This window comes from Lissotriton vulgaris, unplaced genomic scaffold, assembly GCF_964263255.1.
Source record: "Lissotriton vulgaris unplaced genomic scaffold, aLisVul1.2 SCAFFOLD_2194, whole genome shotgun sequence".
Lineage (NCBI taxonomy): Eukaryota > Metazoa > Chordata > Amphibia > Caudata > Salamandridae > Lissotriton > Lissotriton vulgaris.
The window spans coordinates 138,399-210,487 of record NW_028254996.1 but is presented as its reverse complement, the minus strand read 5'-3'; the positions used below and the strand labels follow the sequence as shown (position 1 = coordinate 210,487).

Here is a 72,089-nt window from a genome sequence, read left to right as displayed (position 1 = left end):
ACATTGGGAGAACATATTTGAACCAGTTGTTGTTGAATGGCTGCACGGATTGATGCTGTGGTGTCGCTGAGCGATGTTGCGGTGTCGACGAGTGATGCTGTGGTAGCGCCTAGTGATGTTGTGGTGCCCTTGAGTGATGCTGTGGTAGTGCTGAGTGATGCTGTGGTGGTGCTGAGTGATGCTGTGGTGGTACTGAGTGATGCTGTGGTGGTGCTGAGTGATGCTGTGGTGGTGCGGAGCGATGATGTGGTGGTGCTTAGCGATGATGTGGTGGTGCGGAGCGATGATGTGGTGGTGCGGAGTGATGCTGTGGTGGTGCTGAGTGATGCTGTGGTGGTGCTGAGTGATGCTGTGGTGGTGCTGAGTGATGCTGTGGTGGTGCTGAGTGATGCTGTGGTGGTGCTGTGGTGGTGCTGAGTGATGCTGTGGTGGTGCTGAGTGATGCTGTGGTGGTGCTGAGGGATGCTGTGGTGATGTTGAGTGATGCTGTGGTGGTGTTGAGTGATGCTGTGGTGGTGCTGTGGTGGTGCTGAGTGATGCTGTGGTGGTGGTGCTGAGTGATGCTGTGGTGGTGCTGAGTGATGCTGTGGTGGTGCTGAGTGATGCTGTGGTGGTGCTGAGTGATGCTGTGGTGGTGTTGAGTGATGCGGTGGTGGAGCTGTGGTGGTGCTGAGTGATGCTGTGGTGGTGCTGAGTGATGCTTTGGTGGTGCTGAATGATGCTGTGGTGGTGCAGAGTGATGCTGTGGTGGTGCGGAGTGATGCTGTGGTGGTGCGGAGTGATGCTGGGGTGGTGCGGAGTGATGCTTTGGTGGTGCAGAGTGATGCTGTGGTGGTGCGGAGTGATGCTGTGGTGGTGCTGAGTGATGCTGTGGTGGTGCGGAGCGATGATGTGGTGGTGCTTAGCGATGATGTGGTGGTGCGGAGCGATGATGTGGTGGTGCAGAGTGATGCTGTGGTGGTGCGGAGTGATGCTGTGGTGGTGCTGAGTGATGCTGTGGTGGTGCTGAGTGATGCTGTGGTGGTGCTGAGTGATGCTGTGGTGGTGCTGAGTGATGCTGTGGTGGTGCTGTGGTGGTGCTGAGTGATGCTGTGGTGGTGCTGAGTGATGCTGTGGTGGTGCTGAGGGATGCTGTGGTGATGTTGAGTGATGCTGTGGTGATGTTGAGTGATGCTGTGGTGGTTCTGTGGTGGTGCTGAGTGATGCTGTGGTGGTGGTGCTGAGTGATGCTGTGGTGGTGCTGAGTGATGCTGTGGTGGTGCTGAGTGATGCTGTGGTGGTGCGGAGTGATGCTGGGGTGGTGCGGAGTGATGCTTTGGTGGTGCGGAGTGATGCTGTGGTGGTGCGGAGTGATGCTGTGGTGGTGCGGAGTGATGCTGTGGTGGTGTGGAGTGATGCTGTGGTGGTGTGGAGTGATGCTGTGGTGGTGTGGAGTGATGCTGTGGTGGTGTGGAGTGATGCTGTGGTGCTGCAAGCGATAGAGTGAGGGCGATAGATAGATAGATAGATAGATAGATAGATAGATAGATAGATAGATAGATAGATAGATAGATAGATAGATAGATAGATAGAGTGAGGGCGATAGATAGACTGAGGGCAATAGATAGATAGATACATAGATAAAGTGAGGGCGATAGATAGATTGAGGGCGATCGATGGAGTGAGGGCGATCTATAGATAGTGGGGACACGGCCAGTCAGAGAATGAAGTGTGAAGGGGTGTGAGGAAAAGGGGGAGACGTCAGGGGAGGGGAGGACGATTGGGATATGGGAGAGGCGGGGAGATGGAGGGATGAGGTGCGTAACTGAAATAGAGGCGAGAGGACAACATAGAAACCGTAAAACGCAGAAGAGAGAGGGGGCAGAAATATGAAAGAAAATAGCAAAGAGGGGAATGGAAAAATAGGAATGACCAGCAGGATAGAGGAGTGATATGGAAGATGCAAAAATGGATGAGACGGTCTGAAAGGAGAAGGGGAATGAAAATAAAGGAAACAAGCCTGACCTAAAAAGGGCCAGTTTGAAGATGATGTCCAACAGTGTTCCATATTCTACAGATCCCTTCAGCATTTTGAGCCCCAGTTTAGCATCATATGAAGACTGCAACACATTTCACAGATGTGCCCGTTTCCAGAAGTAACCTGCCCACTAGGGGTGAGTTCTCTGTACCATTCATGCTGCAGATCAGGGCTAAACACCCAGCCCATGTGTACACATTGACGGTTACATACTCATATCACCATATTTATTCATGTATTTTATTAATGACTATCAAAAAGCGCACTGTCACCTCGAGCGGTAGCTGGGGTTCTGTGCATCAAAACTTCAGCAGTTGTATGAAAAAGCATTATATTTGACCACAAATTAAAGTGCAATAAAACTATATTCAAAAGATTAGAAGCAAAATGCAATACAAAAGCCCTAAAAATATCACTTTGAAAATAACGCCTGACAAATAGTTGTTAGTGGTTAACAAAATCTGAGATGTTCTAGGCCGGAGATGAACAGAATAGGAGAAAAACACTGCTAGAAGCCTAGGTCTGGTCATTTCTAATTTAGGCAGCGTCTGACTGCGAGCCAACCTAGACGGATCCTCAGGACAGGAAGAGTTTTGGGGATAAACAAGCAAGTGGTTTTTGTGGGTAAGCACCCGTATGTTATCCATGTACATTTAAATTGGGAAGGGAAGTGCAAAGCCAATGACGAACAATAATAAAAAAAAGAGTGTCGAGATTAAATCTCTGGAGAGTAACAGGGTGAAAAACGGTTTCAGAGGCTAGAGGGGGGACACAAAAGGACCTACAAAAAGTGCATTAGCATTTTCCAGCCAAGAAATAATTGCAGCTGAGACAGCATAAAAAAGTTATTTGTGAAAAGAAAAGGCCCGATACTTGCAGTGTTCTGCAGTTCTCAAGTTCAGATCCCGACAAGGGGGACACAGGCCTCCATCCTTCCAGGGTCGGTAAATTGAATACCATTGTAGTGAGTAAAAGTAGCACCCGTCTTAAACAGCGCATCGAAACGACCGAAGTGTGATATGAAGCACTATCGAACAAAAAAAGTCAGTTGCTTGCGGGACAAATTCGAACAGCCACATAGTAAGGATGTTGGCTAGACACCCTTAACTCCACGTTACCCAAATGGTCTGTCTGGCGGACAACAGAGCTTCATGGATGATGGTGGCAGAGATAGGGCCGGGCGAGACATCCCTTTGTGAGCTCCCTGGGAAGTGGCTATCTGTCTGCCGTCCCTGGAACAGAAACACGGCTGGTATGTGTAGAAAAGACTATCAAGAAGAACAGGCATTAGCCGCAATATGTGGTGGGGGAGAAGCGCGAGTGGTGCGCATGCATGCGCGGCGGCAAAAGTGGAAGCTGCTGCGCGTGTAAGGGCTCCTGTAAGGCGCGGACTGTAGCTGGAAGAGGCTTGCGTCCATCACTTTATAAAACAAGCATTGGCCGCAATATGTGGTGGGGGAGAAGCACGAGTGGTACGCACGCATGCGCGGCGGCAAAAGTGAAAGCCGCTGCGCGTGTAAGGGTTGCTGTAAGGCGCAGACTGTAGCTGGAAGAGGCTTGCGTCCATCACTTTATAAAACAAGCTGTGGGAGGGGGGGAGCAGCGGGGCAATTGCCAAAGGTGTAGATGAACAATGGTGAAGTGCTAAGAAATTCGCATCGGCTACATAAAGGTAAAGTGCATCAGAACAATCCTTCTAAAATAACTTGCGAGCTTCCTTGACTCTCTTCCACCAATCGCTGCTCCACTTCACCACGGGTGCCTCTTACCGCACGGTGGAGTGCGTATTATTATCCAAAACACTTGGTCCCTATTCCTCGGACCGTTTTCCAATAAAGAGCAGCTATTTTGCTCAGTTCACATGCCATATTTATTCATAGCATTGCAGTTTTCAAAAGGGGTTTAACAAACGCGTTTCCGCCTTAGTCACTGACGAAGGCGGAAACGCCGAAACACATTTGTTAAACCCCTTTTGAAAACTGCAATGCTATGAATAAATAGGGCATGTGAACTGCGCAAAATAGCTTGAGTGCTCTTTATTGGAAAACGGTCCGAGGAATAGGGACAGAGTGTTTTGGATATATATATTCAGGTAAAGCATTTATTGACAGCCAGCAAAGGCATGACACGTTTCGACGTAAATATCTTCCTCAGATGCCTGCTAACACCGTGCATCCCTGTGGTTGTCTCGGAAAACCACAGTTCCCAGAATGCCCCTCTCACGGTAAAACTGGGTCGGGATCTCCTTCCTGGGTCCTGGCTGTCGGTAAGAACGTGGTGCAAGTGCTCTGGCAAAGCACAGTGGCTGAAACAAACACCTCACTTGGGTCCCCTAGACGCCTCAACCGTACAGTCCTCAGTCAGCCAGGCCTGAAATTGCAAACACAGTGTTCCGAAATTCCTCCATGCAGTCATGGACTGCTGTCTGCAGCGGCGCTGTCTCTGGATATATATATATTTGTGCTGGACCTGTAAATCTCGTAAATGTGTGTGTATAAACACACAGACTAACTTACAAGGCTATGTTTACATAGCCTTAGCATTCGCAGGACCTCCACCCTGCACCCCTCCTCCCCACTCGGTCTCTGCCTGGAGCATGCCTGGCAGAAGCTGATCAATTATTTCAGACTTCAGAAGCGGAGCATACCTATAAGTACTGCTGAGCAGAAAGACTTGATCTTTGTCCCGAAAACCGTGACATGTATTTAAAATTAACAAAGTGTCGGAACACTGGGACAGTCCTCTGAAAACCTAGGGTGACCAGACGTCCTGGATTTCTAGGGACGTCGGGTCACCTTATCAACACGGCTCGCCTCTCGCCAACACTTGTTTATAGAGCCTCATAGCCCTGACGAGGCGCCGAAGCTCTGTGGGTGGCGAGTCAGATGCCACTTGGGTCGTTGTGCTAGTTGCTAGTTAGAATGTCGCTTTACAACGTGGCCAAATAAATGCATATTTTCTTAAAGACAGATAGATAGCATCGAGAACCTCTCATGTCCGCCCTCCATCGGCACGTCACATGAAAAGACGATTCAGTGAAGTCTTGTTTAAGTGGGCTGCTATCAGAATGATTCTGACGTCGCTTCTAGCCTGATATAAAGAAACAACATTAGAACTCGATGGTTATCGTGATGTGTTCTGGATGAGTTATGGGGACGCCGTTCCCCCGAGCGCTGTTGCTGGCCGTGACAGTGTGTGAGAGGATGAGGGCAGGGGGGCGAGCGCGTGCGAGAGAAAGACATTACCCAGAAACCTCATCTGCCTGATGACTACTAGCCATGGTATCCCCCACAAGGCTAGCAGCAGCCACCATGGTGTATGGACATGCAGAGCACAGTGTCAAGCTCAGACCCAATAAGACAACACAAACCAGAGAGACAGGAGATTGGGAACGCGCGCGCGCGGCCGGCGCCGATCGCTTTCCTGACCGTGTGCGTGACATCTCCTGTCTCCTGGGAAGCAGACCCGGCAGCATTAGTATCGCGCCTGCGCGATGGCATATGGCTTCGCCATATGCATCGCAGGCGCGAGACCTAAAAAGGGATCCCCTCTGCTCCCAGCCAACTATCGTCCAATAAGCCTCATCGATGTATCACAGAAGCTTTTCGGTAGGCTAATTTTGGACCGGTTGCAGAACTGGCTGGAGGAGACAGATACCCTGACCACATACCAGGCAGGATTTAGGAGGGGGGTGTCCACAACTGACCAAAGTTTTAGGTTGAACCTCATATATTGGAGGACAACATTGATCGAGGGCGGCACTCTGTACACGGTTTTCGTGGACTTACGTGCCGCCTTCGATTTAGTGCCAAGATCAAAATTGTGGAAGGTAATGGAGGAGATGGGCGTCCCGAAAGACATCTTGGCAATCCTGATGAGATTACATCACAACAACTTTGCACGTGTCAGGTGCGGGAGAAGTGGTAATCTAACTAAAAGATTCCCCGTTCGCAGAGGGGTGAGACAGGGTTGTGTGCTGGCTCGACCCTGTTCTGCCTCTTTGTGAACGGGGGTCATTGCGCACCTGACTAGGATTGCCAACACTGACGCCCCAAAACTGACCGGCAGCAGGGTGCCCGCAATTATGTTTGCGGATGACACCCTGCTGCTTTCCAAATCCCCGATGGGCATACAGCGGGTGTTGGATGGTTTTCTGGAGTTCTGCACAGAAAGGGGACTTGAAATCAATCCGCAGAAAAACAAATTTATGATTCTCAACCCCATGCCCCTTAACCGCCCCAACCCCCTGCTTGGTACAGTACTTTTGGAAAGGGTCCACACAATAGAGTATCTGGGGATTACCCTAAATCAAAATCTAACGTGGTCGGCACATCAGTTAAAAGCAAATATGATACTGGCACAGATGCGGGTGGTATCTTGAGAATAGCGAGCAAGTCACCATATCGCCCACTCAGCCCTGCAATCCAAATTTATAAAGCCCAGGCGCGGGGAGGAGTTACTTATGGGGGAGAGTTGTGGGGCCATATTCCATCGCCAAAATTGCTGACCACAGAAAATAAATTTCTCAGGCAGCTCACAGCTCTTCCGTTGAGTACCCCACTCCTGCCCCTAAGGCTTGATATGGGACTGCGGCCCATTACTTAGGAACTAGGGCTTAAACCATAAACCTTTTGGTGCCGCCTCTGGAGCAGCCCGGACCTTGCTACCTACAGAACTGAGCTACAGGAATTTTTATCGCTGCCCAATGCCACTAAGACGCCCTGGCTAAATTACATCAAGAGAACCTGCGAGATACTTGGATTACCAGAACTATGGTCAGATCCGGAAAATACAAGTAACAGGATACCGAGGAAAGCGCTGTCCAGAGCGTATTATGACAAAACGCTCCTCCGAGCTCTGGACAGCACTCGTGAAGGATCTCTGACTCATCACTTTATAAAAGCCAAAGACTCATACAAACTTGAAAGTGTCCTAGATGGCATGACTCCGGCGCTAACTAGAAAACTATTCCTGCAATGGAGGTACGGGACCCTACCTCTAGGGTCTTTTACCGTAGCATGGTCCGGCCGGCCTCCTGCAGAGACGTGCCCTGCATATGCCCACACAAAGGAGAACGATGTCCACGTGGTTTTTTTCTGTCGAGCCTACCGGAAAAGCAGGAAATACTGGCTGGTCCCCCTCCTTAAAAATATGGGATTCAGAACATTTTTACCCGCATATAGAGTTTTAAAGACTGATTTATCCCCACCAACTGTGTTTGCCTTGGCAAAATTCTTAACCGCAATGTGGTATGCCCGAACCCGATTGATAAAGAGGATTGGAGACTCTTGACAGACTTATATCTTCTGATGTATTGGTACTCATTTGCGATTATTATTTGTTTTTAATCTTCAAATGTATTTTATATTAATGATACAATGACATTTCTTGATTTTTAATTGATGTGATAATTCTGTACATCTTTTATGATCACGTGATCGAAATAAAGATTTTGAAATGAAATGAAAATACTCTATATCAACACCAGCCTTTTACTTTGCAAAAACACACCCAAGGTAGTGATTCCCTATGGTGGAGACCCTCTAATACCCACAGGGTGAGGGACTGCTTAGTGGACCATGAGACAGGGGGTACCCATGCTAGTGCAGGTACTTCCTTATATGGCCACTCAGGCAATATAGGCTTACCTGGCCAAGGATAGCCTCATCTCCTTTCGTTTGGGGGGGGGGGGGGGGGTTGTGTAGGGAGGTGGCTACCTGACTATGGTTACCCCAGATTTTGTGCCTTGTGTTTAGCTGGTTTTCGACTTAGTTGGCCTGGTTCCCTGCTAATCAGGGCCCCAGGCTATCTGCTCTCTCTGTAAAATTGATTCCATGTACCCTAGGTGCAGAACTAAATTGGCTTGGGTCACCTTATCTGCCCCTGTACAGAGCACTATAGGTGCCTAGGGCATAGGTGCACCCAAGGCCTACCAGGGACTGCAGCATATCTTTTGCCACCCCTGGCTGGCTATCCAAAATTGACACAACTGGCTGATCACTCAGCTGGGGCAAGGTGGTGTAATCACCCCTTGCTTAGATATAGTATACCTATGTCTAAACCTATATCTGGACACATATAAACCTATAAGTCACTCCTATGGCAGGCCTTAACAATCCTGGGGGCAGAGTGCTTGGTTTTACGTGAGATGGTGCTCGAGCATGAGCTGAGCCTGTCTGCAGCTGTCGGGAACAACTCCCTTAGCTGTTCCGGGATAATGCCATACCATATACTCTTAGGTGCATTATAATCCATCACGGTTATGTGCTAACTTTGCTTTGGCTTTATCAAAATATGTCGTGTAAGTTGTCATACGATTTGGAATACTATCCCCTCGACAGTCCTGTGGACGGGGATAGCATTCCACCTCTCTAGAGGGAGAAGACATGTTGCTTTACTAAAACGCGGTTAATCCTAACCAGAGCCTCAGCATCACAAAGTGGATACTGCTGCCACCGACACAAGTCTGACCTCCTGCTTCTGACCGAAACTTGGCAGAGGAGGCCTGGACAAAGGGTTTCCTGTCACAGGGAGGTGCTACACCACCCCAGACAGGAGATAGTGGATTGGGGCAGGGAGGGCTGAAAGAAACTAGACAGTGCCTGGGGCGCACAAGGCTTCCCCTTGCATAATCCGGTCAAACCGGTTCTTGGGCACACCAGCCCCAGTCCCAGCATGATCCTGGACAAAGGGAAAGGGGTGTAACTACCCCCTTCCTGGGTCCCACCCATAGGAGGGACCTAGCAGGTAATCCAGCCCCCTAGATTGGTATAAGAATGAGAGTAGTGCCAACGCACTCAGATTATCCTGACTGAAACTTATGAAACAAAACTCTGGACCCTTCGACATCCTACTCGACGTAGAAGACTGAGGAATCTCCCTTGTGGTCAAGGAGTGACCACCCTGTGCCAACAGGCACCATCCAGCACCTCGACATTTGCTTTGTTGCAGTTCCCGCTGGAACTCAAGCAACAGAGATCGACAAGACCCAGCGTGCCTGCCTTCTAACAGCCCGATCCACAGTCCCTGCAGAGCTGAGAACCGTGAAGGCGACCTGAAGCATGGGGCCGGCCATCTTGGAATGACCACGGGGCGCTGACCGTGTAGCTCCCAATGCACCCTCGAAGCTGTGCATTGGGGTTTGAGAAGCCCCAACCCTGAGCCACTCTTGCACCGAAGCTCACCCCTCTACACTCACCGAGTGCTGCGTGGGGCCCTTCTGCATCTTTTGGCTCAACGCATTGGTCCGGTCGCTTGCCTGTTGGCTAGCGGCCCCAGTACCGATGAACCTTGAAAACTAACTTGTGACTCTGGTTGCTCCAGACTTGCCCTCGCTCCCCTGAAAAGGAGCACCCGCTCTGACCCTCCTGATCCGAGTATTAAGCGATCTTCGAATCCTGCATGGGTTGCGCTTGCCAAGGGTTGTTTGCTCCAATCGGGAAGCCGACACCGCCGACAGTGAGAACCTTTGTGGGACAGCTCGTGATCCACTCCTGGACATTCTCGGTGCCCCAGAGTCCACGTGGCAGCGGAGACAAGCTTCACAACATCAACCTGATTGCGCCCGACATTGCCTGGTTCCTTCCTGGTTCCACCCTGGTCCTGCTGAGTGACCCAGACTCTGTCCCCTCTGCTTTCAGATCATCTATATCTTCTATCCACCCTTGGATCACACAGGACACTTCTCTTTTCGACGCCTGCAGCATCTTAATCTTCAGGCACCTCAACCTGCGTGACGAAACCCGACACTACTTTGCACCCGTGCACCCGCTTCCTGTGGGTGAGGTAACTCAGCAACACCGGTGCTCCTGTACTGGTACACACCTCTAGTGTATATGTCTAAAGTTTTGTCCTTCTAGGTTAAGCGGAAGTATCTTTTTACAGTAACTTTGTAACTTTTACGCACCATTAACTTTGCATTGGTGCATGTGTGTGCTTTAAGCGCTGCACCCGAATCCCGCGGCTTTTCCCAACTTCAGCATTGCTGGTCCCGATAGCTCCCAGCGATTCACCAGGCCCTAGGCCTGACCACTGTTCGATTAGTGATACTTATACCACTTTTTTGATATATGGTTTGAGTGGCCACTCGGCCTCATCCATAATTGTGCAACTTTCATATGTTATACTGTGCTTTTGTTTAAACGCTTGTGCTTCTAGACTCATAAAGAGTATAGAGGATTATTCTAGTAATAAATACATATATTTTTATAATATATAACTTGTGTGGTGTCCTTTCATTTGATATTACAGGATTGTATGTGGTAAAACAGCTCGCTTAACATGACCTCTTGAGTTAACCCTTTAAGGCTGCTTAGTCCATGCTACCCCTAGGATAGCTTGTCTATAAGGTTGACTTACAACCAGACACCATAAGGGATTGTTTGGACTGATACACGGTGGTTCCAGAATTGGAGACATCATATATCAGGCCAACTTCTCACATTCTGCAACAATACAGACATTTGTGGGGGGCGGAGCTAGCTTGCGACCAAGATGGCCGCTTGAGCCAAAAGCTCTGACACTTCACATCAATATCTGACAACAATCCTGCAGCTGTGATACCCCTACAATGCTCAGCGGCGGCTCTGTGGGGTTCCTGAAGAGCGGCGGTACCGGTCACAATACAAACAAATCTCCTACCTGCTCTCTGGCCACTGTACTGGATGGCTGCTGGTTTCAGAGCAGCCGCGGGGAGAGGCATACTGCACTTCAGGGATCCCCTTTCCTCTCCTCGACCGAGGGGATGACGTCAGAGGGCCGCGGGGACCCAAACGGGGGCGGCTGCGGAGAGGGTGCCTGATGCCCTCCCTTCCGAGATGTTTACTTTAGTTGCCTATGTTGAACGATCAATTGGCGGCGGGGGGCGATTGACTTGGATTGCCGCAGGGGATTCTTGGCGAGAGCACATGGAGGGACGCCTGAAGTGGACTATTCCCGGGGATGCTTATCCCGACTAGCGGGAGGCCCGAGGTGGAACTTATGACCCGACGGCGGAGGAGTCCCCTCTGCACTGTGGAACCTCTTGCACGATCTGCACTGCAGTGGGTCCGGGCCGGCGCTGCTCGGCGCTCCCACGTGCGGGGTTTCCTCACTCTGCACCTGAAGGCTGGCGACGGCTGGGCCGAGCGGACTGTGCTGAGGAGCCGCTCTGCTGTGTGCGATCCTGGGGGCTCGATGTCCTTGAAAGTGAGGAGCGTGTACACGCGGTTGCGAAGCCTGCGGTGGAGGCTGTGTTGGGAAGCGCGCTCTGGAGACGGCAGCGAGGCGCATCGAGGGGCCGAGAAAACTACTGCCCAACAGGTGAGGCGGCCGACTAGCAGAGCTGCCTGGCGGTGTGCTCCTTTGGCTGAGACAACGCGCCTGTCCAGGGGGCTCCCGCAGGAAGTGGATCCCAGGATCCCCTCTAGCCTCACGTGGGGAGCTGTGAGTGGTGACGGTCTCTGGGGGGCCTGCCCAGCTGGGGCGAGACTGGTAACACTGGTCACAGTGACTCCTGTGTGGCTGTCCCGGGGTGGATTGATTCTTCTGAAGGGTGCGTGCCCCAATTGACACTTATTCTGTGCGCTTGGCCTGCGGGACCCCCTGAGAAGTGGGAGGCTGTGCGTGCACAGAGGAGAGGGTGAGGATAGAAGACCTGCAGCAGGTAACACTCGATGGGAGAATTGGGGGGGGGGGGCGCCATTTTGTGTATGCTGACAGTGGAGTGTGGTGAGGACGCCCGACTACGTGGCGGTGAAAGCCACTTCTGGTCGGGACTGATTGGCCTAGCAATCTAAACAGCAATAGTTGTGCCCATACTGAAACCTATTATCCGGCTGACAGCCCATAGACAGAGCTGACACATGTCTGGAAGCGGCCTGCAGGCTGTAACGCAATGGGGCGAGTGGACAGAATGCAAATAAAACTATTGTTTGATCCGAAGAGGTCCAAGTCCGTTAAGCCCACCACTGAGGATGGGGTCGGCGACCAAGAACATGTTGGGGAGGATCAGCGCCAGGATATCCGCGGCCTATTACTGGCCATGGAGAACAACCTACAGGGCGTAATAACCTCCTTAGGTACCAAGATGGAGGCGTCACCTACAGAATGGATCGCATGGCCGAGAGACTGGATAAGCAAGCGGAGCGAATCGACATGTCAGAGCGCAGGCTGACTGTGGTGGAGGAGGCCCACATAGTCCTAGATACTGAGCACAAACAGTTGGGAAGGGTGCTCCAGATACTACAGGATAAGATGGAGGACCTGGAGGCCCACTCTAGACGCTGTAATCTCCACATCACCGGCCTGCCGGAATCTACCCCTACGGGCAATATGGAGCTCTTTATCGAGAAGTTATTGAAAACACTTCTGGGTGACACCTCCTTCTTGGGAATGTTTGGAGAGGGCACATGGCTCTCTGGGCCCAAGGCATAAGCCGGGCGCTCCCCCCCAGCCGATAATAGCGAAATTGCTAAACTACATGGACCGGGATACTGCCCTCAGACAACCGCTACAATTTCAGGGGTCGACGATCTCACTGTACCCAGACTGCACGGCTAGAGTGCAGGAGGCTAGACGCCTGTTTGCCCCCATGAAAAGGCAACTTCGTGAAATTGGTGCTGATTAGTGATTAATGCAATGCTGTGTCCTGCTAAACTGCGCGTCAATCGACAGGGACATTCCCTAATCTTCACCGACCCCAAGGCCCTACAAAAAGCCTTGAAAGACTGGATGAAAGAGAGGCAGCCCCCCCAGAGAGAGAACTTCTGGACGAGGCGGCGGGAGGCACTCTGTACGAGCAGGATTGAACGGGACACGAAACTCTAACAGCTGAGTATATATGGTCACTGCTGGGAGCACGGGGGTGACCTACCTGGAACTTGTTACGGCGATCTGTCCTATTGTATATTCAAAGTCTGCCCCTTCTGGTTCCTTGTTTAGTAACAGGTGCTAGAACAGACGGACTTGGGGGGAGGGAGATTGGCCTCATGCATGGTGGAGTCCACTCCTGGACTTATCCCTTAAGTACTGTTATGCGAACAAATTCTTGGGGTATGAAGAATGACAATGTTTGTTGGTTTCACTTGACCCTCCTTGTTAGGGGGTCCCTGGGTGCGTGGGGGGCCTGCATATCTAGATACCTTGTGTGCTGGTGCCGCAGCTGGTTTGACTGGTTCTTACTAATGCACTCTTGCGCAGCTGAAAATATCCCATGCTAGCGAAGTGTGGAGAAAGGCCATCTTAGGCCGCAAAAGCTTTTGTCTTTGCGAGCTACATCCACCCCAGCATGAATACCACAAGTGGGAAGTGTTTAGTTGTTGGGAAATGGGTTAGGGGGGAAGGGGGGGTTCCATTTGGGAGGGTGTTAAGTACTGCAGCCAAGTGGGTATGACTTGTAGTCCTTCAGTTTTACTGTTGTTATTAATTGCATTTGCATGCTGTGGTGTAGTGGGATTGCTGTCCATAGACCACGTCCGTCCGTATGCTATATTTCTTGCTCGAGCAGGGGGGGAGACCTGTTGGTAATGTTTTTGTATGTACTCTTGGTTATTTTTAGCTATATGGCACAGTTTAGGCACGGCACGGTCCTGATACATACATCTTTGTCACTCTCACACTGTACATTTCCCTACAACTGACACGCCGGTGACCACACCTGAAGGCGCCCTGGATTCACTGGTCCTTCTGACCTGAAACGTCCGAGGTCTTAATGACCATCGCAAAGCCCGGAAAAATCTTAAAGTACCTCTACAGACATAACGCAGACATTGCCCTTCTTCAGGGGACTCACCTCCGCCCGGACAGCCCTGTCTTGCGCTCTGAAGGTTTACTGGGCAATATCCACTCAGCTGACTTTACTTCAAATTCCAGAGGGGTGCTGACGTGGGTGAATCCGAAGATATCAATAACGGTGACACCCCTTGAGACGGAAAGGGAGGGAAGATTTGTTTTCTCCAGATGCTGCGGGAAGGGACTAGAAATTACCATATTGAATGTTTATGGCCCAAACTATGATCACCCAGATTTCTATGCAAACTTAACGCAAGGGCTCAGTAACATGCTCAGGATCATATTCTGTGGGGAGGCGATTTTAATTTTACTAGACACCCTGATAGAGACAGATCGGATGGCCCGGACAGACGCCCTTTTGCCTCAGCCAGAGTGGTGGAGACATTGATGTTGTGGCTTGACCTAAGTGACGTATAGCGACATAGGGTGGTTACAAGCACTACTACGCACCACACAATATCCACATGAGAATAGATTACTGGTTTGCCTCCCGACATCTACTTCCACAGGTCCGCGCTTGCACGATTCTACCCTACTAGGAAAAACAGGGGGGGTCGAGCCCAAATTACCCTCATGTACATGAGCACATGACATCAAAAAGATGTATATAAATACAAAGAAGCACAGAGGGATCGATTCAATATTTATTTATAATCAAGGTTAAATTAAAAGCCTTGATATATCCAAAAATGAATTATATAAAGTATAGAATACATAAATTCAAGTCACATATGTAGCTGTATCAAACAACTAGGTGGAGCACATAAAACAGGCAACAAATTAATATATACAACGAGTACCTTCACTTGTACTCAAACTTTCCATATAATACAATATACAACATATACATCATATATATATATATATTTACAGTCAAATTACACAACATATACATCACATATAGATATTTACACTTACATTGCACAAAGAACACAGCCCTGCAAAAGCCCCAAAAAAACCAACAATTTTTTTCCAGAAAAAGACTTATATATCTATGTGCGCATTCCTGAATTTCAATGCTACACCACCAGGCAGTCCCATGTATCAGCGCCTAGGGAAACTAATTACCCCACCAAGATTATTTCAACTGGCGCTTATGCTATAGTATAGCACAAATTAACAATTGAAACGGACTCCTCCACAGAAAGTCTGTCGACGCAGTCGCGGTCGCGTTTCAGCCACACGTATCTATGGGCTTCCTCAGGACAGAAGGGCCAAATTACAGGGATCCAACGAAAATATGCGGACCCTGTGCACCGGGGTTGTGAAATCCACGCTGGGGGTACACCCCACAGGGGGTACCTCTAAGTAGGTGCTCACTTCAAGTGCCCACTCGGTAGAAAAATGCACAGCACGGGAAGGAATACATTCTTCTCTCTCTGGCAGCTCGAATCCGAACGACTCAACACAAACAGGAAATGTCGGGAACACGATTCTACCCAGCACTACTCTGATCACTCACCCCTACTACTGACGCTTGCCTCTCCCAAGAAGTGAACCCCTCTGTTTATGTGGCGCTTCCCGCCCTACTCATTGCTTGACGCTGCTTTTAAAGAAGAATTAGCTGTGTCCATTGAGACTTTTTTTAAACCAACGTGGGGTCGGTGGACTCGTTCCAGACCATTTGGGAGGCTTTTAACGCGTATATCAGGGGGATCACTATTTCTAAACATGCGGGGGTTCTTAAGTCGATCCGAGACAGACTAGCGACCCTGGAATGTAGATTAAAGGGGCTGGCGACCCTATGTATGACAGACCAGAACCAAGCCTTTACTCGCGAACTCGCGCAGATGCGGAAATAAAACATCTTGGGAAGTATGCTACGGCCAAATCTTATGGTGAGGGAGAGTACCTGGGGGCGGTTCTAGCGCAGTTCTTTAAACATCACAGAGATAGAACTGCGATACCGGATATGAGATTACTACCGGAGGATCCCCCGCTCCCTGAAGCCCAGGTTGCGAAGAAGTTCCGGGAATACTAAACATCACTTTATGCCTCTTGAGGGCCCACACAGGAGGAATGCATTCTTGATTACTTGACCCACATTGAATTACCTTGGCTGTCTATCCTGCACGGGGAATTTTTGATGTGTTCGATAGAACGTAAAGAAATAATTTGGGCACTTACAGTGATGAAAGCCGGGAGTGCTCCCGGTAGTGATGGCCTCACTGTGAAGTAGTGTGGCTCGCTGATTAGAGGCGGCAGACCCGAGAGCAGAGGACGGCCCGGGACCAGGGTTCGATTCCCGGCGCGGCAGGTTTCTGGACCAGGGTCAGCGGACTCGATAATTCTCTCGCCTCGGTGCCCACTCTGATCAGCGATCACACTCGGCAACTCTGGGCATTAGCTTGCCTCATCTTCACTAACAGCCCCACCAGACCGCCGGGGATGCCTGGTCTCACCCTGGAGATACCCATTAAGGGACCATCTCTCAGGGAAGCCAGGAAGGGTTTCGCAGCGGTCGAAGCGCCTTGGGACCCTACGGGTAAGTAGTGCGCTATATAAATGCCTATACATTTACATTTAAATTTACTGTCGCCTTTTATAAGGTATTCCAAGAGCTTTTGATCCCGCACCTACTCAGGTTATTTGAGGACATATGTTCCTCTGGAGTGATGCCCCCGACTATGCGTGAGGCGATTCTGGTTGCCAAACTTAAGCCAGGGAAACCACCGACAGAATGCACCTCTTATATGCCTTTATCTCTCATGAATGTCGATGCGAAAATTTTCGCAAAACTGCTAGCTAACCATCTCAGCCCATTGGTCAATTCGCTGGTCGCCCCAGAACAGGCTGGCTTTGTTCCTAGTCAGAATTTAACCTATAACCTATGGACGGTGTTTGCAGCCATGCAACATACCCGCCAGGAGGTTCCCGATATAGCAGTCTTCCTGGACATGGAAAAGGCCTTCGACTCGGTCGAATGGCCTTTCATGTGACAGGTTCCTAGCTGAATGGGAGTTGGGGCGGTGTTCCTTCAACTCCTCGCAACATTATATTCTGGCCCCATGGCTCATATCCGGATAGGATCTCTGGTCACTGACCCCATACACATTTGTAGGGGCACGAGAAAGGGATGACCTCTATCTCCCATTCTTTACGCCCTGACAGCGGACAAGTGGTCTTGTTTAGCTCCCTCTCAGGCATTAATGTTAACTGGAGCAAGTCCACCATGTTTCCTCTTACTCCGGCGACAGTGCGTGTGGACCCGGAATACCCTCTGCAATGGACCACCGATGCAGTGCTTTACCTAGGCGTTTGTCTGCATACTGATTCGGAGGTAGTCCTGAGGGAAAATTATGGAGTTGCCATCTCCAAACTGGAGGATGACACTGACAGATGGATTGGCCTTCCTTTGTCTCTGATGGGGAGGGTGTCCCTCATGAAAATGATCGTACTCCCCAGTTTCCTTTTCCTCTTTACAAACATCCCCATGGTTCTGTCCAAAACTTTTTTTCAATGCCTGCATTCGCTGATGGTTCGGCTGCCATGGGCGGGTAAACAGCCACGGGTGGCCTGGAAGATACTGACGCTGCGTACACGATGGGAGGCCTGGGCGCCCCTGATTTTGATCTATACTATAGGGTAGCACAATGCTCCCACACATACCACTGGATACACGGGCCCTCTGAGTTCCTCATATAGGGATTGAAACTATTGTTGCGGACCCCTGACCCTTGTCAGCCCTACTATTTTCACCTAGAGATAGGCGCACTGGCATATTAGATTCTCTAAATTCAGTCACACAGGCATGGCATCACATGCTGAATGCGCAAGTCGGTAACTTACTCTATGCCCCACTGGCTCCTATTGGTTGGTGCTACTGGCTTAAGCCATGCAAGAACAGAGGGGTCATCGCAGGGCTCAGAACGCTGAAAATAAACACTATGGGGGATATTTTTGTAAACGGTAACTCTCGCACCTGGGGGGAGATCATTGAGGAGGGGGAGACATATTCGACATTATCGCACTTTCAGTTCCACAGGGTGAGACACGCATTTTGGGATCTACTTGGAGATGATATGGCTGAACCCCCGGAGGTCGCAGCACTGACTTCTATTATTAAAGCTAAGTCGCCCACTAAATTAATGTCATGGCTATACCGCATAGCCCTCTCTACCAGGGACGGCGAATATTCTAAACCGTGGATGGAGTGGCAGCGAGACCTACGGGTAGAATTGTCGGATGACAAGGATGTACTGTTGCTTGAATATTAAAAGAATCTCGCTCAATGGACGTCACAGATTGGTCCACATCAAGTTTTTGAATAGGGTGTACTATACGCCAGAATTCTTACATCGCTACGGTCTTCGTGAGAGCCCCCAATTAAGAGATGTGGGGTTCTGGTTGCTGACTTTTTCCACGTGGCATGGGACTGCCCGGGGATTGCTGCCTTCTGGGGTAAGGTTACGCGGAGGTTAACCGCATCACTGATTTGGCGTAAACTCCCGACCCTCTACTGGCTATACTAGGCTATTCCAAACCGCTCCCCAAAGAACACAGGCGACTGGTGGACATGGCTTTTCTCTTAGCCAAGAGATGTATTTTCCTCTGCTGGCTACGCAGCCCGATACCTACACTGCCACAGTGGACTAGAGAGATGTTGTACTGTTGCACCCAAACAGAAATCTACCGCAAACTATTGCCCCCTCGCAACAGGCCCAATAATTTTTGGCCCGGAGACTCATGCGCACAACACTGGACTGTGCAAACACCACCCCACAATTAACTCTTGCAACTGGCGATGAGCACCCTGATGATCAGACATAGATATCTCCCTACTCATATCCCAGCCTTGACGGGTGCACCCTCTTTCCTCTTTCCGGTCAGTACACCTGGGAGACAGAGGGATGGGCATAGGGCTTGCTACACTTTACAAATGAAGAGCCTAGGGTGTTGGTCGCTACACGCCTTGTTTACCTGGCATTGTATACCTGCATTGTGAGGGGTTAGTTCTTCTATTGCTGAATGATATGTATGGGATTACGCCAATTCTCTCCCCCCCCCCTTTTTTTATCTCTGTATGTCTAGACTGCTGCCTTAACTTTGTTGCTATTGCTTTGAAAATGCCAATAAACATATTAATAAAAAAAACAATACACATATGTTTTCACTGACTCCAAGTCAGACTACCTGGTGCACTCATGAAGTGGACAGTGGGGACAGTCTGCCTGTTAAAAATAAGATTTACAGGCAACCTGATCATGTCAGGGACTGTATCAGGACTGAAGTCAAGAACATGTTGGAGCTGGGAGTCATTGAGCCCTCAGATAGCCCTTGGGCCAGTCCAGTAGTCCTGGTGCCAAAACCTCACACCCAGGGTGGTAAGAGAGAGATGAGGCTTTGTGTAGACTACAGAGGTCTCAATGCTGTCACTAAGACAGATGCCCATCCAATACCCAGAGCAGATGAGCTCATAGATAAGTTGGCCTCTGCCAAATTTCTGAGCACATTTGATCTAACAGCTGGCTACTGGCAGATCAGACTAGCTGATGATGCAAAGCCAAAGACAGCATTTTCAACCCCTAGTGGGCATTATCAGTTTGTGGTGATGCCCTTTGGTCTGAAAAATGCACCTGCCACATTTCAAAGGTTGGTGAACCAAGTCCTCACAGGCCTGGGTGACTACTGTACAGCTTATCTAGATGATATTGCTGTCTTTAGCTCCACCTGGGAAGATCACCTGATCCACCTGAAAAATGTTTTGGAGGCCCTGCAGAAAGCAGGCCTCACTATCAAGGATACCAAGTGCCAGATAAGGCAGAGTAAAGTTGTGTACTTGGGCCACCTTGTAGGTGGAGGCCATTTTAAACCATTGCAGAGCAAAATCCAGACCATAATGGACTGGGTTGCTCCAAACACCCAGACTCAGGTCAGAGCTTTCTCGGGCCAGACTGGGTACTATAGAAGATTTGTCAAGGGGTATCGTTCCATTGTGACTCCCCTGAATGACTTAACTTCAAAGAGAATGCCTAAGAAAGTTCAGTGGACAGTCATCTGTCAAAAGGCATTTGATGACCTGAAGCAGGCCATGTGCACTGCTCCAATTCTGCAAAGTCCAGACTACTCCAAAGAATTCATTTTTCAAACAGATGCTTCTGAGTTGGGGGTAGGAGCAGTGCTGTCACAATTGAATGAAGAAGATCAGGACAAGTCAGTAGCTTTTATTAGCAGAAGGCTGACCCCTAGAGAGAAACGTTGGTCAGCTATTGAGAGGAAGGCCTTTGCTGTGGTTTGGGCCCTGAAGAAGCTGAGGCCATACTTGTTTGGTGCTCACTTCACAGTTCAGACCGACCATAAGCCCCTCCTATGGCTAAATCAGATGAAGGGTGAAAACCCCAAACTTCTTAGGTGGTCCATTTCCCTACAGGGGATGGACTTTACAGTGGAGCACAGACCAGGGACTGACCATGCAAATGCAGATGGACTCTCCAGATATTCCCACTTAGAACATGAAGACTCAACTGGTCAAGGTTAGTTTAATGTCCCTGCATTGGGGGGAGGGGGGTTGTGTAGGAGAGTAGGGTCTGCTTCCTATGGTTACCCCCACTTTTTACTGTGTTTCACTGGTTTTTCGACTTTAATGTGGCTGTGGTCCTGCTAATCAGGCCCACAGCCCAGCTGTTCTCTCTCTAAATTGATACCACGTACTTAGGTATATACCAGATTGGTTACTGGGTCACCCTTGTGAGCCCCTGTATATGGTGCCCTAGGTATCCAGGGCATAGGTGCACCCTAGGCCTACCAGGGGCTGTATCATGTATTGTGCCACCCCTGGTTAGCCTTCTAAAGTGACATCACAGGTTTACAATTGCAGCCTGGGTAAGGTGGATAGTATATATATATATATATATATATATATATATATATATATATATATATATATATATATATATATATTCACAGAAAAAACCATAGGTTATAGTGGATATATAGTTAGGAATAACAGACATAATGATGCACAAATTAAGACAGTTTAGTCACTAACCCATGCACTCAGTGAGACACATTTAATCACTCACTCATACAGTCAGTCATGCACCTACTAAATCCTTCATCCAGACACTTATATATCCACTCATTCTTCAATATGTAAGAGATATTTTAACTTTACAGAAACATACAGTCACTGGATGTTGTCATCAGTGATGTCATCAGTGATGTCATTTGAGATGTCATCAGTGATGTCATCAGTGATGTCACTAACCATGTCATGAATGATGTAATATGTGACATCATCAGCAGTGGATTGCGGGTGCGCGATATATAGTTAGCGCTTATAACTATATATGGAATTTCAATGGTTTTATGCGAGTAAAATAAGGTTTTGTAAATGCAAATCCCTAACTATATATGGCCTAAAACCAATGGTTTTTTCATTGAATTTTCAAGGTTTTGTAAATGCAAATTCCTAACTATATATCCACTATAACCTATGGTTTTTTCTGTGAATTTCATTGGTTTTTTAATAGCAAATATGAAAAGCTTTAAAATGTCAAGTACGTGATAGATAAAAACATTTTCGTATTTATGCACGCTGATGTGCTTTGAACGCTGCACCCCCCCCCTCCCCTCTTTTGTCTTAGTAGTACTCTCTCTTTGCAGATACTGAAGGGTAGTTAACGCAGGCCTTTACCCCCGTTGTAATCCGTCGTGCCTGCTTGTCTCTCCATTTGATTGATTGTTGTCCAAGCATTTACTGTTTTAGAATTGGTTCTCTTTGGATCATTCTCTATTTACAAACAAGCACAAAGTCGCAATACTCTGTTTAGTCTTTGCAGATAGTGAAAAATCGTGTAAAAAAATAAAAGTAATCGAGCAAAATCAGTAGGCCACTAATTGGATCTCTTTTTGACCTCGCTAAAATAGAAATATTAGGAACAACCCTTCATGAGAAATACGAAAATAGTGAGATGAACTGAGCTCCACACCATGAGGGCTGCAAGACAGCTCGGCTCCATCACCCATCCCGCACAAAATAACGACAAACCCTATGCAAATATTAAAAATATAGACAACACACCAGCAAAGAAACAGGGTAAAACATTTTATTAAAAAACTATTTACATAACGTTGGTTTATAAGATGATGTCAGTAGTGGACCGATGTGTGAATAGGTCGAAAGCAGCACAAGGCTCCAAGATCCGGATGGCAACCTCCTGGATGTTGGGTGCCATAGTTCAGAGTTCTGAGTTTGAGCCTTTTTCAATGCCTGTGCTTTGTTGAATCAAAATGGCGGCTTGACACAAAGCCGACTCAAGCGTTGCTACTGATGCTATGCAGACCAAAACTGGTTTTCAGTTTGTACATTTTTCTAGATTTTTCAATCCAAGTTTGGTTGACTTTGTAGAACGATGGCTTCAAATTTTCAACATACGGTGTGGTGGCGCTGACTGGGAGGGGGCGCTTCGCTCCTGCCCCCTCCCCAAGTAAGATTTTCATACGTGAAAGTACGTTAATGGTTTTGGTCCCTGAGTTGCTTCGATGTCACTGCCATTCTCAAATGGCATAAGTTCTGGATGTTGGGTGCCATAGTTAAGAGTTCTGAGCAGTGCTTGTAACACTGTCTGAAGCTTATTTCCACCTACTGCAGCTTCACTATTCTCAAAGTAAGTGAGTGTCGTTTGTGGACCTGACTGCATTAGAAAACAATGTGATATGTTACCTTCCTAAACAGCTTGACGGAGGCCCCTTAGGGGCGGTGTGATGGCCATGGACTCGGAGAAGACGCTTGGCTCCGACACCCTCCCCAAGTCTTATAGCACTGGTGTAGCCTGAGATCGCCCCCGACATAGGCGGCCGGCTCCCGGGGTCCGGCAGAACTTTTTGCCTTTTGATGACTCTTCAATTCTGAACCTTGTCCCACAATCCGTTTGACCTGAAGACACGCTGTAGTGGGGCGCCCCTTTACCGTTTCAGTTGCCATTCCGCCCGCTTTTGCTACACTGTGCCTCTTCCGCCATTCAGCTGTTTACCGCCCGCTCTTGCGACTACAGCGTCTCGCTCATCATGTAGTTGAGTTGCTCCCGCTCTTGCGGTGCAGCGATAGGCGGCTGCCACAGGACTCTCAAAATGGCGGCCGGCTCTTCGGTTTTGGGCCTGGTCCACTAAAATGGCCCTGGGACACCTTTGAACTCGGACGCTTCCCTGATAGGGCTTTGGTCCCATTCTCGAAAAGCGTCCCCTCAGCCGTGAAGATTCTACAAAAGTCTTGGGGGCCTCCGACTCCCGCAGGCTTCTGGTGGGGAGCGGCTGCCATGATTGCTCGTGGAATGGCCACGACGGAGCTACGAGATGGTAGTGGTCTCATGCTGACGCCAGCTTTAGTCTGAAACATCCAGAAACACTGTAGACTACCAATTCGATCAGTTCCGGTAGCGCCCCAACATGACCCGGAAGAGAAGAACTTGCCCTCCCCTCTTTGACTGATGGTTCTTGTTGCCTGTCCCCTCTGTTGTCATTTAACAGAACTTTTTGGACTGCTGAAAGGGGTTGTGTTCCGAACGCTGGTTGGTGGAGACATTTTGACTATATTCTTGACCTACGTTGTCGCGTAATGCGTTATATGACATGCCGCGTTAGCGCACCCGGAAGTGATCCGAGGCGCGGCGCGCAGCGCGTAACGTAAGCATAACAGGTCATGTGACTTGTTAATAAAACTTTTCATTGGTTCATTTTACTTTTGTTAATTTAATGATGAAAAGCTTGATCATATGACCTAAAAATTACGCTTTTTATTGTTTTCGAACAATATTTTTTTTTCAAACATATGTTATAATATTCCAGGCTAATGTACTTTCCCGGAAAATTTACAACTGTCTTGCAAGTAAAATATATTTCTTTTTCGAGAAAAAGGGCGTTTCTTCCTTCCATGACGGAGCCGTTGAGTAAAAGAGATTCGGCCTGCTGTCTTAGTCGCCGATACGCCTGATTATCAGATTCTTATTGATCACTTTATGTTGCAGACATGAAAAACACAACTGCCCTTGACCATTTATCTTTACTGCGTTCCTACATATTATACCTTTTATCCGTCATGTAATTGGACTGCTTTATTTCACTTGCCTTTTACTGATTCGAAAACAGTGACTAAAAGTAAAAACTTTACCAATGTAAATACTACTACCGTGTTTTGTTTTAAAAACCTTTATTGTGAAAATGTCAGTATACAAATACGGGCCTATAACCACGTGGGCCGGCCACGGAGCAAACTGAAATCGTATATGATGAGGAGACATTTACACTGTAGAAGAACGTAACGAGCGGGCCATTAGGTTGCAAGAACAAAGGTGTCTAACAGTTGCGGAATCGGTGGACGTACATTTTGTAATTAAAATACGACAGGGCCACTTACAATAACATTTTCTAGATATACATTTGCGGGCAAGGAGTTACGAGTCCCATTTATACCGGCGCCATTTTGGGCGAGGCCGGGCAGGTCCAAGATATAGTCAAAATGTCTCCACCAACCATCGGCCAGACCAGAACCCCTTTCGGCCCTTTATGCTACAAGATGGTGTCTTCCATTCAGAAAATATTGTTGGCAGCATTTTGAAAGGAAACAGAAACAGCCGTTCTCCTAGTGAGTTTCACATTGTTACATTTAGGAAGAATGTTGAAGAGTAGTATGTGGAAAATCTGAAGCCATTTTTCTACAAACTCTCAATCAGACTTGGATGGAAAAAAAAAACATGAAGAATGTACAAACTGAAAACCAATTTTTGTCTGTATAGCATCAACAGTAACGCTTGAGTCAGCTTTGTGTCAAGCCGCCATTTTCATTCAATCAATAGCGTCCCCCTACACACATTCAGGGACCTGGTCGTGTCTTCAGATGAAACGGATTGTAGGAAAAGAAGCAGAAAGGAAAAGGAAAAAAGTTCCGCCGGACCTCGGGAGCCGGCCGCCTATGTCATGTGCGACCTTTGGCCACACCAGGGCAATAGTGAAGCTGCAGCAGGTGCAAATAAGCTTCAGACAGTCTTACAAGCACTGCTCAGAACTCTCAACTGAGGCACTCAACATCCAGGACTTGCCATTCGGATCTTGGCGCCTTGTGCTGGTTCCGACCTATTCACACATCGGTCCACTACTGACATACCTCATAAGCCAACGGGGCACCCTACACTGACTTTCGGCGCAGCATTGTAGGATGGCCACACCAGTGCGGCAACTTGCTGGACACGACCTCGGTGCCATCCGGATCTCGGCGCGTTCGAGTCACTGTACCGCAAGAGTGACCGGAACTCAGCTGAACACGCCGTCTTTCGGCGCAGCATTGTAGGATGGCCACACCAGTGCAGCAATTTGCTGGACACCACCTTGGGCAATAGTGAAGCTGCAAAAGGTGCAAATAAGCTTCAGACAGTCTTCAACTTACTCTGATTCTTATAATAAACTTCAGATAGTCTTACAAGCACTGCTCAGAACTCTCAACTATGGCACTCAACATCCAGAACTTGCCATTCGGATCTTGGCGCCTTGTGCTGGTTCCAACCTATTCACACATCGGTCCACTACTGACATCACCTCATAAGCCAACGGGGCACCCCACGCCGACTTTCGGCGCAGCATTGTAGGATGGCCACACCAGTGCGGCAACTTGCTGGACACAACATCGGGGCCATCCAGATCTCGTCGCGTTCGACTCACTGTACCGCAAGAGTGACCGCAACTCAGCTGGACACGCCATCTTTCGGCGCAGCATTGTAGGATGGCCACACCAGTGCGGCAATTTGCTGGACACCACCTCGGTGCCATCCGGATCTCGGCGCGTTCGAGTCACTGTACCGCAACAGTGACCGCAACTCAGCTGGACACGCCGTCTTTCGGCGCAGCATTGTAGGATGGCCACACCAGTGCGGCAATTTGCTGGACACCACCTCGGTGCCATCCGGATCTCGGCGCGTTCGAGTCACTGTACCGCAACAGTGACCGCAACTCAGCTGGACACGCCGTCTTTCGGCGCAGCATTGTAGGATGGCCACACCAGTGCGGCAATTTGCTGGACACCACCTCGGTGCCATCCGGATCTCGGCGCGTTGTGCTGCCTTCGGCCTATTCGCACATCGGTCCGCTACTGACGCCGCCTCACGTGCCAACGGATTTTCTACGCTTTTTGTAGCCCTATGCCGCATAACAGGTCATGTGACTTGTTTATAAAACTTTTCATTGGTTCATTTTACTTTTGGTTTCCTAAAGATGGAAGTCTTGGTCATATGACCTAAAAATAACACTTTTCATTGGTTTAGAACATTTTTTTTTCCCAAACGATGAAAGCCCCACCTTGTTTCTGGATCATTCAGACTGAAGCTGGCGTCAGCATGAGAGCACCACCATCTCGTGGCTCCGTCGTGGTCATTCCACGAGCAATCATGGCAGCCGCTCCCCACCGGAAGCCTGCGGGAGTCGGGGGCCCCCAAGACTGTTGTAGAATCTTCACGGCTGAGGGGACGCTTTTCGAGAATGGAGCCCAAGCCCTAACAGGCAAGCGTCCGAGTTCCAAGGTGTCCCAGGGCCATTTCAGTGGACCAGGCCCAAAACCGAGGAGCCGTCCGCCATTTTAAGAGCCATGTGGCAGCCGCCTATCGCTGCACTGCAAGAGTGGGAGCAACTCAACAACATGGTGAGCGAGACGCTGTAGCCGCAAGAGCGGGCGCAACTCAGCTAGATGGCCGCCACCTGGGGAGGCCCGTTCACGCCGCCTCCCCCACGCCCCCCCCCCCCCCCGGGCCGCCGCACGCCAATTTTCGGAGCAGCATTGTAGGATACCAAAACCAGTGCGGCAGTTTACTGGACATCACCTGGGTGCCTGTCGTACATGTTGTGTCAGCCATGGGACACTGGACACAGTCCCATCAACATCTCAACGCGTTCTGCTGCCTTGGGACTATTCGCACAACAGACCGCTACTGACGAGGCCTCCCCCCGCACCACCCGGGACGCCCCACGCTGTTTTTCTGTGCTGCATTGTAGGATCCCAAAACCAGTGCGGCACCCAGGCGACATCACCTGGGTGCCGTCCAGAACTCTGCACGTTGTGCTGCCTTGGGACTATTCGCACAAAAGACAGCTTCTAACCATTGTTGCTTTTTGAGTTGAAAAATGTTTAAATGTTTTTAGTTTTTGTTCCGTTCATTATAGTTAAAAGTTAATAAAGTTTTATAATCTTACTTTGTTGGAGTGTTATCTATTTTTTTTTAAACGGGTGAATAGGGCCTTGAATCGGGTTATTGTCATGTGTGGGCTTTGGAAGTGTGCTGCTGCAGGATCGGACATTTCAAACTCAAATGCACGTTCTTTTTCTTACCTTTCCGAAGCATGGAGCGCAATAGCAGGCAGAGAAAGGGTGATGCACGTGTTGAACACTACCTGACCTGGCAAGTTGCTGGCAGTGCCCCCCCGCCCGCTCCTGAAAGAGGGCACACACACACCGCCGCCCGGAGTACTTCACAAATCTTTAAAAGACCATGCGCTTGTTCATGAGGCTTAAATGGTTTATCACCTCTTCTAGAACCCCTGCATCGACCCTCTGACGTTTCCTGGAAAAATTACCATGTAACACAATACCAAGCCCTGTCAGCTGAAACCCCCAAGGAATCGTGGGGCATATTATCAAGGGGGTTTATCTCCGCTTTTTTGGCTTTAAAAGCCATGAAAGCGGAGATAAAATTATCTCCCTATTACCAAGCTGTCGCTAACACCAGTTAGTGACAGCTAAAAGGAGATAGCGACCATCTTGGGCCCCGCTTTGCATGTCAGTGATACTTATCACTAATGACATGCAAAGTGGCGTGCCAAGATGTTAGCGACTGGAAACAGTCCCTAACATCGCTATCTCCTATTACCAACTTTTGGAGATATTCGCGCTAAGCGCGAATATCTCCAAAATCTAACACCTGCCCTGAGCAGTTCTTAGCCATGTTATCCAATGGGAGGTGGATAACATGGCTAAGAGCATTTGCTCGATAATACATGAATATCGCTGACTTTTCTGCGATAATAGCAAGGTTTATCTGCGATAAAAATCGCCGATGTGCGGCGATAATTTTTGTCTCTAAACAAGTTAGAGACAAAAATTATCGCTAGTTGTTCGTAATATGCCCCCGGGTTTTTGCTTGCAGAAATCGGGAGGCGGGAGACTAGCACTGAAATCAGTAGTCACACGCCTGAATCGGGAGGGTTGGCATGTCTGAATTCTCTACAGCTGGGGCAATAAACTACATCCGCAGGGGTAGGTGATAGCCTGGGACCAGCCTGGCATCTAAAATGGCTGCCGTGCACGACAAAATTGTGGCATTGGAAAAAAGGCAAGATGGCGCAGCCGCTGGAAGAGATGTATCAACATATATCAGCCTCCTCAGCCACCCTCAGGAAACATAGGGGATTAGGATACGTCTCCCGCACCCCCTTATACCTAGTAATTTAATTAACGAAGCACAAAATGGCGAATTCCCGTTTCGCTACCAGTTTGCGGCCCGTGAAGCGCTTCTACCGTGAAAAATCATTTTTTTTTTTATTTTCCCCACGGGACCCTTTAATAACCCCAACAACATTCCTAGGGGGTCAAGAGGGTGATACCTTGCCCCCTTTCATTAAATTCCCCCTTCGTTTTTCACCTCTTCTTCTCTCTCGATCCTACCGAGAGACAAGATGGCGGCCGCTCCGGACTGTCACGCAGCAAAAAAAAAAAAAGCTCACGCACAGCCGCTGGAAGAGATGTATCAACATATATCAGCCTCCTCGGCCTCCCTCAGGAAACATAGGGGATTAGGATACGTCTCCCGCACCCCCTTATACCTAGTAATTAATTAACGAAGCACAAAATGGCGAATTCCCGTTTCGCTACCAGTTTGCGGCCCAGTTCGCGGCCCGTGAAGCGCTTCTACCGTGAAAAATCATTTTTTTTTTCTTTTCCCCACGGGACCCTTTAATAACCCCAACAACATTCCTAGGGGGTCAAGAGGGGGATACCTTGCCCCCTTTCATTAAATTCCCCCTTCGTTTTTCACCTCTTCTTCTCTCTCGATCCTACCGAGAGACAAGATGGCGGCCGCTCCGGACTGTTTAGAATGTTGACAGACACCGGAGAGCCAATCAGCTTTCTGCGCGCAAAGTTCCGAAACGCGAAAAGTAAGCGGACCGGATCGCTGCCCGGAGCGCTGTTACAGATATATATCTTGATTTAAACGTTAATTTCTCAAAATCCACTGAAGCACATATATTGAGACCTAGCAAAGGCACATCGGGCTAACAGTCCCTACAATTTTTCCAAGTTTCGTGCAAATCCATTCAGCCGTTCGAGCTAAAAGTGAGTCCAACCGCCCTATGGAAAAATGAATGGGAAAAACGCGTTTTGGGACCCCCCTTTTTTCTCGGCCCCCCCTTGACGAAACCCCACCAAATTTTCAGGGGCTGCTCAGAAACAAAATGTGCCATTTTCCTGAAAATTTCAGCCGATTCCGTCCACAAACGCCAAAGTTATTAGACATAGAATTTTCAGAAATGCCATAGGGAATTAATCCTAACTATATATACCTACTGGCGATAGCCAGTAGGTAATATATATATATATATGGACACATAGTAACCTATGTCACTCCTATGGCAGGCCTTGACAATCCTGGAGGTAGAGTGCTTGGTTTTGTGTGAGAGGGTACCCTAGCATGAGCTGAGCCCCTCTGCAGCTTTCAGAACCATCTCCTTATAGCTGTTCTATGATATAGCCATACTATATACTCTTAAGTGCATTATAAACCTCGCGATTAATGCTAACTTTGGTTTGGCTTTATCAAAACATGTTGTGGAAGGTGTCAAAAACTTTGGAATACTACCCCCCCGCCAGTCCTGGCAGCGGGGGTAGCATTCCACCCTTCTAGAGGGAGAAGACATGTAGTTACTGGTAAACCCGGTTAAAGTTAAACAGAGCCCTAGCATCACAAAATGGATGTTGCTGCCACAGACACAAGTCTGCCCTCCTGCTGCTAGACGAAACTCTGGCATGGGAGGCCTGGACAATAGGTTTCCTGTCCACCTCCCCAGACAGGCTTTAGTGTATTGGGGCAGTGGGTTTGCATTCAGTGAATGCTTTTCAGACACTGCCTGGGGCACACAAGGTGCTCCGTGCATTTCCCAGTTCAATCCGGTTGCTGGGGCACTCAGCCCCAGCTCTGTTCTGAAACTGGACAAAGGGGAAGGGGTGTAACCACCCCCTCCCCAGGTTCACCCATAGGAGGGACCTTAGAGTTAGTCCAACCCCTAAACTTACTATAAGTAAGGGACCCCAGTTCCTAGGACTTTATATTACCCTGGACGAAACTCTGATACATAATTCCTGGACCTTTGACATTCCATATAGACTGGAAGATGGAAGAAATCTCCCTTGTGGTCAAGGAGTCCAAACAGGCACCAACAGCATATTTGCTGGTCTGCATTTTTTAGGCTGCTGCCGGATCCTGAAGAATCTGCGACACAGGACATGGACTTCCAGACATCTCTGATGCTGACCTGCGCTCCCAGCAAAGCGGAGACCTGTAGCGGACATGAGAGATGTGGGACCAGAACTCCTGGACATCCTGCATTTTTGCAACTGCACCTACTTCCTGAGGTATCTTGAAGTTGTTCATTGGGGTATTTGAAGCCCCTGCCCGGAGCACCTTTTGCACTGAAGCTCAGAGGCCTACACTCCACGAGTGTCCCGTGGGCCCGCTTTATGCATTTCCGCTTGAGGCCCCTTCGCGGTTCCTAGTCCCTTGGCTAGTGAGCCCCCAAAAAGGGCCATCTTTGATTTCTTGAGCTTTCCTGGTTGCTCCAGACTTGCACCCACTCCTCTCCAAAGGAGGAGTCCCTCAAACACTGCCGGTCTGCACCGAAGCCAATCTTGACATCTTGCATGAGTTGCCGTTGCCAAGCCTGTTGGGTTTAATCTGGATTCTTACATCGCAGTCAACTAAATCCCTTGTGGAACAGCTTAAAACCAGCTCCTGGTCATCGTCGACACCTCCTGGTCCTCGTGGCTGAAGAGACAAACTTCACCTTTTCACCTGAAATCACCAACATCTGGTGGCATCTTCCTGTCGCCATCCTGGTCACTGGCAAGCGGCCCAGACTCTGTCCCCGCTGCTTTCAGGTTCTTCACATCTCCGATCCACCCTTGGATCCACCCGAACACTTTTCCTCTGGTCGCCTGAAGCATTTCTTCGCAGCTCTCCATTGGAATCGACGACGAAACCCGACACCAAAAGACGCCTTTGCACCTGGCTTCCTGGGGAAGGTAACACGAGTACTCCGGTGCTCCCGTGGGTCTTGACTCTCAAAGTGTCCTAGTCTAAAAGGGTTCCATCGTAGTTCACCTAGAAGTGCCCTTAATCTTTAATATTGTATCTTGTTTGTTCTTCATAGAAAGTCAATGGTAACCCGCGGCTGTGTTCAGACACTGCACGTGCCCCCCTTGGGCCTCCTGCATCCTAACCTTTGGTGGTTCTAGGTAGCCCCAGCGGTTCTACAGGCCCTAGGCCTGCTTTCTAACTCACACCTGGTTCTTATACCACTATTTTAGTATATGGTTTGTGAAGCCCCTATGGCATAACATATACTGTGCAACTTATTGTATGCTAATTAAGTTCCTTGTATTGTACTTTTACCTCTGACTTCATAAAGAGTCCAGAGGGGCTGTGTTTAGAATAAATACATATATATTTGATATATACCTTGTGTGGTGTGCTTTCATTTGATCATTCAAGGGATTATAATAGGTAAAACTACTAGCTTAACTCACCTTTAATTCTGAGCCCGAAGGCTGCTCTCCACAGCTACCACTAGGATTGCTTTCTATAAGGTTGACTTTACAACCTACCATCAATAAGGGTTGTTTGGACTGGTGCCCACTAGAATAGTGGACATCATATACCAGTCCAACTTCTCACAGTGACCACCTCCCAGACATGGTTTAGTGTATTGGGGCTGGGTGGTTGCACGGTGTCCGTGCCAGAAAGTCTGCACGAGGGGCACATTTGGTGTCCCCATGCATAGTCCAGCTCAAACCAGTTCTGGGTGCTATTTGCTCCTGCTCTGGCATGAAACTGGACAAAGGACATGGGTGTAGCCACCCCTCTGTCCTACCCTTCCCGTAGGAGGGTCTCTAGAATCAGTCCAACCCTTTCCCGTGGGTATAAAATGGGTTACCTGGCTACAGGACATTAGATTTTACTTGGACAAGATTCTGCAAGAGGATACCACTACACTTCGACTGTCTGGACACGCTGAACTTCGCTGGACCTCCATTGGGCTGTCTCTCTCCGGGTAAGCTTGCCGTCCTGGTTTCCATGCTACACCCTCAGTATTGCATTCGCTGTCTCCCTGCGGGTGATCTTACTGTCCTAGTATCCTTGCTCCGCAATTTTCAGGACATGTGCTCTGTCTCTCTGCGGGTGAGCTCGTGGTGCTTGTTTACTTGCTACGCCATATGCAGCGACTGCGCTGTCTCTCTGCGGGTGAGTTTGCCGTCCTTGTTTCTATGCTACCCAATCTGCAGGGGGTCTGTTCTCTCTCTGTGGGTGATCTTGTGGTTCTTGTTTCCATTTATTTATTTGAAAAGTTTTATATAGCGCTGGCTAAACCCGGAGGTATCAGAGCGCTTTACAAGAGGAGGAACCATAGATTTCAAAACATAGCTACATAGTTACAACATTTCAGGTAAATAATAACTGGAGAAACGAGTTACAACGGTATGGCTCAGGTAAGGGGAAACAAAGCAGACACGGGAGGGAGGTTTGGGGAACAGAGTAGAAGAGGAGGGAAATGAGTGAAAAAGGAAAGAGGAGAGGGAGGAGGTAGGAAACACAAAGGAGTGACAAGAAAAGACACAGTGTCTGACGAACGGATGGGTATGTGACGGCCGAAGGGGAAACCAGATCCAAACTCCTCAGTAGCTGCAAAGGGCAACTCCCCGGTCATCGGCCGAAGGTTAGCTTGGGCGCCAAAGTATATCCGAGGGTCAAGGTAACAGCCTAGAGGAGAACATCAAAAGGTTTCAGAGAGCGCCTATCAAGGAGTGAGGTGCAGGATGCCCAGCAATAAAGGGAACCATTTCTAACAAGCTCCGCTATGTGGGAATCCCTTAACACTGTGGACTCTCTCAGGGGGTTCAGACTCCAGGGCAGGACTACTGGATCCCTCCCCAACAAGGGGAGAGGAGAGCTTTGGCAAGGGGCACATTCAAAGGAGGCCAATCGGAACTGTAGGGCGGAGGGGGAGGACCTATCGAGCAGAAAGGGGGAATGAGAGTAGGGACGCTGGTACCGACGCCTACTGTTCAAGGGCAGCCAACGAAGAGGAGAGGTGGTAAAAAGCCAAGAAAATAGTATGTGTAGTTTGCCGAACAGAACGTAGCTAAATCAAAATCAGATATCTACAAGATCTAAAATGGGAGGTCAGGCAGTAAAAAGCAAGTTAAAAGGGTGAAAGAGGCCCGGCAGAATAAAGAGATCACAGAAGCATTGGAGACAAAGGATTGCAGAGGGAAAGGGAAGATGTGGCCCTGGGGGAAAGTTTGGTCGCCATATTAAGGTCAAGGAAGGTACAGGCAATCTCAACAGGGACGGTCACCGTGGGCGCTGGAAAGACCCAGGGAGACAGCAAGCTGACAAGGGTATTGGTAAGAAACAAAAATTAAACAGATTATACAAAGGAAAGAAGCAGTGTTGCACAATATGCATCATAATATTAAACATGAGGATAATCGGGGGGGGGGGGGGGTTGGACATGACATAAGAAGAGTGGGGGGAGCATAGGTAACAGCAATATTCATTTGGCGATGCGTAGTTCAGTGGAGAGGGAAGACGATTTAAACGTAGTCCCAGTGGGGCCGGAGGTACGGTCCAGGTCACAAGATGGCGGAGCGGGACAGGACTGACCATCAGAGATGGTCACAAAATGGTGGGGTGTAAGAGCGACAAAGCCAAAGTCCAAAGAACTCGATTCTTACCTCCGCCCGGCACCTCCGAGTAGTCCCAGTTGTCTTGCGGGAGGCAAGCCGGGCGGGATGGCAGTGTGAAAAGCAGCAGGGGGAGCATCAATCTAGTTTCTTCGGCGTTCATCAAAAAGAGACCAATCCAGAAGGCAATGGCAGATCTGCGATGGAATCCGTCGAGGGGCTGCGAGGAGGAAGTCAGGATGGGCGATGAGCGAGTTGTTCCAGCTTTTATACACTCCGTATTGGGAAGCAGTTTGGCGGGCTTCCTCTGGTCCTGCTACTTGTAGTGGGTATCCTGGTTTTGATTTTCCTTGTTCGTAATATATTCACTGTTTTAGCGCCTTGGTAGGATTCTGCCTTCTATTTACTCTGTTGGTGCCTGTAATCTGGTAGCTTTGCTTCAGTCTAAGGATTGTTGCAGCAAACATGTTTTATACACTAATCACGCTGCTTCAAAACATGCTTATTGAAAACGCCCCCAACGTTTATTGTGTGCATCTCTGAGACCGAATGAGCACGCGTGACAGAGAAGAAAACAAGTTACTTACCTGTAACTACAGTTATCCAGTATCAGCTCCTGCGCTGTCTCTCTGCGGGTGAGCTTGGGGCAGATTTGCAAGCCCCGTACGCCACATTTGTGCCGCTGTTGCATCGCTTTAGTGACGCAGCGGCGGTGCAAAGCCAGCGCCATGCTGTGTGGTATTTACAATGTGACGCATCTAGGGAGATGCGTCACTTGTAAAGCCCTGTGCTACATGTGAGGGGGGCGTTCTGGCGCAGGAACGCCTCAGAAAAGTGGCTGAGTGAAATCTACAAGATTTCACTCAGTCACTTTTAGGGCCGTGCTGCGTCAAAACCCTGCGCCTGCTTCAAGCAGGCGTAAGGTTTGACGCAGCATGTTAGGCATAAGGCACCCCGAGCTTGCGACGTGATTCTAGCAATGCGCCGCCTTTCCACCAGGGGATGCGACACGCATCTGCCCATCCGGATTGTAAATGCGGTGCATCAGTGGTGGCCTACTGGTGGTTTGGCGTGTCGCAACTGTTCTGGCGCATTCCTGCTGATTAGCAGTGATGCCCCAGAAGTTGTAAATCTGCCCGCTTGTTTCCAAGCTATGCCATCTGCAGTGTGTGGGCTCTCTCTCTGCTGGTGAGCTTGCGGTCCTTATTTCCATGCTATGCCATGTGCAGCGTCATGCGCTCTCTCTCTGCGGGTAAGCTTCCGGTCCTTGTTTGCATGCTACGCCATCTGCAGCGTGTGCGCTGTCTCTCTGCGGGTGAGCTGGCGGTACTTGTTTCCATGCCAGGCCATCTGCAGCATGCACGCATTCTCTGCAGGAGATCCTGCGGACCTTGTTTCCATTCTACACCATCTGCATCGCATGCGCTGTCTCCCTACGGGTGGGCTTGAGGTCCTCATTTCCATGCTACGCCATCTGCATCGCATGCGCTGCCGCTCTACGGGTTAGCTTGAGGGTCTTGTTTCCATGCTACGCCATTTGCAGCACGTGCACTGTCTCTGCTGGTGAGCTTAAGGTCCTTGTTTCCATTCTACACCATCTGCATCGCAGGCGCTGTCTCTCTACGAGTGAGCTTGAGGTCCTTGTTTCCATGCTACGCCATCTGCAGCACGTGCTCTGTCTCTCTGCGGGTGAGCTTGTGGTCCTTGTTTACTTGCTACGTCATGTGCCACGCATGCGCTGTCTCTGCTGGTGAGTTTGCGGTCCTTGTATCCATCCTACACCATGTGCTGCCCATGCGCTTTCTCTCTGCGGGTGAGCTTGCAGTCCTTGTTTCCATGATACGCCATCTGAAGCGCATGCATTTTCTCTATGCGATTGAGCTTGTGGTCCTTGTTTTCATGATACGCCATATGCTGCATGAGTGCTGAGTCAAAAGGATTAGGGGCCAGATGTAGGAGCCCTAATACCGGTCGGAAACGGCCAATTTCGGCCGTTTCCGACCGGTATTAGGGTTTTCAGATGTTGGGGGCTGAAAAATACAGAATCGGTATATTTACCGATTCGGTAAAATTACTGATTCGGTAAATTACCGAATCGGTAAATATACCGATTCTGTAAAAGGTGGCACAGTTTACAGTGCCACAGGCCCTTAAGAGTCGGTATTTTACCACACAATCCTATTGGGTGGTAAAATACCGAATTCAGGTGTGCATGCACACCTGTGCAATGTGACACACAGACATGCCCTTAGGGCATGTATGTGTGCCACATGTCACACAAGCCTGTACTTGGGGTGCTAGAGGGTGTCAAAGTGACACCCCCTGCACCCTTGCAGGATTCGGTATTTACCGATTCGGTAAATACAGAATCAGTATTTCCCATTGATTACTATGGGCTTTAAAGCCCATAGGAATAAATGGGAAATACCGATTCTGTATTTACAGAATCGGTAAATACCGAATTTTACAGATTCGGTTATTCAGATTTTAAAATTACCTAAATCTGCCCCCTTCCCATTTACAGGCTCTTAAATACCAAATCGGTAAATTTCGGTATTTAAGAGTCTGTAAATGGGAATTACCTACATCTAGCCCTAGGTCTTTACTACATGATGTCCATTTTTGCTGAGAGGGTGCAGGGCCCTGGGCAGTGCCAGGTGATCCTGGACAGTCTGGGCCCGATTCACAGAAGTAATCTGAGACAAAATCCTAAACTTACTACTTTAGGTATTCACAGAAGGCATTTATTAGTAGTAAAGTTCGGATTTTGTCTTAAGTCTGTCCTAAGTTTGTTTTAAGTTTGTCTTAAGTCTGCCTTACATCTGTCTTAAGTCATTCTTAAGTCTGTCTTAAATCCATCTTATGTCTGTCTTAAGTCAAACTTAAGTCAAACTTAAGACAAAATCCTAACTTTACTACTACTAAACGCCTTCTGTGAATACCAAAAGTAGTAAGTTTAGGATTTTGTCACAGATTACTTCTATGAATCGGCCCCAATGTGACCCTCTCAGGGCCCGGGCGGTGCCAGGTCATCCTCGGACAGTCTGTGCCCCTCTCAGGGCCCGGGCAGTGCTGGTCTTTGTGCCCAGCTCCAGCTGGGCAGAGAGTCCCCTCCCTCACCCGCCTCCGCCCTTCATGGAAAACATGACATTGAAATAGTATTTTGTTAAATATTTGTATTCCCCACCAGTGGGTTGGGGCAGGGCACTGCCCCTCCATACGGTTCCTTGGGTCACCAGCACGTGGGCACTGCCCCCTCCATACGGTTCCTTGGGTCACCAGCACGTGGGCACAGCCCCCTCCATACGGGTCCTTGGGTCGACAGCACGTGGGCACAGCCCCTCCATACGGGTGCTTGGGTCACCAGCACGTGGGCACTGCCCCCTCCATACGGGTCCTTGGGTCGCCAGCACGTGGGCCCTTGGCTTATCTGCACATTTCCAGCAGATGTTGCTCTCTCAGGGCTCAGGGCCACAGCTGGAGAGGGATCCTGGCTGAGAAGAGGGCAGCTGCCCCGGCCCCAGGGTCATCGACGGCGATAGCTATCGCGATAGTGGTATATATGAGCCTGGCACTGGGGCCACAGCTCTCGACTCTGCTCTACAGGATGAAGACAGTCCTGGTTCTCCTCGCGCTCCTCGGAGCTGCAGGTGAGTCCCAGACACCCGAGCTGTAGATACATTATCAGACACCCGAGCTGGAGATACATTCCCAGATCCCCCGAGCTGTACATACATTCCCAGACACCCCAAGCTGTAGATACATTCCCAAACACCGCAGCTGTAGATACATCCCCAGACACCCAGAGCTGTAGAAACATTCCCAGACACCCTGAGCTGTAGATACATTCCCAGACACCTCAAGCTGTAGATACATTCCCAGACACCATGAGCTGTAGATACATTCCCAGACACCCCGAGCTGTAGGTAGGTTCACAGACACCCAGAGCTGTAGATACATTCCCATACACCCCGAGCTGTAGATACAGACACCCGAGCTGCCGATACAGACACCTCGAGCTGCAGATACAGACACCCCGAGCTGTAGATACATTTCCAGACACCCCGAGCTGTAGGTGGGTTCACAGACACCCCGAGCTGTAGATGCATTCCCAGACACCCCGAGCTGTAGATACATTCCCAGACAACCGAGCTGTAGATACATTCCCAGACACCATGAGCTGTAGATACATTCCCAGACACCCCGAGCTGTAGGTAGGTTCACAGACACCCCCGAGCTGTAGATACATTCGAAGACACCCGAACTGCGAATAGATTTACAGACACCCGAGCTGCAGATACATTCCCAGACACCCCGAGCTGTAAATGCATTCCCAGACACCCGAGCTGTAGATACATTCCCAGACACCCCGGGCTGTAGATACATTATCAGACACCCGACCTGTAGATACATTCCCAGACACCCTGAGCAGTAAATACATTCCCAGACATCCCGAGCTGTAGATAAATTCCCAGACACCCTGAGCTGTAGGTGGATTCACAGACACCCCGATCTGTAGATACATTCCCAGACACCCCGAGCTGTAGATACAGACACCCCAAGCTGTAGATACAGACACCCCAAGCTGTAGGTAGGTTCACAGACAACCCGAGCTGTAGATACATTCCCAGACACCCGAGCTGTAGATACATTCTGAGACACCCTGAGCAGTAGATACATTCCCACACACCCGAGCTGTCGATACATTCCCAGGCACCCCGAGCTGTAGGTGGGTTCACAGACACCCCGAGCTGTAGATACATTCCCAGACACCCGAGCTGTAGGTACATTCCCAGACACCCGAGCTGTAGATAAATTGCCAGACACCCCGAGCAGTAGAAACATTCCCAGACACCCCGAGCTGTAGATACATTTCCAGACACCCCGAGCTGTAGGTGGGTTCACAGACATCCCGAGCTGTAGGTACATACCCAGAGACCCCGAGCTGTAGAAACATTCCCAGACACCCGGAGCTGTAGGTGGGTTCACAGACACCCCTAGCTGTAGATACATTCTTAGACACCCGAGCTGCGGATAGATTCCCAGACACCCGAGCTGCAGATAAATTCTCAGACACCCCGAGCTGTAGATACATTCCCAGACACCTCAAGCTGTAGATACATTCCCAGACACCATGAGCTGTAGATACATTCCCAGATACCCCGAGCTGTAGGTAGGTTCACAGACACCCAGAGCTGTAGATACATTCCCATACACCCCGAGCTGTAGATCCAGACACCCGAGCTGCCGATACAGACACCTCGAGCTGCAGATACAGACACCCCGAGCGGTAGATACATTTCCAGACACCCCGAGCTGTAGGTGGGTTCACAGACCCCGAGCTGTAGATGCATTCCCAGACACCCCGAGCTGTAGATACATTGCCAAACAACCGAGCTGTAGATACATTCCCAGACACCATGAGCTGTAGATACATTCCCAGACACCCCGAGCTGTAGGTAGGTTCACAGACACCCCCGAGCTGTAGATACATTCGAAGACACCCGAACTGTGAATAGATTTGCAGACACCCGAGCTGCAGATACATTCCCAGACACCCCGAGCTGTAAATGCATTCCCAGACACCCGAGCTGTAGATACATTCCCAGACACCCCGGGCTGTAGATACATTATCAGACACCCGACCTGTAGATACATTCCCAGACACCCTGAGCAGTAAATACATTCCCAGACATCCCGAGCTGTAGATAAATTCCCAGACACCCTGAGCTGTAGGTGGATTCACAGACACCCCGATCTGTAGATACATTCCCAGACACCCCGAGCTGTAGATACAGACACCCCAAGCTGTAGATACAGACACCCCAAGCTGTAGGTAGGTTCACAGACAACCCGAGCTGTAGATACATTCCCAGACACCCGAGCTGTAGATACATTCCGAGACACCCTGAGCAGTAGATACATTCCCACACACCCGAGCTGTCGATACATTCCCAGGCACCCCGAGCTGTAGGTGGGTTCACAGACACCCCGAGCTGTAGATACATTCCCAGACACCCGAGCTGTAGGTACATTCCCAGACACCCGAGCTGTAGATAAATTGCCAGACACCCCGAGCAGTAGAAACATTCCCAGACACCCCGAGCTGTAGATACATTTCCAGACACCCCGAGCTGTAGGTGGGTTCACAGACATCCCGAGCTGTAGGTACATACCCAGAGACCCCGAGCTGTAGAAACATTCCCAGACACCCGGAGCTGTAGGTGGGTTCACAGACACCCCTAGCTGTAGATACACTCTTAGACACCGGAGCTGCGGATAGATTCCCAGACACCCGAGCTGCAGATAAATTCTCAGACACCCCGAGTTGTAGATACATTCCCAGACACCCGAGCTGCAGATACATTCCCAGACACCCTGAGCTGTAGGTAGGTTCACAGACAACCCGAGCTGTAGATACATTCCCCGACACCCCGAGCTATAGGTGGGTTCACAGACACCCCGAGCTGTAGATACATTCCAAGACACCCGAGTTGTAGATACAGTCACCCTGAGCTGTAGATACAGACACCCAGAGCTGTAGGTGGGTTCACAGACACCCTGAGCTGTAGATACATTCCCAGACACCCGAGCTGTAGATACATTCCCAGACACCCGAGCTGTAGATACAGTCCCAGACACCCCGAGCTGTAGATACATTCACAGACACCCTGAGCTGTAGGTGGGTTCATAGACACTCCAAGCTGTAGATACATTTCAAGACACCTGAGCTGTAAGTGGGTTCACAGACACCCGAGCTGTAGATACATTCCCAGACACCCTGAGCTGTAGATATATTACGAGACACCCGAGCTGTAGATACATTCCCAGACACCCCGAGCAGTAGATACATTCCCAGACACCCCGAGCTGTAGATACATTCCCAGACACCCTGATCTGTAGGTTGGTTCACAGACACCCCGAGCTGTAGATACATTCCCAGACACCCGAGCTGTAAGAGGGTTCACAGACACCCCGAGTTATAGGTACATTCCCAGACACGCCAAGCTGTAGATGAATTCCCAGACACCCCGAGCTGTAGAAATATTCCCAGACACTCCGAGCTGTAGGTGGGTTCACAGACACCCCGGCTGTAGATACATTCTCAGACACCCGAGCTGCGGATAGATTACCAGACACCCGAGCTGCAGGTACATTCCCAGAACCCTGAGTTGTAGATACATTCCCAGACACCTGAGCTGCAGATACATTCCCCGACACCCCGAGCTGTAGATACATTATCAGACACCCGAGCTGCAGATACATTCCCAGATCCCCCGAGCTGTACATACATTCCCAGACACCCCAAGCTGTAGATACATTCCCAAACACCCCAGCTGTAGATACATCCCCAGACACCCAGAGCTGTAGAAACATTTCCAGACACCCCAAGCTGTAAATACATTCTCAGACACGCCGAGCTGCAGATACATTCCCAGACACCCCTAGCTGTAGATACATTTCCAGACATCCCGAGCTGTAGATACATTCCCAGACACCCCAGCTGTAGATACATCCCCAGACACCCCGAGCTGTGGAATCATTCCCAGACACCCTGAGCTGTAGGCGGGCTGTCAGAGACCCAGAGCTGTAGGTGGGTTCATAGACACCATGAGCTGTAGATAGATTCCCAAACACCCCGAGCTGTAGAAACATTCCCAGACACCCCATGCTGTAGGCAGGCTCTCAGAGACCCACAGCTGTAGGTGGTTTCTCAGACACCCTGAGTTGTAGGTGGGTTCACAGACTCCCAGAGCTGTAGATACATTCCCAGATACCCTAAGCTGTAGATACATTCCCAGACACCCCAAGCTGTACATGGGTTTCCAGACACCCCGAGCTGTAGATACATACCCAGACACCCTGAGCTGTAGAAACATTCCCGGAAACCCTGAGTTGTAGGTACATTCCCAGACACCCGAGCTGTAGGAGCGTTCACAGACACCCCGAGCTGTAGATAGATTCCCAGACACCCCAAGCTGTAGATACATTCCCAGACAACACCCCGAGCTGTAGATGCATTCCCAGACACCCGAGCTGTAAATACCTTCCCAGACACCCCGAGCAGTAGATACATACCCAGACACCCCGAGCTGTAGATACATTCCCAGACACCCTGAGCTGTAGGTGGGTTCACAGACGATCCGAGCCGTAGATACATTCCCAGACACCCCGAGCCGTAGATACATTCCCAGACACCCCAAGCTGTAGATACATTCCCAAACACCCCAGCTGTAGATACATCCCCAGACACCCAGAGCTGTAGAAACATTTCCAGACACCCCAAGCTGTAGATACATTCTCAGACACCCCGAGCTGCAGATACATTCCCAGACACCCCTAGCTGTAGATACATTTCCAGACATCCCGAGCTGTAGATACATTCCCAGACACCCCAGCTGTAGATACATCCCCAGACACCCCGAGCTGTGGAATCATTCCCAGACACCCTGAGCTGTAGGCGGGCTCTCAGAGACCCAGAGCTGTAGGTGAGTTCATAGAAACCATGAGCTGTAGATAGTTTCCCAAACACCCCGAGCTGTAGAAACATTCCCAGACACCCCATGCTGTAGGCAGGCTCTCAGAGACCCACAGCTGTAGGTGGTTTCTCAGACACCCTGAGTTGTAGGTGGGTTCACAGACTCCCAGAGCTGTAGATACATTCCCAGATACCCTAAGCTGTAGATACATTCCCAGACACCCCAAGCTGTACATGGGTTTCCAGACACCCCGAGCTGTAGATACATACCCAGACACCCTGAGCTGTAGAAACATTCCCGGAAACCCTGAGTTGTAGGTACATTCCCAGACACCCCGAGCTGTAGGAGCGTTCACAGACACCCCGAGCTGTAGATAGATTCCCAGACACCCCAAGCTGTAGATACATTCCCAGACAACACCCCGAGCTGTAGATGCATTCCCAGACACCCGAGCTGTAAATACCTTCCCAGACACCCCGAGCAGTAGATACATACCCAGACACCCCGAGCTGTAGATACATTCCCAGACACCCTGAGCTGTAGGTGGGTTCACAGACGATCCGAGCCGTAGATACATTCCCAGACACCCCGAGCCGTAGATACATTCCCAGACACCCCAAGCTGTAGATACATTCCCAAACACCCCAGCTGTAGATACATCCCCAGACACCCAGAGCTGTAGAAACATTTCCAGACACCCCAAGCTGTAGATACATTCTCAGACACCCCGAGCTGCAGATACATTCCCAGACACCCCTAGCTGTAGATACATTTCCAGACATCCCGAGCTGTAGATACATTCCCAGACACCCCAGCTGTAGATACATCCCCAGACACCCCGAGCTGTGGAATCATTCCCAGACACCCTGAGCTGTAGGCGGGCTCTCAGAGACCCAGAGCTGTAGGTGAGTTCATAGAAACCATGAGCTGTAGATAGTTTCCCAAACACCCCGAGCTGTAGAAACATTCCCAGACACCCCATGCTGTAGGCAGGCTCTCAGAGACCCACAGCTGTAGGTGGTTTCTCAGACACCCTGAGTTGTAGGTGGGTTCACAGACTCCCAGAGCTGTAGATACATTCCCAGATACCCTAAGCTGTAGATACATTCCCAGACACCCCAAGCTGTACATGGGTTTCCAGACACCCCGAGCTGTAGATACATACCCAGACACCCTGAGCTGTAGAAACATTCCCGGAAACCCTGAGTTGTAGGTACATTCCCAGACACCCCGAGCTGTAGGAGCGTTCACAGACACCCCTAGCTGTAGATAGATTCCCAGACACCCCAAGCTGTAGATACATTCCCAGACAACACCCCGAGCTGTAGATGCATTCCCAGACACCCGAGCTGTAAATACCTTCCCAGACACCCCGAGCAGTAGATACATTCCCAGACAACACCCCGAGCTGTAGATGCATTCCCAGACACCCGAGCTGTAAATACCTTCCCAGACACCCCGAGCAGTAGATACATACCCAGACACCCGAGCTGTAGATACATTCCCAGACACCCTGAGCTGTAGGTGGGTTCACAGACGATCCGAGCCGTAGATACATTCCCAGACACCCCGAGCCGTAGATACATTCCCAGACACCCCAGCTGTAGATACATCCCCAGACACCCAGAGCTGTAGAAACATTTCCAGACACCCCAAGCTGTAGATACATTCTCAGACACCCCGAGCTGCAGATACATTCCCAGACACCCCTAGCTGTAGATACATTTCCAGACATCCCGAGCTGTAGATACATTCCCAGACACCCCAGCTGTAGATACATCCCCAGAAACCCCGAGCTGTGGAATCATTCCCAGACACCCTGAGCTGTAGGCGGGCTCTCAGAGACCCAGAGCTGTAGGTGAGTTCATAGAAACCATGAGCTGTAGATAGATTCCCAAACACCCCGAGCTGTAGAAACATTCCCAGACACCCCATGCTGTAGGCAGGCTCTCAGAGACCCACAGCTGTAGGTGGTTTCTCAGACACCCTGAGTTGTAGGTGGGTTCACAGACTCCCAGAGCTGTAGATACATTCCCAGATACCCTAAGCTGTAGATACATTCCCAGACACCCCAAGCTGTACATGGGTTTCCAGACACCCCGAGCTGTAGATACATACCCAGACACCCTGAGCTGTAGAAACATTCCCGGAAACCCTGAGTTGTAGGTACATTCCCAGACACCCCGAGCTGTAGGAGCGTTCACAGACACCCCGAGCTGTAGATAGATTCCCAGACACCCCAAGCTGTAGATACATTCCCAGACAACACCCCGAGCTGTAGATACATTCCCAGACACCCGAGCTGTAGATACATTCCCAGACACCCCGAGCAGTCAATACATACCCAGACACCCCGAGCTGTAGATACATTCCCAGACACCCTGAGATGTAGGTGGGTTCACAGACGATCCGAGCCGTAGATACATTCCCAGACACCCCGAGCCGTAGATACATTCCCAGACACCCCAAGCTGTAGATACATTCCCAGACACCCCGAGCTGTAGATACATTCCCAGACACCCCGAGCTGTAAATACATTCCCAGACACCTCGAGCTGTAGCTACATTCCCAGACACCCGAGCTGTAGATACATTCTCAGACACCCAGAGCTGTAGATATATTCAGAGATACCCTGAGCAGTAAATACATTCCCAGACACCCGAGCTGTAGATACATTCCGAGACACCCTGAGCAGTAGATACATTCCCACACACCCCGAGCTGTCGATACATTCCCAGGCACCCCGAGCTGTAGGTGGGTTCACAGACACCCCGAGCTGTAGATACATTCCCAGACGCCCGAGCTGTAGGTACATTCCAAGACACCCGAGCTGTAGATAAATTCCCAGACACCCCGAGCAGTAGAAACATTCCCAGACACCCCGAGCTGTAGATACATTTCCAGACACCCCGAGCTGTAGGTGGGTTCACAGACATCCTGAGCTGTAGGTACATACCCAGAGACCCCGAGCTGTAGAAACATTTCTAGACACCCGGAGCTGTAGGTGGGTTCACAGACACTCCTACCTGTAGATACATTCTTAGACACCTGAGCTGAGGATCGATTCCTAGACACCCGAGCTGCAGATAAATGATCAGACACCCCGAGCTGTAGATACATTCCCAGACACCCGAGCTGCAGATACATTCCCAGACACCCTGAGCTGTAGCTAGGTTCACAGACACCCCGAGCTGTAGATACATTCCCAGACACCCCAAGCTATAGGTGGGTTCACAGACACCCCGAGCTGTAGATACATTCCAAGACACCAGAGTTGTAGATACAGTCACCCTGAGCTGTAGATACAGACACCCCGAGCTGTAGGTGGGTTCACAGACACCCTGAGCTGTAGATACATTCCCAGACACCCGAGCTGTAGATACATTCCCAGACACCCCGAGCTGTAGATACATTCCCAGACACCCTGAGCTGTAGGTGGGTTCACAGACACCCCAAGCTGTAGATACATTTCAAGACACCTGAGCTGTAAGTGGGTTCAGAGACACCCGAGCTGTAGATACATTCCCAGACACCCTGAGCTGTAGATATATTACGAGACACCCGAGCTGTAGATACATTCCCAGACACCCCGAGCAGTTGATACATTCCCAGACACCGCGAGCTGTAGATAGATTCCCAGATACCCTGATCTGTAGGTTGATTCACAGACTCCCCGAGCTATAGATACATTCCCGGACACCCGAGCTGTTTAGAGGGTTCACAGACACCCCAAGCTGTAGATACATTCTCAGACACCTGAGCTGCGGATACATTCCCAGAACCCCAAGTTGTAGATACATTCCCCGAGCTGTAGCTACATTATCAGACACCCGAGCTGGAGATACATTCCCAGATCCCCCGAGCTGTACATACATTCCCAGACACCCCAAGCTGTAGATACATTCCCAAACACCCCAGCTGTAGATACATCCCCAGACACCCAGAGCTGTAGAAACATTTCCAGACACCCCAAGCTGTAGATACATTCTCAGACACCCCGAGCTGCAGATACATTCCCAGACACTCCTAGCTGTAGATACATTTCCAGACACCCCGAGCTGTAGATACATTCCCAGACACCCCAGCTGTAGATACATCCCCAGACACCCCGAGCTGTGGAATCATTCCCAGACACCCTGAGCTGTAGGCGGGCTCTCAGAGATCCAGAGCTGTAGGTGGGTTCATAGACACCATGAGCTGTAGATAGATTCCCAAACACCCCGAGCTGTAGAAACATTCCCAGACACCCCAAGCTGTAGGCAGGCTCTCAGAGACCCACAGCTGTAGGTGGTTTCTCAGACACCCCGAGCTGTAGGAGCGTTCACAGATACCCGAGCTGTAGATAGATTCCCAGACACCCCGAGCTGTAGATACATTCAAAGGCACCCCAAGCTGTAGATACATTCCCAGACACCCGAGCTGTAGATACATTCCCAGACAACACCTGAGCTGTAGATACATTCCCAGACACCCGAGCTGTAGATACATTCCCAGACACCCCGAGCAGTAGATACATACCCAGACACCCCGAGCTGTAGATACATTCCCAGACACCCTGAGCTGTAGATACATTTCAAGACACCTGAGCTGTAAGTGGGTTCACAGACACCCGAGCTGTAGATACATTCCCAGACACCCTGAGCTGTAGATATCTTACGAGACACCCGAGCTGTAGATACATTCCCAGAAACCCCGAGCAGTAGATACATTCCCAGACACCCCGAGCTGTAGATACATTCCCAGACAGCCTGATCTGTAGGTTGGTTCACACACTCCCCGAGCTGTAGATACATTCCCAGACACCCGAGCTGTAAGAGGGTTCACAGACACCCCAAGCCTTAGGTACATTCCCAGACACACCAAGCTGTAGATGCATTCCCAGACACCCCGAGCTGTAGAAACATTCCCAGGCACTCCGTCTGTAGGTGGGTTCACAGACACCCGAAGCTGTAGATACATTCTCAGACACCCGAGCTGCGGATAGATTACCAGACACCCGAGCTGCAGATACATTCCCAGAACCCCGAGTTGTAGATACATTCCCAGACACCCGAGCTGCAGATACATTCCCCGACACCCCGAGCTGTAGATACATTATCAGACACCCGAGCTGTAGATACATTCCCAGACACCCCAGCTGTTGATACATTCCCAGACACCCCGAGCTGTGGAATCATTCCCAGACACCCTGAGCTGTAGGCGGGCTCTCAGAGACCCAGAGCTGTAGGTGGGTTCATAGACACCATGAGCTGTAGATAGATTCCCAAACACCCCGAGCTGTAGAAACATTCCCAGACACCCCAAGCTGTAGGCAGGCTCTCAGAGACCCACAGCTGTAGGTGGTTTCTCAGACACCCCGAGCTGTAGGAGCGTTCACAGACACCCCGAGCAGTAGATAGATTCCCAGACACCCCAAGATGTAGATACATTCAAAGGCACCCCAAGCTGTAGATACATTCCCAGACACCCGAGCTGTAGATACATTCCCAGACAACACCTGAGCTGTAGATACATTCCCAGACACCCGAGCTGTAGATACATTCCCAGACACCCGGAGCAGTAGATACATACCCAGACACCCCGAGCTGTAGATACATTCCCAGACACCCTGAGCTGTAGGGGGGTTCATAGACGATCCGAGCCGTAGATACATTCCCAGACACACCGAGCTGTAGATACATTCCAGACATCCGAGCTGTAGGTGGGAAAAACAGACACCCCAAGCTGTAGATACATTCCCAGACACCCCAAGCTGTAGATACATTCCCAGACACCCCGAGCTGTAGATACATTCCCAGACACCCTGAGCTGTAGATACATTCCCAGACACCTCGAGCTGTAGCTCCATTCCCAGATACCCGAGCTGTAGATACATTCCAGACATCCGAGCTGTAGGTGGGAAAAACAGACACCCCAAGCTGTAGATACATTCCCAGACACCCCGAGCTGTAGATACATTCCCAGACAACCAGAGCTGTAGATACATTGCGAGACACCCCGAGATGTAGAGACATTCCCAGGCACCCCGAGCTGTAGGTGGGTTCACAGACACCCCGAGTTCTAGATACATTCCCAGACACCCGAGCTGTAGATACAGACACCCCGAGCTGTAGATACAGACACCCTGAGCTGCAGCTGAGTCCCAGACACTCCGAGCTGTAGATACAGAACCCCCGAACTGTAGATACAGACACCCCGAGCTGTAGATACATTCCCAGATACACCGAGCTGTAGGTGGGTTCACAGACACCCCGAGCTGTAGATACATTCCTAGACACCCCGAGCTGAAGATACATTCCCAGACACCCTGAGCTGTAGGTGCGTTCACAGACACCCCGAGCTGTAGATACATTCCCAGACACCCCGAGCTGTAGGTGGGTTCACGGACACCCCGAGCTGTAGATGCATTCCCAGACACCCAAGCTATAGATACATACACCTCGAGCTGTAGATACAGACACCCCGAGCTGTAGGTGGGTTTGCAGACACCCTGAGCTGTAGATACATTCCCAGACACCTGAGCTGTACATACATTCCCAGACACCCTGAGCTGTAGATACATTCCCAGACACCCTGAGCTGTAGGTGGGTTCACAGACACCCCAAGCTGTAGATACATTCCCAGACACCTGAGCTGTAAGTGGGTTCACAGACACCCCGAGCTGTAGATACATTCCCAGACACCCTGAGCTGTAGATACATTCCCAGACACCCTGAGCAGTAGATACATTCCCAGACACCCCGAGCTGTAGATACATTCCCAGACACCCTGAGCTGTAGGTGGGTTCAGAGACACCATGAGCTGCAGATACATTCACAGACACCCGAGCTGTAAGTGGGTTCACAGACAACCCGAGCTGTAGATACATTCCCAGACACCCCGAGCTGTAGATATATTCCTAGACACCCTAGCTGTAGATACATTCCCAGACACCCCGAGCAGTAGATACATTACCAGACACCCTGAGCTGTAGATACATTCCCAGACACCCTGAGCTGTAGGTGGGGGGTCACAGACACCCCGAGCTGTAGATACATTCCCAGACACCCCGAGCTGTTTATACATTCACAGGCACCCCAAGCTGTAGGCGGGCTCTCAAAGACCCACAGCTGAAGGTGGGTTCTCAGACACCCCAAGATGTAGGTGGGTTCTCAGACACCCTGAGTTGTAGGCGGGTTCTCAGACACCCTGAGTTGTAGGCGGGTTCTCAGACACCCTGAGTTGTAGGCGGGTTCTCAGACACCCTGTGTTGTAGGTGGGTTCTCAGAGTCCTACAGCTGTAGGTCATGTCCCAGGCACTGTTGGCCCAATTCGCAAAAGTAAACTTTGACCAAAGGTCTTAGTTTAGACCAGAAGTCTAAGTTTAGTAGTAGTAAAGTTAGGGGCAGGTTTACAAGCCCCTTGCGCCACCAGTGTGCCACTTTTTGTGGCGCACCGGCAGCGTATTTCACTGCCCCGTATTTACAAGCACTCGTAAAGCCACCCTGCGTGACTTTTCCTGTCCTTGTAAAAATTTCCCCTGTACACGCCGCACTTTCCATGAGAGGGGCATTCCATGGGTGTTGCTGTGGGTGTTCCCACGCGACAGACATGGAATCAGGCACAGCTCCAGATTTACGAGGAATTGTAAACCTGGAAACGGGTCAGAATGCTACGCCACCCTAGGGTTTGGCATAGGGTGGCGCAACGAGGAGAAATGTTTTCATTTCTCCTAGTTTTTTCCTCTTTCAATGCGTGCTGCATTCTACAGCATGCATTGTGAGAGGAAAATGCCTGCAGAGATTATTTTTGTGCAGGAAAATGCCCTTTCCTGCACAAAAACAATCTCCCCATGATGCAGGCACACTTGCACCATGGTGCAAGGGTGCTTGCGCCGGCGCTTGGCAGCTGTTTTGCGTGCCAGCGCAGGGGAGAGCACAAGAATGCGACATATTGTAAATATGTCGCATTCCTGTGCTCTGAAAGTGCCGCAGCGCGACGCAGCCCAAGGGCTTGGGTTTCTGCGCTGTGGCACTTCCTTGTAAATCTGCCCCTTAGACTTTTGGTCTAAGTTTACCTTTGTGAATCGGGCCTTCTGTGTCTCTCCACCTCTGTGACACTCATACCTTTATCTCAGACACTAACTGGTGCCTTCTCCTTGCAGCGGCCGCTCCATGGGAAGACGATGATAAGATTATTGGGGGCTACACCTGCAAACCCCACTCCCAGCCCTGGCAGGTGTACTTCACCACCAGTGGGAGCCGCTGGTGTGGGGGGTCTCTGATCAACGAGTACTGGATCATATCTGCAGCTCATTGCTACAAACCGTGAGTAAACCCTCCTTAGTTCAACCCCAGAGGGGTGAAGACATAAAGACAAGAGAGACTGAGGACATAACGCCATTAGTGGGCTCAGTGTTATATTTCTTAACCTAGGCATAAGTAGCAAAGCGGCCTTTACCATACATTTGTCGCACTTTGCTCTACATCACAGTTCTTGCACTGACCTTTTACCCAGTTATGTGCTGAATAAATGTTGATAAGTTTCCTTGAAACCAGGCTCATTTCTTATGCATGAGGATTCTTCGCATCATATCTGAATCCCCTGCACGCGACGTACATAACAGGATTAACAGATCATCGTCATCCTCGGGCGACAGAGCTACTTTGCATAGTAACATTTATTGATTTAGGTTCATCTTCATAATCGTACTCACGACATATTGATTGTGGTAGAACGCCCGAGGCTGCCTTTTTGATATAAGAGCCGTGCACCTTCACTAGGTAACCAGAGTAGACGCTCCTGTGCTGAACCTGACACAGAGGTCCCTGCGCGTCGAAACTTCAGCTCGCAGTGGTCTAACATCCCTTGCGGGGTGTCCTACTCGTGACCAAGACGGGGTCCTTTCTCTCCCATCAGGTAATGGGATGGCTCTTTCCTTGGGGAATCTTCTAGTGTTTTGGCTGATGTAGATTCTTTAAAGGTGCTGCAGGAGTGGCATTAAAAGCTGTTATGCATAATGGTAGCCTCCGGTCTTGTAATGAAATCTTGGCTTCCCACCCACGTACATGCTAGGTACACTTAGGTATATTTAGGTAGGGTCTGCATTGAAGGAGTACGCAAAGATTACTGTTTTCATATATGCCAGCATATATTCATTGCCTTAGCACCAAGGTAGAAATCTATCTACCGTTCTCTCTTTCGGTGCTGTAATCTTTTAAGCTACTGATTGTTGCAGCAAACATGTTTTATATTAGAATGGTGCTGGTTCAATAAATGCTTATTGAAAAACGTCCCCAGCATTTAATTCTGTATATCTCTCTAAAACAAAGTGAGCATGAGTCCCTGGGCAAAAAGTACTGTACAGTTTCCATGACCCCTGAGGAGTCAGGGTTGTCGTGTTCGATAGTTGCCAGAAACTGTGTGCTCCCTTGTAAGGTGAGGGGGCTTAATGGTGGCACTGTGGGATAGCTGGTCTGAAGTCTAACATTTCCTTCGGGGTATCTGGAATCAGTCTGGAGACCAATCCCTTAGTTTATGTTGTCCAACAAATGCACAGATCCTGTGCATTTTTAGGAACTACACTACATCAGGACATAACACCAAGAGGGGAGGGGGCGGAGGACATAAAGAAAAGAAGGGACCCGGGAATTAAGCCAAGAGGAGGGGAGGACCTAAAGCCAAGAGAAGGCTGGAAAGTTGATGACTTAAAGACAGGAGAGGGCTGGTGACAAAGTGAAGAGGGGGATGAGGAATCTAGAGCTATTCTCACCAGGAACCTCTTTCTCCTACATTATTGAATTTAAACAGATTTTGTTCTGTTCAGTTCCACTTTATCATTGTCCTCTCGCCTTGGAATACTCTTGCAAGGTTTTTTCTCCTCTGACCTTTTTAACCATGCTTCTGACCACTGAAACCCTTATGAGTCTAGTGTTGATTTAATTTGGCTTTATACAAACCACATCTACTTGCCATTTTTCTTTATTCAATTGATTTTGAAAGCCTATGTTCTATTACAAGACCTGAGTCCAAGTATTTCTTTTATTTCCACTCTAGTTTAGTCACTTATAGATACAAGCACTTGAGTCTAGTTCAGCAGCCTCAGATTCAATTATTCTAATGGGTCAATCTACTTTGGCTCACGCTGAGACAAATATTTGATCCTATGTCCTGTTCTCAGTATTGGATCAATTATTTTATGATCTGAAATCTAATGTTATTCAAATGATGTCTTGCATTTACATCAGGTGTTATTTGGTACCCTATACCAAACCATTTAAATCTGTCCTCTATAAAAAGAGGCTTATGATAGAAAAAATATTATTTCTGTTGAATATTTTTTCAGTGGGAGATTTCTTATTGCAAATAACGGGAACAGCGATGGGCTCCAGAGTAGCCTCCTCACTTGTAAACTTATAAATGGAAGTATGTGAAAATGAAAGGTTAGTTTGAAAATGTACTTGAGGCACATAGAGAACGTTTTATTGTATGGACAGCCTGGGCGTAGTTTACAGAGTTTTGCTATGCGGAACTCTGCGAAGTTACAAAAAAACTCCGCGAATTTCCGCGAGTTGGGGAGTGCAGTGTGAACTGCAGTTTGTGCTGGTATTCCTGCAGCTCGGGTAGAAATTCTACCCGAGTGGCAATTCGCGCTCGCCAACTTGTCGTTCGTGATTGCGAACTTACCCTTCGCAATCGCGAGCGCGAGCGGGGAAAAAACTCCTCTGCACATCGTGAAGTGGAGGTTTCTGCACTCCGCAAGCTCTGCAGAGTGCAGAGTGCAGCTGTTCCCTGGAGCTCCCAGGTGCTCCCAGGTGCTCTCAGGTGCCCCCAGGTGCTCCCGGTTGGTGCCCCAGGTGCTCCCAGTTGCCCCAGGTGCTCCCAGGTGCCCCAGGTTCTCCAAGGTGCCCCCAGGTGCTCCCAGTTGGTGCCCCTGGGTGCTCCCAGGTGCCCAGGTGCTCCCAGGTGCTCCTGAGTGCTCTCAGGTGCCCCAGCTGTTCCCGGGTGCCCCCAGGTGCTCCCAGTTGGTGCCCCTGGGTGCTCCCAGGTGCCCAGGTGCTCCCGAGTGCTCTCAGGTGCCCCAGGTGCTCCCGGAGCTCCCAGGTGCTCCGGGTGCTCTCAGGTGCCCCCAGGTGCTCCCAGTTGGTGCCCCTGGGTGCTTCCAGGTGCCCCAGGTGCTCCCAGGTGCTCCCAGGTGCTCCCAGGGGCCCCTTGGGGCTCCCAGGTGTTCCCATGTGCTCCCAGGTGCCCCCTGGTGCCCCTTGGTGCTCCCAGGTGCTCCCAGGTGCTGCCAGGTGCCCCCAGGTGCTCCCAGGAGCTCCCAGGTTCTCCCTTGTGGTCCCAGGTGCTACCAGGTGCCGCCAGGTGCTGCCATGTGGTATCAGGTGCTCCCAGGTGCCCCCAGGTGCTCCCAAGTGCTCTCATGTGGTCCCTGGTGGTTCCAGGTGCCCCCTCGTGCTCCCAGGTGCCCCCTGGTGCTCCCAGGGGCTCCCAGGTGCCCCTAGTGCTTCCAGGTGCCCTATCCCCGATGTTCCCCATGTTCCTTCTGTTCCAAGTACACCTTTGCATGAAGGTTCCCTCTGTGTTTTGTTGTCTCCCAGAGGTCTCATATAATATCCTGAATCTTTCTTCTTTAGAGCTTCGACTCTGGTGGCCCACCTTGGTGAACACGACACCACCCGCGCAGAAGGGACCGAGCAGCGCCTCCAGGTGGCCAAGGCCATCATGCACCCAAAGTACAGCAGCTACAACATCGACAACGACTTCATGCTGGTCAAACTGGCCACCCCGGCAAAGTTCAACGCTCAGGTGCAGCCCATCAGGATGGGCGTGAACTGCCCTGCCGTGGGCAGCCAGTGCCTCGTGTCCGGCTGGGGCAACCTGCGGACGTCTGGAGGTGAGAAGCACCCCAAGCAGCAGGGCAGGGGCAGGGCTGAGCACTCATCCTCATGGAAATGTTATGATAAGAAATAGTTTTCTCTTTTAGAGAACAAAAAAGGGAAACACCCATTTTTAAGGATATTTTTTTTAATGTTGCTATGTACAAATTGTTGAAGTTTTAATGAACTAAACAATAAACGGATTCATTCCTCCTCCATGGTACACTAAAGCACCAGCCTTATAGTACTGACATTCCCCATGGAGCCTAATGGGTTGATAGCACCATCCTTATAGGCTGCCAAGGGTGATAAAATCACCATCCCTATAGGCTGGCAAGGGTGATGACATCATCATCCCTATAGTTTGCCAAGGGTGATGACATCACCATCCCTATAGTCTGCCAAGGGTGATGACATCACCATCCCTATAGGCTGCCAAGGGTGATGACCTCCCCATCCCTATAGGCTGGCCAAGGGCAACAACATCACCGTCCCTATAGGCTGGATAGGGGCAACAACATCACAGTCCCTATAGGCTGGTCAAGGGCAACAACATCACCCCCTTATAGGCTGGCCAAGGGCAACAACATCACCATCTCTATAGGCGGCAAAGTACAACGACACCACCGTCCCTATAGGCTGGACAAGGGCAATGACATCACCGTCATTGTGTTGACATGTATGTTGGCGCATTGTTCTTGTTTACATGCAGACTGTGTGACAATGTACAATGTGACTGTTTTGGGGGTGCTGGATTTAGATGCGGGGCAGTGGACATTTGGACCACATGACAGATGTGAGGTTGTATGCGGACATTTCCATCTCACAGTTTCCAGCTCTGTCAGATGTAGTTGGCCTGTTTCTGCGCATGTGCGGAGCCAGTTGTGTCCTCTGTTCTGCAGTGTCGGTGTTGCACTTTGTGCCACATTGTCATGGGATGTGCTGTTCTTGCTATGTGTGTGTGCTGCGGTGTGCCACTGGGATGGGGAACATGACCCTGGGTGATTGTGGGTGTGCAGTGTGCTACGTATCATTGTGCATGTATGCCATGTGCTCTTCTCCCCATGTCCCCCAGTCCCTGTTAGTTACTCATCCTGTTGATGTTGTGTCAGGCCCTCCCAAGCTGTGTCAGGACTCCCGACTCCTTGCACCGTCTCTACACTGATGACTGTGGCCTCTGTTTCCTCCAGTTACTCCTGTGGCGCTGGACTCCAACCTCCTGCCGCCATTGCTGCCTTCCTGTTGGCAGTGGCTTTGTGCCTGGTTTAGATTCTCACATTATGCCAGCGCCTATTTGCCTCCTCCATTGACATCCTCGACACTCCGACTGCATTCATGGTAGTCAAATTGTGGGCCAGTTGTTGGTTGTGTTGTCACCTCCATGACGCTGATCTGGTTTTTCTGCGGACTGCACGCTGTCTTCCCCTCACTCTCCGCCTTGGCCTTCCCTGACCCCGTTGATCCTTGCTGGTGGTCTCAGGGGCTAGTGGGGTTCATGTTGGCCTCTGCATGCGGCCCGGGGGCATCCATATTGCTATGCACTTTGGATTGTTTTTGGTGTGTTCTTTTTGTTGTTTTTATATTGCATTTCCCCATCAGACGCTTGTGATTTGCAGGCCTGCCGCTGGTTTTCGCTGCGGTTTGTATCGCGATTAACCTCATTGCAACTTTTTTTGTGTTTGTGTTTCGCATTTTTACGGCATCTCGTTGACTTTATCGTGGACATTTGAGGCATTGTTGTGGGCCTATCGCATGATGCCTCCATGTTGTGAATACTTAGTTAGCACAGCAACATTTTCCAATGATAGATTGCGATGTTGCAAGTTGCGTTAAGTTACTTTTGCAATGGTTATCACACGTTCTTGAGATTATCTCCCTCTGTACTCTGACTGTAACCTGTGTCTCCTTTACAGTTCAGTACCCGGAGGCCCTGCAGTGCCTCGATCTGCCAATCCTGTCTAGCGCCTCCTGCCGTCAAGCCTACCCTGGACAAATCACCGACAACATGTTCTGTGCCGGGTACCTGGAAGGGGGGAAGGACTCCTGCCAGGTGAGATGAAACCCTGCATGCTAACCTGACTGTCAACATTCTGAACATCTCCCACATCCTCTCCCCGTGAGCATCTTCCATATCCTCTCCCTGTGAGCATCTTCCACATCCTCTCCCTGTGAGCATCTCCCACATCACCCACACTACGAGCATCTCCCACATCATCTGCCTGTGAGCATCTTCCACATCATCTGCCTGTGAGCATCTCCCACATCATCTCCCTGTGAGCATTTCCCACATCATCTCCCTGTGAGCATCTCCCACATCATCTGCCTGTGAGCATCGCCCAAATCCTCTCCCTGTGAGCATCTCCCACATCATCTCCCTGTGAGCATCTCCCACATCATCTGCCTGTGAGCATCCCCCACATCCTCTCCCAGTGAGCATCTCCTGCATCCTCTCCCTGTGAGCATCTCTCACATCATCTCCCTATCAACATCTCCTACATCACCCCACGAGCATCTCCCATGTCACCCACCCAATGAGCACCTGTCACATCGCCCTCTCATGCACACACACATGCACACACATGTGTACACATGCACACACACAGACACACAATCACTGTCCCACCAACCACCTACAAGAACCTGTACACCTCCTTTCCCATACACCTGCTAGACACAGGTTGAGCTGCTTCCTCTGTGGAGAGCTCTCCTCCTCAGCTCGCTTTGAATTGGGGGTTATGTGGACTCCACCTGCCAGTGTCCATGCCATCCCTCCCCCGCCACCCCCCTGTGTGTTTAAGGACTGCACGCTTGCTCCCACGTGGTATTTGTATGTATGCTTATATGTGTGTATGCATGTGGTATTTGTATGTATCTATGCACATATGTGGTATATATATATAACCATCCGGAAGTTAGGAGCTTCTGAATGCGATGGTCCTGGATGGGGCTCGGAGCCCCTTCATATAAAAGCACAATTTCTTCTTGGGCAGGCTCAGACAGGGGCTGAGGCAAAAGCACAGTCCTACCCAGACGAACCCATTCTGTGGCATGGGGGAGCATGAACTAATGCCCCTCTCTGCAGCCCACAGCAGGACATGCTCCACAACCAATTCCCCCTGCCCAACACAGCCTCCCTCCTGCTCCTATTTATCCCTTGCTCACATCAGGAAGTAAAAGGGGTTTAACTTGTAATTGTGGAGCACTGCCATCATGGTGCTGCACAGCACCCGCAATTACAGGTCTGGAGTTTACACCAGTACCATGCCACTCGTACCCGGGGCCATAGAGGTACCAACGGGAACAAGCAAGCAGGCGCAGAGAGCGACACCTAAACGGATACTGATGACACCCATGCAGAGACTTAAAGACACACAGGTACTCACGCACATGGGCCGCTTCAGGTGCAGTCACCTACGAACACACAGACACACAGAAATAAATCATGTTGCCAGCATGGAAGCACATGGCAATCAAAGCAGCAGTGTGGTGAGATGTCTGGCTCGCGAGCACACCACAGTGTATCCAGGAGGAGTACCTTTCCTGCCTGTTTCTGCACATCTCTTGCCTCTTTCTGTACCTGTGTTAGCTCTTTCTGCAGATATCTTGCTCTTTCTGCACACTTCATGCCTTTTTAAGTACCTCTGTTGCTTCTTTCTGCACTTCTCTTACTTCTTTCTGCACCCCTTGTGCCTCCTTCAGCACCTCTGTTGCTTCTTTCTGCACCCCTTGTGCCTCCTTCTGTAACTCTGTTGCCTCTTTCAGCACCTCTGTTGGCTCTTTCTGCTCTGCTCTTGCTTCTTTCTGCACTTCACTTGCCTCTTTCTGCACTTCTCTTGCTTCTTTCTACACCTTTGCTGCTTCTTTCAGCAAGTCTCTTACCTCTTCTGCACTTCTCTTCCTTCTTTTTGCAACCCTCCTGCCTCTTTATGTACCTCTCATGCCTCTTTGTGTACCTCTCCTACCTCTTTCTGCACCCCTCTTGCCTCTTTTTGCAACTCTGTTGGTTCTTTCTGTACTGCTCTTGCTTCTTTCTGCACCTCACTTGCCTCTTTCTGCACGTCTCTTGCTTCTTTCTAAACCTGTTGCTTCTTTCAGCAATTCTCTTACCTCTTTTTGCACTTCTCTTGCTTGTTTCTGTACCTTTCTTGTGTCTTTCTACACCTCTGTTGCCTCTTTCTGCACTTCTCTTCCTTCTTTCTGCACCCCTCGTGCCTCCTTTTGCACCTCTTTTGCTTCTTTCTGTACTTCTTTTCGGTCTTTCTGCACTGCTCATGCCTCTTTCTGCATCTCTCTTGCCTCTTTGAGCATATCTTTTGCTTCTTTCTGCACTTCGGTTGCCTCTTACTGCATTTCTCTTCCTTCTTTCTGCACCCCTCGTACCACCTTTTGCACCTCTTTTGCTTCTTTCTGTACTTCTTTTCGGTCTTTCTGCACTGCTCATGCCTCTTTCTGCAACTCTCTTGCCTCTTTGAGCATACCTTTTGCTTCTTTCTGCACTTCTGTTGCCTCCTACTGCATTTCTCTTGCTTCTTTCCGTGCCTTTCTTCCTCTTTTTTCACATGTCCTACCTCTGAAAGCATAATTAGAAATTTGCATTTAACAAAATGTAGAAATTTACTTTAAAAAGCATAGGTTTCAGGGACGTTATAGTTAGAAATTATCGTTTAAAAAACCTTTGAAATTCACTGAAAAACACATAGGTTTCAGGGACGTTATAATTAGAAATTATCATTTAAAAAACCTTTGAAATTCACTGAAAAAAACATAGGTTTCAGGGACATTATAGTTAGAAATTTTCATTTAAAAAAAACATAGAAATTCACTGAAAAACCATAGGTTTCATGGACGTTATAGTTAGTTGGGCATTTCATTTGTACAAAACCTGAGAAATTCAGCTGTTATAGTTAGTTGAGCTAACTATAACTCGCATCCCCTCAATGCACTGCTGATGATGTCACATATTATATCATTCATGACATGGTCAGTGACATCACTGATGACATCTCAAATGACATCACTGATGACATCATGCATGTGATAATCAGATGCAACTCCTCACACCCTAATATAACCTTTGATACACTCACTCTAAAATACAGACTACCATTTTTGAAATCATACACACACCAAAACCAGTTAGTACATGCCCACTCACTGATTCTTAGGTCTACACACATGTCCACTCATTCACCCATACAGTCACTCATACATGCAGTCACTCATCAATACAGCACTATCATTTGCACTCATACACCTATACAGACACTCACACATCGCCACTCATCCATAGAGTAATTCGCACACCTAATCCATCATGCAAAGAATCATTCACACTCCCGTTTACTCACCTATACAGTTATATACACACCACCTAACTTATTCATAGACATACTAACACAAACTTACTCTCTTATACAATCACTGATACAAGCACACACTCATCGATACAGCCACTCTCACAATCACTCATTCTCACATATAGTCATTTATATACTCCAACACTCACATATACTACCTTTCACATATGTAGTTACTCAATAATGTACCACTGATACATCCATTCACTCACCAACACACCCATACATATACTCACCAACCCATACAGCCCTTTACAGATGCACTCTTGAACCTATAAAATCAGTGAATTATCCACTCACACACCTATGCACAGAGTCACACCCCCACCCACTCACACAGACACTCAGGTACCCATACAGAAACTCAGACAAACATTCAATAACCCATATAGAAACTCATGTAGCTACTCACCATGCCATGCAGCTGCTTACACGCCAACTGACAGACTTAAACAGACATTTACAAAGTTTACTCTGTACCCCATGCATTCAGTAAGACACATTTAATCACTCACTTATACAGTCAGTCATGCACCTACTTAATCATCTATTCAGACACTCATACACCCACTCATACTCCAATACACCTTGACATATATTTATATAAAACATATTTAAACTTTACAGAAACACAGCCACTGGATGATGTCATCAGTGATGTCATTTGAGATGTCATCAGTGATGTCACTGGCCATGTCATGAATGATGTAATATGTGACGTCATCAGCAGTGCATTGAGGGGGCGCAAGTTATAGTTAGCAAAACTAACTATAACGGCCGACTTTCTATGGTTTTGTACAAGTGAAATGTCCAACTAACTATAACGTCCCTGAAACCTGTTTTCAGTGAACATAAATAAATATATATATATATATATTTTTTTCAAAATCCGCTCTGTACGCGCTGACTGCGGCCCCGAGGGAGGTGGCACCAATGCCGGCCGAGCACGCCGGTAATTAAAGTTCCAAAGTTCCAAGATGACGGTGCTCTCAGATCGCAAAATCACACACAACTCCGCTGCTACTCCAAGGGTGTTTATTTTGCTAGCAACATGTTTCGGCTGCGAACAGCCTTGATCACGTTAGGTTGTCGACAGTTTCAACAGCTAATAAAGTGTTGGTGAAAGAAACATAGAAACAGGACTTCTAAGGTGTGGAACAACACCGTCTCAAAACAAAGTTATGCAAAGAAACAGTACCTCATTTCATATTGTAAAGTCATACAATTGGACTATAGAGCCCCACATTATGCATAGACATTGTTATGTTCATAAATCAAATTAAAAATGTGGCAACTTGGTTACACATTTAAAACGATAATTAGACATCTGTACCTGCGTCAAAGAAAATAAAACTGAATTAGTACTTGTTCAAAGGGCAGATAGGAAAGAAATAAACACTGCAATCTCGCCCGCGATATCAATGAAAATCGCCGCCATGTTAGTAGTTTTTACAGACGGCAGAGAACTACGTGGTACTACGCGTTAAATGCATAGAGTACTTGCCGCGAGCACGAAAAACAATATGACAGTCTGCAAGTGCACGCATATGGGCAAACAATATGCACAAAGAAAACAAATATCGTCACACATGCATGAAGTTGCAATAGGTATCAAAGCAGAAAAGATACCTGTGCTCTCCCTGGAATGACGTGTAAGGCCAATACCGTCCCTCAGAAAAGGGGGAGAGAATCTTAGTGAACAAGTGAACACTACAACAAAAAATCTCTATGAGACATAGCAAAGGCACATCGGGCTACCAGTCCCTACAATTTTGCCAAGTTTGGTGGAAATCCATTCAGCCGTTCGGGCTAAAAGTGAGTTCGACCGCCCTATGGAAATTAACATGCAGAAAACACATTTTGGGATCCCCCTTTTATCTCAGCCCCCGCTTGACGAATCCCCCCCAAACTTTCAAGGAAATACCGGCGCTCCGCGAGGCAAATTTGAGATAACTTTCAGTCAGATTTGTCAACCGGCGCCAAAGTTATTCACAATAGAATTTTGAGATTTTGCATTGAAAAAAATTCTAACTATACCTACTGGCGACCGCCAGTAGGTAATATATATATATATGTATATGTATATATGTATATATATATGTATATATATATATGGATTTATATGTATATATATATATCCACCCTAAATTCGGCGAAAAAAGCTTTGATGGCCACTAGCAGCGGCGGGCCGAGACGGGATCGCCACTCCCCCGTATTCCATCGACAGTCGTTCTCCCTTCTAAACAAGAACGATATCCAGGCCACAGTTCCGTTTCAAAGTGTATTTATTTCAACTTGAACAAGGGAACTTGCTTCCCGAAACGCGTCGAGTGCGTTCTTGAAATAAATACACTTTGAAACAGAACTGTGGCCTGGATATCGTTCTTGTTTAGAAGGGAGAACGACTGTCGATGGAATATATATATATATATATATATATATATATATATATATATATATATATATATATAAACATCTGCTTGTATGTATGTAATATTTTAATTTATTTATGTCTGTAGCTTTGTATTGTACGCATGTGATATTTTCCGGCATGTATGCATGAAGTATTTGTATGTATGTGGTATTTGTAAGCATTTTTATATGCGATTTTTAATGTACGTGGCACTTGCATTATCTATGTTTGTATGCATGTGGTTTTTGTATGTATGTTCATATGTGGTATTTGCATATAATTATGTTTGTATATTGATATGAGTGTGGTAAGTGTATGCATGTTTTATGTATTTGGTATCCTTTCTGTGGGAAATTGGGTTATTGGTCTTGGTGATGGGTGAAACACTAATCAAGCATCAACTACAACTCCTTTCAGGGTGAAGTCAAAAGTGAACTCCAAATTAACATGTACTCAACTCCCTGGTAGCTTGGCACAGAGCGGGCAGGCTTAACTTATATGTAATGTGTAAAGTATTTATGCAGCACTTCAAACATTAATAAAGTGAAAAGACCACACAAGAAAAATCCCACACCAAGTTAGAAGACTAGAGTCAAATTTAATAAAATATTTGAAATCAAATTGACAAAAATCCCATCAGTAAGACTGGAGATGTGCAATTTTAAAGATTTAAGTAAAAATAGTGCCTACAAGCACAAAGCGCCAACTGTGGTTATCTGGTCATGGTGGACTGGGACAGAGTCACAAGTCCAGGTCGACTATGATGAAGCGCGGGTGGGAACCAGCGACTAAGTTAGCCCGCGGAAAAAAAGTACCTTAAATCCTGGTTGTGGAGCGTTGCGAGATCCTGCATCGAGGATGTGTCGTGCAGCAGCGTTTCCAAGGAGCTGCGGAGTTCAATGCAAAATCCTTCATCGAGGATGCATCACGCAGCAACGGTTCTGAGGTGCTGCGGGACCTTGCTTTGAAGATGTATCCAACAACAGTCGCTCTGAAGCAAAGCTGGGAGGAGATAAGTTGTGCAGCATTGGTTCTGTGCAAGACCACAGCTGGGTTGGCACCTTCAGGCTTACTTACGAAGGTCCAGGATTGGGGTGGAACCGCATGGGGGTAAGAGTCTGTGATTGTCCTGGGTTCAAGATGCCGGTCCAGTTCTTCTCATTCTTGCAGCACAGCAGTCCGTCTGAGTCTTCCACAGGTCCAGAGGTGTACCGAAGAGTTGGGACTGAGGGTCCAATATTTATACTTGGTGCCAGCTTTGAAGTTGGAAAAGGTTCTGGAGGTTTCCGCCCCAGAGATGTTTGGAATTTACAGCCCCCCCCCCCCCCCCCTCAGCCCTGGCCTCAGCTTGCCTGGGATCACAAAAGACTAGCGTGAAACCTTTTGTGAGTGTGCTGAGACAGAGCCTTTATGATGTGTAAGTGTGGTAGGGGACAGCTCCTCTGCCCTATCAAAGCAGTGATGGCCCATCCTGCCGACACCTATTCCCCCTTTGTCTCATGATCTGGGAATAATACACAAAGACCAACTGCCAGCTGCACCTAGTCATGTGACCTTGATACAGGCTGCAGGCACAAAATGATTGGGACAAGAAAATGGCAGCATTCTAAAAGTGGCATTTTCAGGATTGTGACTTAAAATCTAACTTTAACCATTAAAGAGGTTTACAAATTAAAAATTTTTAAACACCAAACTCAAAATTTCTACCAGCTTTAAATTGAAAGTTTCAAAAAGATCAATTGATGGGACCGAATGCAGAACAATGTCATACATTCACCCCAGTACAGAGATCTGCGCCTAAATCCATAGTTTTTTGCTCACCATGCCATTCCAGCCATATGTTCCAGCCATATGTAAATCAGTCTTCACCCAGTGCCTCATGGGAACAGTCCAGCCCGAACTGCCAGGCCAGGTCCTCCCTGGACTGGAATCAAGACTCCTAGGACCGGTTTCGGGCTTTCAGCGTTCATCAGCCCGGATAGCTTGACTCCAGTGGCATGGAGAGCACAGGACCCATGTCCAAGCATACCTGTCCCACTCGTGGTGACAAATGCTTGATGGACAGAATTCCATCCATCAAGTGTTTCTTTTGCATACATTCAATTGAAAGTTATCACTTAATAAATGTGGTAAACCAATATTATCCAATGGGAAAGGTAGGCCTTGCAGAAGTGGAAAACAAATTCACAAGCTTTTCACTACCAGGACATGTGAAATGTAAGACCACATGGTCAATTCTTTGAATACACTGCAACCTGATGTATTGACTGTTTAAGGCGTACTGTAGGGTTAACTTATTAGTATTAAAAAGGTAGGTTTAGTCCTGGCAAAAGGTTTATTTTGCCAGGTCGAAATGGCAGTTTCAAACTCTACTACAGGCTGCAATGGCACACCTGAGATGTTCAAAGGGCCACAATCAGTGCTTCTTCCCCCTAGTAGCAGTTCATTTACAGGCCTTGGGTACTTGTAGTTCCATCTTACTAAGGACAGACAAGTAAATTAAATGCGCCGTGTGGGTTTAAGCCACTTTCACTTTGTTTAACCGAGAGAGCACCAGCACAATGGCACTGACAAGCAGTGGTAAAATGCACAGTCCTAAAAGTCAACAAAAATGGGTTCAGAAAACAGGGGGATGAATGCAGAAAATTTGCGGATGACCCTAAAGAAAGGGCCAAGTTCAACAAGAGCCTCTCCAGCCAAAAGCCAGGGTAGACTAATCAATACCGTGATGGGCCTCTCTGCTTCAGCAAAGAAACGTGGTGGAAGCCCCTCTTATGGAGTAGCACTCGTCAGTTCTATGCAGCTCTGAACTTAGTTTGATCCCACTGTCTACACTCTCCGGGATCACTGGGGGAACGCTTCTCCTTTCGTCTGAACCCCTTCTGTGACGCGCCTGACCTTAACTTGCTCAGAGATGTATCTCAGTAGGGAGTTAGTAGCACCATGACCAACAAATTCATGTGGCCCATTCCGTCCCTTAGATCAGACTTCAGTCCCCAACCCAAGTAACAACATGTCCACAAGGAAGGTGACCAACAGAGGCCACTGACAGCCATCAGGGTCAAGAGCCAGGCCCCGGGCCATCCACTGGCAAGTGAGGCTCCAAGCTGGGGCGTTAGGCAGCCTCTCTACCAGCCTTGGGGCTGGCAAGGAGTTTCCTTTGGGCTCCTGAGGGTTTTCTACCCTCTGAGCGTTCTCCACCCTACTTCCACACTACCTACCACCAATTCAAGGGTGGTATTCTATTCTGGACTTACAGACCAGGAAAGTCCCTCTGAAGCTGATCAGGGGACAGTGATGATTCCTCCCTCACCCGGACCCTTCATATAGGCTCCTGTACCCAGTGCTTGGGAGTGGCATTCCCAGAAAACTGAACTGTCAGAGAGTCCTGGGCGGCCAACCCTGTCAGCTCTCCTGGTACCAGAGGCAACCTGTTATCCGAAATGCAGTCTATGAGTATCTGGGGACCAACTATGACCCTCCTCTGGATCATCTCCCAATTCCAGGGATACCAGGGCCATAAGGCGGAAAAAACCCTGCCCCTGGACTTGAGTTATCCTAGACATCTGGTGGTGAACTGCTTTGAAAAAAACAACCTTTCTCATACAATAGTCTGGCTCACTCCGGTGTCCCTCAAAGCAGCGTCAGGGATCGAATTTCACCTTTTCTTGGTGGAGGTGACAACTTGTACCTCAGAGATCACAAGCTCACCTTCTGAGTCTTTCTCCCACCTGAGGGGGATCATGGCACCATTTATGACCTGTGCCTGAGGGGTTCTTCCCCCTAAGGCCACATCAGCGCTTCTAGAGAGGTCCCACCTGTGTGGGGTTTCTTAGGACAGACAGAGTGCCAATGCTTGTTTCCTGACTAGGAGTAGCCAAAGCAGAGGGTTTGGAAATGGGGTGCCCTGGGCCCCTGCAGACAGGATATCCAGCATGTTTATCAGAAGGGGCTTGGGACCCCTTTCCCCCCACTGCGCTCTGGGACTTGTCAGGGTCTCCTTTAACGTCGGCCTCACTGTGCTGATGGGAACCTGAAAAACCCTTCTTGGAATCGCTCCCAAGAACAGTCTTGTTGTCAACAAAACATGTACTAAGCAAGTGCTTTCCAAAAACAAGATTGCTCAACCCAGGTAAATCATTCACTTTACTTCCCCGCACCGAGACATTGAGTGCCTTGGGGTTGTAATCAAGGAAATCCACTCAACTGGTTCTGCAACTCTCGGCTATCCCCGAACCTGATTCTGTACTTCTCCGGGGTGAGCCCAAACTTGCTAATAAGGATGGTTTTCATGGGTGTGTTCTTAATCTGGTGCTTGGAATTTCCTGTCTCCCTGCCCTGGCCCTAGGTTGTCTGAGGGCACAAAAAACTAATGTGAATCCCTTTGTGAATGTGCTGAGGCGAAGCCGTTGTGACGTGTACGTTTGGTAGGTGACAGCCCCCCATCAAGTCAGAGATGGCCCCCCTGCCAACACCTATTCCCTCTTTGTCTCATAGTCTGGGATTAATACACAAAGACCAACTGCCAGCTATGCCTAGTCATGTGACCAAGGATACATAATAAGGCACCAAATGGTTGGGATGAAAAAAATGCCACATTTCTAAAAGTGTTTTAAGAAGACAGTGGTTCTTGTGCGGCCAAATAAATGGCCCTCAAAAAGAAGCCCTGGAATTAGCGTCAGCCGTGAAAACAGCAGTAATGATTGTCAAGAGTAGGCGATTAATGCTGGAGGGAGCAATTAAGGGGTATGCACAGGGACAAGAGTAGATTTAGAGAATTATTATATATTGTACGATTTATTTCCAGCAAAAAATCATATATAGTTCAAGTGCTCACATAAAAAAAGTGAAAACAAGAGTGCTTTGATGAGTGAGGGTGACTTTAAAAAAAATTACATCGCATTATCAACACATATATGGACTCTTCAGAAACAATTTATACAATGCATTCACTCAGCACGCACCTATCACCTAAACGAGGAAGTAGCCCGCTCGTCCGGTTCAGAATGATTCATGCAGTCGCCCACAAAATTCAGCTTGCTCACATATTACTGGTCCTGAAGATGATCTCTAGCCATTGAGATCGAAACGCCGTCGACACCGACAAGAAGAACTCCTTGGGGCTTATTTACCAGCCTCTTGAGCCACTTTTGAGTCATTTGTAACATGGGGAAAGTGACGCAAAGGTGGCTTAAGAGGCTTGTAAATACTCCCCCTTGTACTTTGTATAAATTGTTTCTGAGGAGTTCATATATGTGTTGTCAATGTGATGTAATTTTTTAAAAAGTCACCCTCATTTATCACAGCATGCCTGTTTTCACTTTTTTTTATGTGAGCACTTGAACTATATATGATTTTTTGCTGGAAATTATTCGCATAATATATAACAATTCTATGTATCTACTCTTGTCCATGTTAATACCCCTTTATTGCTCCCTCCAGCATTAATTGCCTACTCCTGACAATCATTACTACTGTTCTCAAGCCTGGCGCTAATGCCAGTGCTTCATTTTTCAAACCATTTGTTTGTGCACACAAGAACCACTGTACTCTCAATACATTGATTCGCCCCAGGTTTGAATATTGGAGTACAATTGTTCACTATAACACAAGTTTCTAAAAGTGGCGTTTTTAGAATTGTGACTTAAAGTCGGATTTTTCTATAAAAGCAGGCATTAAATTACAATTATTTACACTAAAATTGAGATTTCTACCTGCTCCCAATTGAAAGTTATCACTCATTAAATGTAATAAGGTAACCAAATGTTATCCTATGGGAGAGGTAGGCCTTGCAGTAGTGAAAAATCAGGACATACAAAACTTAAGAGTGCATGTCCAACATTTAAAAAATACTTGACCCTGCCCCATGGTCTGTTTAAGGCCTAACTTGGCGGTGATTTCTATGTATAAAAAAGGAAGGTTTAGGTCTGGCAAAAAATTTATTTTCCAGGCCGAAATGATAGTTTGAAACTGCACACACAAGCTCTGCAGTTGTTGTGAGGATTCTGCACCTACACAGAACTATGCACAGGAAAACAGGACCTCTGTGTATAAGGGTGTACCAACCTATCACCTTAGTACCCAAAATCCCCAAACCGACTAGCTATAGTGTTTCATTCATTCTCCTCCAAAAATCAAGAAGCTACAAATGATTAGACAAACCAGAACACAACGCTCCCAACTCTCTCAGGAATCGCGGTAGCAAGACAAACCCATTTGCTCGCTCACTCGTACTTGTCCAGAATAAGAATTGGCAGAGTCACTGTAATAGTTCAAAATATTTATTTTAACTATCGTGCTCTACATTACAGTATACCAGCCACTACCAGCAGCGAAATGCATAAACTTAACACAGTTAGCATTGTTACAATTCCATAGAGTACAAAGGGTGAAGTCATTTTATAAAGACAGTGGAATAAGGACTATAAGGCCTAACCACCCTCCCTTGACTGGAAGAGGTTTAGTATATAAAAGAAGATCTCTGGTCTTTGACAGCAGACCCCATACCTTAAAGCCTGGATGCAAGGTTTACATCATAGGATCAGCAGAGCTCTTCTCCATGGAAGGGCTTTCTCCAAGTGTGTTAAAACAACATGCATCCCGTGATATCAAAGCACGAGTCTCCAGCACTGCAGCTGTGTTTAGCATGTTTTCTCTAGGTGCTAGGGACTGACCAGAACAGAATAACAAGGGGCATTGTTTATCGACCTTGCACATCTTGTTCAGACTAAACTCCAGGAACTCAGCAGAAAACGTGAAAGGCAGACAGTGCTCATGTTTTAGGCATAAAGAGAGTCTTGCAAAAATAAAGTCATGTAGTAACGTGCGCAAAAGCCACATCATGGCAGCAAATCTCATGCCAACTTAGCAATGTCGACAATATCCCTAAGGGCCATATAACACAGTGGCAGGCCTGAGACATGTTTAAAAGGGCAACTTATGAGGGTGCCACAATGAATGCTGCAAGCCCACTTGAAGCATTTCATCTACAGGCTATGGGCAGAGGTAGTAGCAGTTTAATAGGGACTTGCAAGCAAATTAAATGTGCCAATCGGGTGCAAGCCAATTTCACCATATTTAAGGAAGAGAGTACAGGCACTTTAGCATTGTTCAGGTGTGTTAAAGTGCACAGAATTCTAAAAGACAACCAAAAAGGTTCAGAAAACAGGAGTGTGGCAGCAAAAACTTTGGGTCTGACCCTGCAGAAAAGGCCAAGTCCAACAACTACATTTTTATATCCTATGTGCAAATATAGATATGTGGTTATGTACTTGTTTGAATGTTGATATATTTGTGGTATTTGTGACACATACCTCTAGCAGGCAGCTGAGAGCAGGACATGCTTGAAGGTCAGTTATCCTTATGCACATACCTCTGGGTGACAATGTTTGTGACTGTCATCACATTACTCCCTCCTCTGGAATGTCAACCCATGCACCCACACATTGACTTTACAGAACACACCCACACACACAGACCCACACACACACACACATGCACACACACGCACACGCACACACACACTCACACACACGCACACCCACACACACAAGCACAAACACGCACGCAGCATCCACCCAACCATGCCAGGGTCCAGTACCTGCCTGCTTCTGTGGCCATGTGTTTTGTGGCTTCTACAAAGCTCTTTGCCACTGTCCACTGTTCTCCTGCCTATGAGGTCTCTAGTGAGTGACCCCCTAGTTACCTCCTCTCTCATGTGTTTTCTCCTCTGCAGGGTGACTCTGGGGGGCCTCTGGTTTGCGGCGATGAGCTCATGGGTGTGGTCTCCTGGGGAAGGGGCTGCGCACAGAAGAACTACCCTGGGGTCTATGTCCCAGTCTGCAAGTACATCTCATGGGCGGAGGAAACCATGGCCAAGAACTAAGGAATGGATCGCCAACGGGTGCCCACTGGACAGCTCGGAGCGCTTCAACATCAATACGCGGCACCCTATACGGGATTGGACAATAATGGGGGGTCTCCCATCCCACCTCGATCAATGCGACTTGTGTGGGGTTTCCACACCGCCTCGTTTACTGGTGTGGGGTTCCATCCCCACATTGGTTACTGGTGTGGGGTTTCCATAACCAGCTCAATCACTGCCACAGTGTCTGTCGCTCCCGCTTATTCGCCAGTCGCGATTGATGTGCCCGCTCATTCATGGTGCTTGCAATAAAGATTGGTTCTTCTGTGGACAAGAGAGCTGTCGCGTCATTGAATGAAAGTCCCCTCCTTAGGAGAGATATTGATTGCCTCAGGTGTGCTCTGATCTAAAGTTCAAGGAGGGAACAAACAAAAACTTAACTCTAAGAGTTCCATTTTTGGAGGGCTCCGAAGTTACTGGGTCACCAGGGGGCTCTCACTTCTGGTGCCCAGGGGGCCCATTACTTACACCCTCAAACTGGCAACTGTATATGTCTTCTAGCGCTTGGCTCTCAGAGTAAAAAGGCAGAGCTCACACCATGCAAGCACTCACAAGATGGCAGCTGGAAAGTCCGGTTGAAACCCTTGCAAAAGGGGCTTTGCAAACCACGTGCGGTGCTAAACACAGACCCTACGAAGGTTTCAGTGGACACATAACACAAGACATCTCGACCAGGCCCTTGAGTTTGAAGGCTTCTTAAGCGTTCCTGCCCCAGCAAACCCTAATCCAGGAATATGAGCTTTTGGAAAACTCTACAAAGTAAGACAATGATCAAAAGTCAGCTACTGGCTTTGTAAAGGGTGGGCACATTGGACCCGATTCATAGAACTAACTTAAGACAAAATCCTAACCTTACTGCCATTTTTGTATTCTCAGAAGGCACTTACTCGTTTCGGTATTCACAGAAGTTAGGAGTCCTAACTTTACTCCTCCTCAACTGAGAAGAATCCTAACTTTCGGGATTTACAGAAGGCATTTAGGAGTCCTAAAGTTAGGACTCCTAACTTCTGTGAATACCTAAATGAGCAAGTGCCTTCTGTGAATACCAAGATGGTAGTAAGTTAGTTAGGTTTTTCTCCTAGTTATGCTGCCCTTGTAAATAGGGTGCAGCGTCAAAATCAATTGGTGTTGCTGTGGAATGCCCTACACAACCCCCACTGCCCGCCCCTTTCATGCCATGTATAGAGTGAAACAGGGGCTTATTGACAAGGCAGCGTTAAGCCACGTTAAGTGGCGGAACGCTGACTGGGCTTTCCCTTTCGCCACTACAATGTCCAAAAAAGTGACGTTAGGTGTGGTGGCGATAGGGGCTTGTAAATATGCCCCTTGGTTTCTAGGCACAGTAATTTGTATACAAAGCAGCACCTGTGGCCTCTGTACCAGGAGCCGATCTGGAGATGACTGTAAGGTTCAATATACTTGTAGAGTTTGATGGTCGAAGCTTACAAATGACTCAGCGGTTCAGTGCAGCTCCATTTGGTCTAAAATCAAATGATATTATTATAAATCTCCCCCACTGACGTGTCAGGAGGTGTGGATTCTATTAAAGACACGGAGGCCAAGATCATGACTTAACTTCTTTACTTGCAGCTCTAGCAGCAAAGTGAAAGAGAACATAACATGGAAGCAAACTATAGGCAAAAGTATGAAGGAGGTCAGCTGTCTAGATCAGCTGTGACCTCATGTGCGATCCACCAATCAGTGAACACTCTCTGGTATAAGAGCAGGACCCGTCCTCTTCCTTTTCATAATCGCAGAGCAATCCCAGGAGTCCACCTCAGACATGCCTCGACTGGAGGCATAAACGATAAACCTGAAACATTCCAGAGTAGAAAGGTATCCATCTGAAAGGCGCCATCTAGGACCACGACTGCGTTCAAGCTGGAAGAAAAAAGTATCTTTAACTATTCAGGAGGGTGGGGTGGGATAATCTTCGCCTCCGTTTTCTTTAATAGAATCAGAACTTCCTGCAACGTTAGTGGATGAGATTTACATTCAATTACAAGACCAGGCGGCTGCTGAAATAAAGGCTTTAGAGGCCACAGCTCCTCTGAATGAAAGGGAGTCGAACAAGGTAATGTCTGTGCCCACCTCTGCCATGACCCGTCTAACCCACCTGGACACAGTGGAAGGAGACTCAGGGGCACAAGGGTTCTTGAAAGATATCAGCGTTGGGACACTGATGGAGGGTGAAAAGCAGCAGTTTGGGATTCATAACACTGAAGGCAAGAGACCAGAAATAACTTCTTACATTCATGGAAAGCAGGGTAAACAATCGAGGATGAATGTGTGTGTGTGCGTCTGGGAAGATGAAATGCTGCCCCCCGCGGAGAAAATG

General features: G+C 48.8%; 1 protein-coding gene across 1 annotated transcript; it reads left to right on the top strand.

Annotated features, from left to right (window-relative positions):
• Nucleotides 1-37,148: 37,148 nt before the first annotated feature.
• Nucleotides 37,149-70,025, top strand: LOC147659356 (serine protease 1-like). The gene is made up of 5 exons (XM_086951803.1): nucleotides 37,149-37,369; nucleotides 50,343-50,505; nucleotides 53,815-54,074; nucleotides 55,971-56,107; nucleotides 69,563-70,025. Exons 1-5 carry the CDS (start codon nucleotides 37,282-37,284, stop codon nucleotides 69,710-69,712), a joined length of 798 nt encoding a protein of 265 aa, XP_086807929.1. The 5' UTR covers nucleotides 37,149-37,281; the 3' UTR covers nucleotides 69,713-70,025.
• The last annotated feature ends 2,064 nt before the right edge of the window (nucleotides 70,026-72,089 follow it).

Bases quoted from the DNA above. Each gene is read 5' to 3' on its own strand.
- LOC147659356 (XM_086951803.1), top strand. From the start codon at position 37,282: ATGAGCCTGGCACTGGGGCCACAGCTCTCGACTCTGCTCTACAGGATG. The intron at 37,370-50,342 runs GTGAGTCCCAGA...TTCTCCTTGCAG, and splicing joins CGCGCTCCTCGGAGCTGCAG to CGGCCGCTCCATGGGAAGAC. The intron at 56,108-69,562 runs GTGAGATGAAAC...TCTCCTCTGCAG, and splicing joins GGGGGAAGGACTCCTGCCAG to GGTGACTCTGGGGGGCCTCT.